The 72,089-nt window shown below is 43.5% G+C and overlaps 2 pseudogenes; both read left to right on the top strand.

The window, feature by feature from the left end:
* Positions 1-10,816: 10,816 nt before the first annotated feature.
* Positions 10,817-13,525, top strand: LOC138836097 (golgin subfamily A member 2 pseudogene; annotated as a pseudogene).
* An 11,513-nt stretch (positions 13,526-25,038) lies between these two features.
* Positions 25,039-48,288, top strand: LOC138836086 (attractin-like protein 1; annotated as a pseudogene).
* The last annotated feature ends 23,801 nt before the right edge of the window (positions 48,289-72,089 follow it).

The raw sequence follows: 72,089 nt of genomic DNA, 5'->3' as shown, positions 1-72,089 counted from the left end.
TTGTCACTGATACATACAAGGAAAAGGAAATGGCTTTAGTTCATGATCAGCAAAAGAATCAGAGTAATTGAGAAAGGTTATCATCATGGATTAGGCCTATTTTAGTTTATTCCAGGTGTCACGTACTTGGCCAAGGAGAAATGAATAAGACAGAAAGAGTGAAGAGTTGGCTATCGGAGATTAGAAGGTCATCTTGCTCCCTCAGAGTCCAATGGTTAGTCATCTTGGAAAAGGTGACAGTGACAACTGAGAGGAACAAGCAACAGTTAAAACAGCATTGCAAAATTATAACAAGATAATCCAGTGCAGATTGTACTGCCTGGGCACTGTCCCTAAGCTTCTTTAGCTCCAGGCTAGCACTCTACCACTTGGGCTACAGCACCACTTCTGGCTTTTTCTGTGCATTTGGTACTGAGGAATCGAACCCAGGGCTTCACACATGCTAGGCAAACACTCTACCACTAAGCCACATTCCCAGCCCCTCAAATGAATGAGTGAAACTTCAAATGAATGCTTGTGCTTTTCATTGGCTATGACCTGGTCACGGGAGAATGGATGAGGGCTTCCCTCCTCCGCTTTTCAGTGTCCACACCAAATCACATGTTCTTAAGAGCTACTCATGAGGGAGAGTCTCACAAGTCAAGACTTTTAGCAAGGATTTATTTTGGTGTCACAGTGTTAGAGTAGGAAGAAATAAAATAAGAAAAAAAATTATCTTGCAGGAAATGGAAGACAAAGACTCAAATTGGAGCTATTATCTGCTACCTTTATTCTTTTCTGAGTTTGGGGAATACACATGATCATGTACCCTAGCAACACCTAAATATTAGACAATGGTTCTGGGCCTAGAATGGCTGCTGCTTAGTAATTTAAAATAGGGTCTACATGGTACACAGAGTTTATGGGTAAGCTTTCAAGTTTTCACTTTACAGATATGCTTCCCCCTTTCCATCTACACATTTAGAGAGAAGTGGCAGGCATTCACCTTTGAAAGGAGAGGGCAGATTTAGAAAGCTCATTTTCAGCCTCCTAGTCCTTGTAATATAGCCCATACACAGAGCCATGGAAGGAAGCCTGTTTCTTCAGTGATTTCGGGTTTGGACTTTGAGTCTGGACTTTATGATATTTGTTAAAAACACTATAATTTTAAGCCAGGTGCTGATGGCTTATGTCTATATTTCTAGTTTTAGTTTTTTTTTTTTTTTAATGCCAATTGTGGGGCCTGAACTCTGGGCCTGGATGATGTCCCCCAGCTCTTCAGCTATAGACCAGCACTCTACCACTTGAACCTCAGCCCCATTTCTGGCTTTTTCTGCTTATGTGGTGCTGAGGAATCGAACCTAGGGCCTCATGCATGCAAGGCAAGCACTCTACCACTGAGCCATCATGTCTATATTTCTAGTTTCTCAGGAAGCAGGAGGCTGAAGATCACATTTGAAAGCCAGCCTAGGCTTGAAACTCTGTGAGATTCTTAATTAGCTACAAAAAACCTGGACTTGAAGCTGTGGCTCAAGTGGTAGAGTGCTAGCCTTGAATAAAGAGCTCAAAAGTTCAAAGACAGTACCGAGGCCTTGAGCTCAAGCTCCAGAACTGGCACACACACACATACACACACACACACACACACACACACACACACACACAAATATATATAATATTTATTATATATTTATATTTTATATGTAAGTATACATGATTTATATTATATTTATTAAATATATTATATTTATAATGTATGTGTCTATATACATATATATTTAGTTTTGTTTCCCCATGTAGCTATCCTATTTTGCCCTTGAAATGTAGGTATTATAAGGGTTTAAATTCCTTTATCCTTGGGGGGGGGAGTGGGGAGGCTGGGAAGGGAGGTGAAGGGTAAACAAAGGAGGAGGCTGAAATGCTTGGTAAGAAATGTATGCATTATCCTGCCCATGTAATTGTAACCCCTCTGTACAGTATGTTCACAAATAAAATAAAATTCCTTTATCTTATTGAGACAATAAGAAATATGTATAATATTTTAACTTAAAAATTACCAAGGGATCCCATTCTTTCTCCTCTTTTTAATTGTTATTGGTAGTGTTAACGTGTCCCATTAAAAAAGTAATCGAAAGACAGAAAAACTAAAAGGACAAGTTGAAATATGGAAAAAGCAGAGCTGAGAGTCAATCCTACAGCATGGTCAAAGGAAAAGTATAGTCTGCTTCTGATAAGAATGTTCTTAAAGTTGTGTTGCTGTTCCATGTGTTTCTGCACATATCCAAGTGGGGCAGATTTTCTAAACACTGGTAAGGAATGATATTGAGGGAAGGAAACAGTAACTGTTAGGAGATAGGGGTCAAAAAGAGCCTATAGGTAAAAAAAAAAAATAGAATGGAAGACAGACAGACTTTTCAGTAAATGGTGCTGGCAAAATTGGTTTAATACCCATAGAAAACTAAAGACCCTTATCTATCACCCTCACCAGAATCAACTCTAAGTGGATCAAAGACCTTGGAGTCAAAGCAGACACTCTGAAAACATTACAGGAAGAAATAGGAGAAACTCTAGGGCTCCTTGGCACAGGCTCAAACTTTCTTAATAAAGATTCAGAAACACAACAAATCAAAGAAAGGATGGACAAATGGGATTGCATGAAACTGCAGAGCTTCTGCATGGCAAAGGACATAGCAAGCAAGATCAATAGAAAGCCCATGGATTGGAAGAAAATCTTCACCAGCCATACCATGGACAAAGGCCTCATATCTAAAATACAATTAGAACTCAAAAATTAAATCCCCCAACAACAAATCCTCAAAGAAACAACTGCCCTAAAAGTAAGTGGGCTAAAGACTTCTCTGAAAAGGAAATAAGAATGGCCAATAGACACATGAAGAAATGCTCAACTTCTCTAGCCATAAAAGAAATGCAAATCAAAAACAACATTGAGATTCCACCTTACCCCAGTTAGAATGGGTATAATCAAGAACTCTAATAACAACAGTTGCTGGGGGGATGTAGCCAAAGGGGAACCCTTTGGCTCAGCAGTAGAGTGATAGTCTTGGATGTATGAGGCCCTGGATCTGATTCCTCAGCATCACAAAAGCAAAAAGGGTCAGAAGTGGTGCTGTGGCTCAAATGGTAGGATGCCAGCCTTGAGCTGAAGAGCTGAGGAACAGCACCCAAACCTAGAGTTCAAGCCCACAACCAGCCCCAAACAAACAAACAAACAAAAACACATCAGGAGCCCATAGCAGACTCCAGTATCTGGGAGAGTGCATCCAGAGCATCTGATCTTCCCAAGAGCACCCGTAAGAGCAAACACAAGCAGTCTAGGCTGCTCAACCCTTCCAAAGGCGGGAATTGCCAGCAATCTACAGCAGAGAGCTGAGAATGCTAAGTAGGTCAGAATAGCAGCTGGAAATAGGCTCCCAACAGAACCCAGATCAGGCACAGACTCTCTCTACCAATACAGAATCAGCAACCAAGCAAAGACAGACACACCAAAACAAAATTGGAGAGCAGTCTCCTGAACCCCCATGCAAAAATCACAGAGAAAAATTACAAGGTTTACCACCACCCAGGACAGCAAGCTCACCTCAATAGCCAGCAGCCACGCAGGGGAGAGCCCCAGTGGGAGCAAAGCAGGAATGGAAGACAAAAGCTACACCCAAGGGTTGCTGGAGGCAATAACGCGAGAAATTGATCAAAAATTGAAAGAGCACAAGGATGGACTATCAAAAGAGATACAGGATATCAAACAAGAGATGCATGCAAAAATAGAAGCTGCACAAACCTCAGAAAGAAGTGAGATAAATGCCAAATTCGAGGTAATGCATACTGAGATCAGTACTATGAGAACCAACATTGAATCCATAAAGGGATCCATTTCTTCCATGCAAACCACAATAGAAGCCATGGTCAACAGAGGAATGAAATGGAAGGTAGAGTGTCAGATACAGAAGACAGAATACACCAACTGGACCAAAAAGTGACAGATATGGAAAAATCACTCAAATTAAACCAAAGGGAAATTCAAGAGCAAGCAGATAATACCAAGAAATTTAACCTTCGTATAATTGGAGTGGACGAAGGTGAGGAATTCCAGAGCAAGGGAATGCAACACCTATTCAACAAGATAATCAGTGAAAATTTTCCCCATCTCAAAAAGGAGCATCTTACCTATATAACAGAAGCGTATAGAACACCCAACAAGCAAGATCCCAGGAGAAACACTTCTAGACACATTATAGTAAAAATGATAGACCTGAATAATAAGGAAACAATCCTGCATGCAGCAAAAATGAAGAAGGAGCTATACTACAATGGGAAAAAAATTAGAATCACTGCAGATCTCTCCACACAAACAATGAATGCAAGAAAAGCCTGGGAAAGCACCATACGAGCCCTGAAAGCCAATAACTGCCAACCCAGACTGATATACCCGGCAAAGCTAGCATTCACATTCGATGGAGAACTGAAAACTTTTAATAGCAAAGAAAAACTAAATGAATACATAAACATTAAGCCAGCATTACAAAGAATTCTAAGAGGGGGGACACAACCTGAAGAAAGCAGCCAGGAACTGGGGCCTGCCCCAAACAGGCGTTACTCAAAGTCTAACTGAGCAAGCACAGGAGGAAAGGAAAGAAGAAAAACTTAGGAAAACGGAATGGCAGGGACAACAATGCATCTCTCTATACTTTCTCTTAATATAAATGGGCTGAATTTGCCAATTAAAAGAAAACGAACTGAGGACTGGATCAGAAAACAAGAGCCATCCATCTGTTGCCTTCAGGAGACCCACCTCTCAGCCAAACATACAAACAAACTCAGAGTGAAGGGGTGGAAAAGGATCTACCAATCAAATGCCCCCAGTAAGAAAACAGATGTAGCTATCCTGATATCTGACAAAATAAATTTTTCATTAAAATCAGTACAGAAAGACAAGGACGGACACTACATATTAATAAAGGGAACAATCCAAGAGGAGGATATTACCATCATCAACTTATAAGCCCCAAATATTGGTGCACCCAGATATGTTAAACAAATGCTCTCAAACTTACAGAATAAAATAGATCCCAATACGATAATACTAGGAGACTTTAACACACCACTCTCACCAAAGGACAGGTCTACCAACCAGAGGATTGGCAAAGAAGCTACCGAATTAATGAGGCCATACTTCAAGCGGAATTAACTGACATCTACCGAGTATTTCACCCTAAAACAACACAGTACACATTCTTCTCAGCAGCTCATGGAACTTTCTCCAAAAGAGACCATATCATAGTTCATGCAAGGAACTTAAGCAAATACAAAGGGATCGACATAATCCCCTGTATCCTATCTGACCACAGTGGAATCAAGCTAGCTCTCAATAACAAAGCATACCGCAGCAATTTCTCTAATACAAGGAAATTGAACAGCACACTCCTTAGCAATACCTGGGTAATGGAAGAGATCAGAGAAGAAATAAAGCATTTCCTACAACTCAATGAAAATGAAAACACCTCACAAAGAAACTTGTGGGACACAGCAAAAGCAGTCCTGAGGGGCAAATTTATTGCCCTTGGTGCCCACATCAAGAGAATGGAGACAGACCAAGTAAATAATCTCATGTTGCAATTAAAACAGCTAGAAAAACAAGAAAAAATGGAACCTAAATTTACTAGACGAAGCCAGATAACCAAATTAAGAGCAGAGATTAACCAATTAGAAAATCAGAAAATTATAACCAAAATAAACCAAACAAAAAGCTGGTTCTTTGAAAAAATAAACAAAATTGATAGCCCTTTGGCAAGATTAATTTAAAAAAGAAGAGAGGAAACCCATATTAACAGGATTAGGGATGCCACGGGAAAAATCACAACATGTACCCAAGATATCCAAACAATTCTAACAGACTACTTTCAAAAGTTATACTCTCTAAAGGAAGAAAATCTGGCAGAAATGGATGCATTTTTAGAGAAATACAAGTTGCCCAAACTGAGCAAAGAAGAAGTAAACCAATTAAATAAGCCAATATCCTATAACAAGATACAGGAAGCTATCAAAAGTCTTCCAACAAAAAAAAGTCCAGGACCAGATGGATTCACAGCAGAATTCTATAAGACCTTTAAACAAGAACTAATACCCATACTCCTCAAGATCTTCAGAGAAACAGAGAAGGAGGGAGCTATCCCAAACTCATTCTACGAAGCCAATATCACACTCATCCCCAAACCAGGCAAAGACCCAACCAAAAAGGAGAATTACAGGCCAATTTCCTTGATGAACACAGATGCAAAGATCCTTAACAAGATTCTAGCTAACAGAATCCGGAAACACATAAAATAATTATACACTATGACCAGGTAGGCTTCATCTCAGAGACGCAGGTATGGTTTAACATACGTAAGTCAATAAATGTAATCCAACACATCAACAGAGCCAAGGTCAAGAATCACATGATTATCGCCACAGATGCAGAAAAGGCCTTTGATAAAATTCAACATTCATTCATGCTAAAAGCTCTGGAGAAAATAGGAATAGAAGGAACATTTCTAAAAACAATAAAAGCCATTTATGACAGACCAATAGCCAATATTATACTAATGGGGAAAAGCTACAACCAATTCTCCTAAAATCAGGAACAAGGCAAGGATACCCACTGTCTCCACTCCTCTTTAATATAGTCCTGGAACCCTTAGCCAGGGCAATAAGGCAAGAAAAAGACATTAAAGGGATCCGTATAGGGAAAGAAGTAGTTAAACTATCCCTTTTTGCAGACGACATGATACTATACCTTCACGATCCCAAAAACTCCATCCCCAAACTCTTAGAAATCATAAATCGCTTCGGCAAAATAGCAGGATACAAAATAAACCCACAAAAATCAGTTGCCTTCCTGTACACTGACAATGTACAAGAAGAGAGGGAAATAAAGGGAGCAACCCCCATTCACAATAACCTCCCAAAAAATAAAATATTCAGGAATTAACCTAACCAAAGATGTAAAAGAACTATTTAATGAGAACTATAAAAAGTTAAAGAAAGAAATTGCAGAAGACATTAGGAAATGGAAAGACCTCCCATGCTCCTGGATAGGCCGACTTAATATAGTAAAGATGGTAATACTTCCAAAACTAATATACAAATTCAATGCAATTCCTATTAAAATCCCAATGATATACACCACTGAAATACAGAAAACAGTCCAAAAATTCATATGGAACAACAAAAGACCTAGAATAGCCAAAACAATTCTAGGGGATAAAGACAATATGGGAGGGCTATCCATGCTGAACTTCAAACTCTACTACAGAGCTATAATAACAAAGACAGCATGGTACTGGCACAAAAACAGATCCGAAGACCTATGGAACAGAATGGAAGATCCAGAAATAAATCCACAGGCCTACAGCCAGCTGATATTCAACAAAGGAGCCAAAGACATACAATGGAAGAAACACAGCCTCTTCAACCGCTGGTGCTGGGAAAACTGGGCAGCCACATGCAGAAAACTAAAAGTGGACCCCAGCCTATCACCATGCACCAACATCAACTCAAAATGGATTAAAGACCTTAACATTAAACCTGAATCTCTGAAACTACTGCAGGACAGAGTAGGAGAGACACTTGAACTAATAGGCACAGGAAGGAACTTCCTGAACAGAGTCCCAGGGTCACAACAAGTTGGAGAGAGACTCGACAAATGGGACTACCTTAAAATAAAAAGCTTCTGCACAGCTAAAGCTATTGCAACCAAGCTAGAAAGACAACCAACTAATTGGGAAAAAAATATTTACCAGCAATATATCAGACAAGGGGTTAACATCCTGTATATACAGGGAACTCAAGAAACTAATCCCTCCCAAACCTAACAAACCAATTACTAAATGGGCAAGGGAACTAAAGAGGGACTTCTCAAATGAAGAAATAAAAATGGCAAAGAAACACATGAGGAAATGTTCATCATCCCTGGTGGTGAAGGAAATGCAGATAAAGACAACCCTGAGATACCACCTTACCCCAGTCAGAATGTCCCACATCCACAAATCAGCCAACGACAAATGCTGGAGGGGATGTGGAGAAAGAGGAACGCTATTACACTGCTGGTGGGAATGTACACTTATACAACCGCTTTGGAAAGCAGTCTGGAGGGTCCTTAGAAAGCTAAAGATTGACCTCCCTTATGACCCAGTCATACCACTTCTAGGCATCTACCCTGAACAACAGGAACCAATATACAAGGACACGTGCACCTCCATGTTTATTGCAGCACTGTTCACAATAGCTAGGATATGGAAACAACCCAGATTCCCCACCACAGATGAATGGATCCAAAAATTGTGGTATCTATACACAATGGAATATTATGCAGCCATTAGAAATGACAAAATAATGGCATTTGCAGGGAAATGGATGGAGCTAGAAGGAATCATGTTGAGCGAGGTAAGCCAAGAATGAAGAGACAAACGGTACATGGTCTCCCTGATAAGTGGATGCTAAATCGAAAATGTTAGGTGATACGACAAAACTAACAGGACTTAAGAAACAAAGAACTCCCACTCATCTGGTCGAACCACTACTAAATATCCCCATGCTGCTGATCACATGTATGGTGTATAACATGTGAACACCGTTATATGTTATAGACTGTGATAGACAATTTGCTCCAGGAAAGTTAGAATGAACTTGTGACTTTAAATGAGCATCATTATTCCACAATACTGTGAAATTCCGGAAATTATGCAATCACTTAATCACAATCAAAAAAAAAAAAAACAACCTCGGGGAAGGTAAGGAGGGAAGGGATGGTAGGGGGAAAACAATGGAGGGGGTAACAATGTTCAAGAGGAAGTGTACTCATTACCTCACTCATATAACTGTAACCCTCTGTATAGTATCTTTACAATTAAAAAAAAAAGAAATGCTGAGAAGAGGTTGGTGAAGGTACATTACAAGGCTGGCAAGGTGGCTCAGTGGGAGAGCGCTCACCTTGCATGCATGAAACCCTGGGTTCGATCTCTCAGCACCACAAAGGCAGAAAAAGCCAGAAGTGGTGCTATGGCTCAGGCAGTAAAGCACTAGCCTTGAGCTGAAGAGCTGAGGGACAGGCCCCATGACTGGAAAAAAAAAAAGTACATTACAAGCGCTCTTCAGCACAAGGAATTTGGACCCTCATTTGACAAAGCTTAGAAGAGTCTATTCTTGTCAACCAATAAAGAGAGAAAAGGCAAATTTGTGAAATTTATGTAATCACTTAATCACACTAAAAATATTGCTATAAAAAAGATGATGCTAAGCAAAATGAAGCCCAAGATAGTGACACAAGAGGTTTTTTTTCTTTGTCACTGTTGTTTTTAATGTACTACGTGATTTTTTTTTGTTTCTTTTGTATGTTCTTCCCCCATGGAATAACCTGTTTTCACGGTAGTTGATTCTGATACCCTGCATCTTATGTATACATTTTTCTAATTTGGGAGGGGGAATAACAAAATGCTGAAAGAAGGATCCAGGTTGACCCATTGTTACAATGCGATGCACAAGACACTGTGTTGAAAACAAACTTTACAATTTTGTGGGGTGGGGAGGGGGGAATTGTGGTATGGGAAGTGGATGGTGGGGGAAAAACAAAGGAGGGGGTAACAGTGCTCAAAAGGAAATGTACTCATTTCCTTACTCATGTAACTGTAACCCCTCTATACAGTATCTTTATAATAAAATCTATATTCAAAAAATAAAATGGAAAAAATATAAACAAAAAACAAAAAAAGGCCAGTCAGCTCTTACTGTATGCAAAGTATTTGTGCATTCTTTCTTGTATCTTTTTAGCTTACACTCAAACCCATACTACAATATGAATTTTTATATCAGCTACTTGTGCTTAGGAAGCCTTTTATTAAAGAGTAAATAAAATTAATCAGATGTCTCAGTCTGCCAAATAGGATAGCCACTAGTCCTGGTTATTAAGCATTTCAAATGTGGTCAGTACACAGGTCTGCTGTGGAAAAAGCTTGAAGAAAGCAGAGCTGGGTTGGCTGCAGTTGAGTCAGGGTGGGTGAGAAAAGCACAAACATATGAATGGGGTATTAGAAAGCCCTTGGCAACTCTTCAATTCTGATTCACACCTGGAATGGAAGCCCAAGAGGAAGGCTGGTTGGACCCAAAGCCCTCTCTTATGGAAATACGATACACTACCAATAGGAAAGATGCAGCTAGGAAGTGAATCCAGGACTGAAGATGGAAAGAGAACACATAGACTGCCAGGAAGGACTGGGAGAGTTGGGGAAGTAGGGCAGTCAGGGGACTATATGGAAGTTAGAGGAAATCTCTAAGATGTGATAATATGAAGGCCACATGGTGAAATGAGAACTTCTACTCATTCATCATTCACAGCCTGAATTCTTATGTATGATGCCCGAACCGAGGGAGGTGGCCAAAGAGTGACTTCTAAGATCCTCAGTGAATACAATTGTGGGATGGAGGTCATGGTCATTAATAGTCTCTATTACAGCTGAATAGGCTCCCAGCTAGAGCTGGTCCCTAACTTTCCCCATGTGGGTGGACTTTGGCTGTTCTACCTGGATGAGAAGATTCTGGCCACACCTCCAATTTTCTCATGTTTCTCTGACCAATGGGATATAAGAGTTGAGGCCACATTCCATGCTGCCTAGTAGCACTGGGATCCCCTCTATTGGCTCACACCACTACAGCAGTTGAAGGAGGTAGAGGTGGTGAGTGGTGAGTGAGCAAATCGAGTTGGAGGTAAAGAGAGTTACTGGTGATAGAATTGATTTTAGACAGCCTGGGAATGTGGCCCCCCCACCTTCGCCGTCCCAGTGCTGGGATGTCTGAGAAAAAAAGAGAAAAACAAGTAGTTGAAGGAAGGAAACTACTGCAACAATACCAGCAGAGGAATGGTCCTGCTAGATCGGGAGAATCCAAGAAGAGGAAAATGAAAGAGGGAGGTAACCCCAAGACAAACACCGCTAGGGACTGTCCTTTACTCAAGGGTGCGGCCCAAGACCTCGCAGACCCTGAGATTCCCCCTCCCCTGGGCACTGTCACAGCTGCCAGGGTCCAGAGCGTCACAGGTCCCAATAACACCAAGGACCTGGAGAGACACAACCAACACCTGGTGCTTGCCCTGGACTCCAGCACAATACAAAAGCAGCAGCTCTGCATTGAGATCCAAAAACTGAAGCAGGAAATGAAAGAGCTGCAGGATCAACAGGGGAAAGACAAGGAGAAGATGGCCTGTGTGCACGAAGCCCTGAAAGCAGAGCTGGAGCAGCACAAGCTGTCAATACACATGCTGATTAGAGAAAAATCAGACTTACAATCTGCCCTGGCCCACAAGCAGCAAGAGGCCAATGAAAGAGCACTGGAGCAGGAGGGTCTTACCAGCTGCCTGCAGGCTGCACAGCAGCGCGTAACAGAACTGGAAACAACATTATCTGCAGTCAACACCAAGCAGAATGAGACCGAGAACAGCAAAGTAGAGCTCATGAAAGCCCTGAATCGCGTGAAGTTGCAGCTCCAGGAAAAGGCCAGAAGCTACGAAGACCTGGAGGACGAGAACACCGAGCTGCAGGAGAGGCTGGAAGTGCTCCTGACACAGAAGGCAGACATGAAAATGAAAATCCACAAGTTCCAAGAAGCACTAGTGGAGAGGCCAGAGTTGGAAAGCCAACTCAACAACATGAAAGAGTTGGTTGCAAGATTAAAGGAGGAGAGAGACACCTTTGCGGAGGACCTGAGGCTGGAGAGCTGCACGGGGAAGGAGAAAGTCCAGCAGCTGCTAGAGCAGGTGAGCCAGCTGAAAGAGGAGAAAGAGCAAGGGGTGAGGCAGGTGCTGGAGCTGGAGAGCAAGCTGGTGGAGCTGAGAGAGCAGCTGTCAGAGCTGCAGCCCCCACAGCCAACTGCAGGGCCAGCTCAGGCTGAGCAGCAGCTGCAGGCCCACACCCTGCAGTTGCAGAAGGAGCTCAAGACCCTGGAGGAGCAACTTCACCTCCAGGTGGAGGAGAACCAGAGCCTCAGTCTCCAGAACCTGGAGCAGCAGCAGCAGCTGTGGATACTGGAAAAGAAGGCTGAGGAATGGGCACAGCATGCCGAGGACCGGCGCAAGATCCTGGAGACAATGGAGAAGGAACAGGAGACCTTGAAACGCATGCTGGTGCACAACCGCCAGCTGAAAGAAGAGCTGGCCCAGATGCAGGATGCCTTGCAGAGGCTGAGCGCTGAGAAGGGGGAGCTCGCCAGCATCCTGCACACAGAGCAGCAGGAGAAGACAACCCTGCAGGCGAAGCTGCATGAGCTGGAGGAGGAATTCAAAGAAGGAAAAGACGTGGCTGAGTTCAAGCACCAAGCAGCTGAGGATCTGCAGGAGCTGCATGACAAGTACCTGGCCCAGGTGCAGGAGCTGAGCGCCACCTGCAAACAGCACAGGGCCATCAGCCAGCAGCTGATGTCAGAGAAGGAGGCCCTGCAGCAGCACCTGCTGAATCAGAGCCATCTGATGGACCAGCTGAAGCAGGAGCAGGTGCAGAGCAAGTTGCTGGCCCAGATGGAAAGGGAGAAGTTACAGGACACTCTGAAATGTCTGGAAGCAACAAGACAGGAGAATGCGCAGCTGCGGGCCCAGCTGAGCGCCCTGGCTTTCCCCAGGGAAGATGAAGGCCTGAGCCAAGAAGAAGACAAGGGTGAGGAGGCGACTCCCCATGATGTGACTGTCCCAGAGGACGTAGACAACCCGCAGAGCATGTGGGATTTTTACATGGACGCACTGTCAATCGTAGAAGGCAGGAAGGTGAGGATGAGCCGGCAGCTGCAGGAGCAGCAGGCCCGCTGCGGGTGCCTGAGTCAGCTGGCAGCCCAGTGCCAGAGAAAGCTGGAGAGCCAGGCCACCTTCCCCCAGCGCTGCATCCACAGGCTGTTTGGCAAGAGGAAGCAGGACACACAGGCGCCCAAGAAGCAGCTGCGCATCTGCTTCCCTGAAGACCTGGCCGGCAAGGGGCACCCCCAGAGTCACGTGGACGACCTCCACCATCTCTGCAGCCAGCTGACCCAACACCTGACCACCATGGAAGAGACCATTGTGCTGTACAAGGAACAGCTAGAAGTCCTGGAGAAGCTGTGTCAGGAGAAAGAACAGTGTGTGAGCCAGCTGTCCCAGGAGAAGAGGAGGAAGAGGAAGGAGCTGAAGGAGCTGCTGCTGCGCCTTACAGGGGAGAGCACAGAGTGCCAGGACAGGATGCTGGCAGCCGCCCAGGCCCCTGCTGCCGAGGCCCCCTCAGACCTCTCAGTCCCCCTGAAGACGGAGCTCAGGGAGGAGCAGCAAGGCTGTGAAGATGTGCATCTTCAAGAAAATTTGAAGCCTGTCCTTGAAGAGGCTGGGGCGCCTGGGCCCCTGGAGAACCCCACTGCAGAGCCTCCTGTGCCGCTGCTGCCTGCCATCCAGCCCCAGCAAGAGCCCACAGACGGGGGCGAAGAGTCCTGCCTCCCTTTCTTCTATAAGCCACAAGCAGATGATGCATATGATATCATCACCATCTAATGAATGACTGGGGCTCCAGTGCCCAGGCCCAGAATTCAAGCCCCATGTCCCACACACAAAAAAAAAAAAAGAAAAAAAAAAAAAAGGAGCTACTCTCCTCCAAAAGATACTATGGGCATGAAAGTTTCAATGTAATGGGGTAACTGTAGGCCAGACAGAGCCGAGGTTGCTAGGAGGTGGTCATAACTAGAGACATTAAGAATCTATAGGTTCCTGGGAAGAGGCCCAGGTGAGGGTTATTACAAGGAGTCAGTCCTTTACAAAGAAAGGTGGGCAGCAATGCCCTCTGTTCATATTACTATTTCATAGCACTAATAGTAATTAATGGAATAATTTAATATATGTTGATTCATAAACTTCATTTTTACATAATATCACATATGTGATATTAATCATTTCATATTATATGTTGGTACATTGCTGTGCAGTCATTTGCATTTTCAAAATGTACTAAACTGGACCAATAACAAATTTTCTTGAGTATTAAAATGCCAGAGTGGGAATATTGAGATTAGACAATCGTCAAAAGTGTAGAAAACAAGAAAAGTTTCTGAATATTGAATTTTTGCTAAAAGAAAAAAAGTGACGTTAACAACTGGAGCTATGTGTAATTGCAGAACACTTTCCAAATGGGGTACAGAATTGTAATTCTAAAAGAAGAATACAGCATTATAGAGGATGTATAGAATATCATATATCTGAACTTTTTCAGTGAACTATACTGTAATATGTTCAATATTCTTTCTTGAATAAATAAAATAATAACATTTATTTCTCTTGTTTTTCTTTTAAATTTAAGATCATTTAAGATCATTTTTAATGTAAGAAATAAGAAAATTGGGGGCTGGGAAGGTGGCTCAGTGGTAGAGCGCTTGCCTTGCATGCCTGAGGCCCTGAGTTGGATTCCTCAGCACCACATGAGCAAAAAGAAAAAAGCAGAATTGGCACTGTGGCTCAAGTGGTAGAGCACTAACCTTGAGCTTAAGAGCTGAGGGACAGCACGCAGGCCCAGAGTTCAGGCCTACAACTGGACCCCCCCCCCAAAAATAAGAAAATTGAAAGTTATGTGTAATGAAATGTTGTACTCTACCCAGAAGACCATGTAGACAAAGTCACATAGAGCAAAAAGGGGTTATTGTCAGTGGAGCTGACAAAGCCAAATTTCCCACAAGGGAGGGTACAAAAGGTGCCTGTCTGTCTCCCAGGGGGGTCCCTTATACAGCCAGGAGGCTAGAGGTGGGAGGTATTCTACATGCCCAGCAGGTACCACCAGTGAGTAGGCAGGGCAGAAGTTAGGTCTGGATGGGGGCATTCCACTGACTTCATTCCCCACTTTGTTGTTGAATAGGTACAGTACCAAGCAGGGAGTATGGGCCAGAGTCTGTTCTTCGAAAGCTACTTCCTGTTGAGAGGGGGCAAGGTAGTCAATAGGAGCGTCAGACACTGTCCAAGTGCACCAAGGCTGTACTGTTAGACACATGTTACTTGTCCGGAGTAGGGTCCTTCGGGTCCTCCAGTGACTGGAGGAAGACTGTCCAATCTTGTTTTATCCACATAGACGGGACCAGTTGGTTAGAGGTATATGAAGGTGGATCACGCAGGTGACGTTTGATGTGGCAGAGATGAATCCAGTGTGGATGGCCCTGAACCTGCACTGCTGTGGGAATAAAGTTACTAGAAAAGGTCCTTCCCACTTAGCAGAAAACTTGGTGGAACTTGGTGCTTGTGGCAGGTAAGTTTTTGAAATGTACACTAAGTCCCCAGCATCCATGAGGGATCAGAGGATGAAAGGGAAGGCGGAGGGCTATATTGGTCAGCATATTTCCAAAGAGAAGTAGGCAGGTGCTGAGGGAGAGAAGACAGCATTGGGGAGGGTAACAGAGAATCCAAAGCCTGAAACGAGGAAGGCAAAGGTAGGTGGCCATACATCACTTCAAAAGCACTTCGTATTAAAGGCTTTTTTGGGTAAAACCTGCAGACGAAAAAGAGCCAAGGATGAAAGCCTTAACCAATCTCAGGTTAGAGACAGTTTGGTCAAGAGCTGTTTGAAGGAGCGGTTGGCAGGTTCCCCCTTCCCCAAGACTGAGGGGGATTGGGAATATGAAAGAGCCAGGAAGTGTTCAAAGACTTAGCCAAGTGCTGGCTTATGGAGGAAACGAGTTCCAGGACATGGAACATCTGGAAGGAAGCTGGCAGGCCAAAGAGGGGACTTCTTTCCTGCCAAAGAAGCTGGGACACAAGAGGAGGCTCTCTGGGTGGTGGTGGGAAATGCCTCTGTCCATCCTGTAAAGGTGTCTACAAGAACAAGCAGATGCTTGTACCTGTGAACAGTTGGCATAGGGGTAAAAGCAACTTGCCAATCCATTTCTGGATTGATGGGTTGGAAAGGTGGCTGCACATTTGTATTGGGGTTGGCCTTTTGGCATGCTTTGCAGGTCTGTGAAAGCTGTGTGAGAAACTGTGTTGGGCAGGTTTAGGGGCTGATTTGTTGAAAGAACTCCCTGAAGGAACCTGTACAGGGGGTGGAAAAGGTGGTGCACTCTGGCAGGAGTGTGCCACTCAAGATTACATACACATCATGCTAGGATTCCTCCTAGGACTGGACAACAAGCTGCTACTCCATGATGTAGGTGGTGGGACTGGAAGAGAAAAGAGTCCAGGCACGTTTCCATGTGGGATACATCAGTCAGTGAAAAAAGAACATGGACACCTAATATGCCTTCTGCCCCTGTCACCTCGCATGAGGGGAGAAGGGAAGCTGGGGCAGAACCTGACCTTGAGTGGGCTCCAGAGTCTGGACCTGGGTAAGGGCGGCCCCAACATTGCTGCAAGATGTCCAACAACCTCCAGGGCACCACGAGTTGGTCATCTGGCGGCTGGCTCACCGAGGCTGGGTTGGACTCATCTTTGTCCCATCAGGGAATCAGGGGGCCTGACGAGTAAAAGGTGCTGAAGGAAGAGAGCATAGACCTTGGAGGGTGCAAGTGCAGTGGTGACTGGTGGGTTGAAGAAAGCTGGGGGTTGGGGGTTGGAGGAAGTACCACCCCGTAGAGGAAGTACCTCCTCCTCTGTTGGAAGTCCAGGCTTTTCTGATGGAAGTCCCACCTCCTTTTGTAGAAGTCCCGCCTCAGCAGGAGTAGGAGCTGATAATGTCTTTGCCTAAAATGGCTACAATTTATCTGTAGCATCAAAGGAGGTGTTTGAGCCTATGATGGAGACCTCATGGCTAGGAGAAGTTGGCCAGCTGAGCATGAGCACCAAAGAAACAATTTAGAACCCAGAAAAGAGAAGGCCTCTAAGTAGCTGGCTGCTTTTAACTCGCCAGAACACTTGCAGAAGTTACATAGGTCCTGTATAGCATCGGGATCCAGTGTCCCATGAACAGGTCACATAGCCTGGTGGTCCAGTGAATATTGGGCTGATTATATTAGCATATAAGCTCCCAAGGGTTCATGTCTGATTCAAGCTCTTAGTCTTTTGGTTGTTCAAAAAACAAGCCCAAGGAGACTCTTGAGGATGTTAGACTGTGCCCCTCCCCTGGGGAGCAACCACAGAGCTGAATCTAGAGTCAGATACCAAGGGTCCTCAGTCCTCCTCTGTTCAGCTAACATGGAGGGAGGAAACAGCAAAAGGGGTGGTCACCTGGAGTTATGGAGTCCCTTGGCCTTCAACCCAGTAGCCTTTGGCCCCTGGAGTTGGGCTTGGAACTTGCACCAAGATTTTTCTCTCGGTAATGGCCCAGTGGTCTTACTGAAGTTGGTTTCTGAGCCCTGGGCTTATAGTACATGGTCACTTACCTGGAGGGTGAGGGCAAATCTGCTGCTGTTGGGTGGGAAAAAGTTCAGTCAATAGGAAGCCAACTTGGCAGTCCTGTGGGCTAGCTAAGGACCGGTCAGCTTGTAGGACCTCCCCAAAACCAGGGAGGGGGACAACTATCCATGGGGGAAACTATCCAAGTCAAGCACCAGTGAAAGGTAGTAAACAGAGAAGACCACATGGACAAAGTCACATAGAGCCAAAAGACAGTTTGTTGCCAGTGGAGATGACAAGGCAAAGTCTCCCACAAAGGAGAGAGAAAATGGACCCCTTCAAACAGGAGGTAGAGGTGGGAGGTATTTCACCTGCCTAGCAGGTACTACCAGGCCGTAGGCGGAGCTGAGATCGGGTGGGACGTGTTCTGTTGACTTAGAAAACTGACCTAGAAAACTGAGCCTAAGTCAGAGTGATTTGTATTTTCATAAAAACCTAAGATTAAATGAATAGAATTTAACTCCATATTAAATATATGGGCTATTTATGCCAGGACTAACTTAAGTGTTATGCAGAAATTGTACTGGATGTAGGAAGTTAATGCATGCAAGATGGCAGCCAAGCACTCTCATTTTACACAATATACACTGAGCTGAGGACATTGTATATTTGAGATGCACTTGTGCAGTAGAAAAGTCTATTTGGGTTCACTAGTACTCTTCCATCTAACTTGGGAGAGATCTAAAATTAGAATCCATATCAGTGATGTCAGCCTATATATTACCTAGTCAAAGATTCTAAATTTTACTCCAAGGAAAAAGTTAATATAGATGTACGACAGTTTGTGTAACTATGACCTTAATTGTTGCTGGTTCTTGTATTTGTTAAGTGTATTCGTGTGCCTCAAGTGTGTAACATAGCCTTCTAAAATGCTGAACTTTACACAAGTTTATGCTGCTGGCAATCTCTAATTTAGTGATGTGTATGTGTATTCCTCATTGTAATAGGACCTTGATAGTATGGGTATAAATCTGTAAATCCAAAGTAAATCCTAAATGTCATATCGATGTCAATAGGAATGACAACACTTTTGTAAATTGCTAAATTTTATCTATGAATATACTAAATTTTTGTCATTACACTTTGGATCCTTTGTAAGACATTTATGATTAAAATCATGGAAAACAATTCTAGCAAGTGCTTTAAAAAACTACTATAAGCTTAGTTTTACAGGGGATAACTTTAAATCTGATGCTCAAAATAGCGAAGAAGATTAATAAAGCTCTTTCTCTTTGACTCAGTGTAGTACATTAGACCCTAAACCTATTGCAACTATAAGCACGTTAACAACAGAATTAAGGCTTTTTATAAACTTTGGGCAGTTATCCCAGTGTATACATAGCTCCTTAATTTCTTGGGGTCTGTAGGATATTGCTTTCAAATGGCATAGCACTCTTCTATGCCACATTTTAACTCCAGGGAAACTAATAACCCTTCTGCCAGAAAAAAATTAGGCTTGAGACTTTGAAATTACTACAGGAAAGTGTAGGAGAAACACTAGGAGTGATTGTCACAGAAAGAAAATTGTTGAATAGAATTGAAGAGGCTCAGCAAATAGGAAAGGGAATTGACAAATTGGATTGCATCAAGCTAAAAGGCTCTGCACAGCTAAGAATAGAGTCACTAAGCTATAGACTTTGTAGGGGTCCTTCAAGAAAAGCTATATTAACCTACCATATTGGAAATACTGTTTGGCTTAAGGGATGTTTTGTTACTAATATCTCTGACTTCTCTTTTAGTTAAAAGAATAACTGATATTTTCTGATCCTGATTACATTCTGACCCTCATAGTGGCAGCTTTTCAAATGAATTTCCTGCCCACTCTATTTCTAGTGCCACCTCCTCAATTAGGTAAGGAAGTGACTTTTGGTTCCCCTTTGTTTTTCTACTTCTCCCAATTCAAACCATATTATACAAACATACATTATTGCTAAAACTCCAAAAAAGCGAAAAGAAATGCCCGAGAAGATTTATTAAAATCCAAGTATTTGTTCCCCGTCCTGAGACATGAAGTACTTTTACTTGAGGCTCTTTTACAACACCTTCTATTCTCTGGTGTCAATTTAATCATGTTCTTAGTTACATTCTACACAGGACCATGGCCTACTGTGATAACATTCAAGTCTACCATTCATGGAAAAATCATCTCATTATATGCTAAAACCTTAACCATTTTTCCCTAGACACTGGAAAACAGGAAGTAGGAAATTCTGCATTTCAAGGGGTACATCAATGACACGATAATTCTACAACTAATGGAAATTTTTGAAGTCTGAAATTTAGTGTATATTGGAAATGTCTTACATGTGTGTGTGTACTAAGACTTGAGCTCAGGGCCTGGGTGCTCCTTAGCATTTTTGCTCAAGGCCAGCAGTCTATCTCTAGAGCTGCAGCTCCATTTCTCTTTCTGCTGGTTAATTGCAGATGATACTCTCAAAAACATTCCTGCCCAGGCTAGCTTAGACTCATGATCCTCATCTCTTAGCCTTCTAAATAGGTAGTATTGCAATTTTGTATCACTTGCACCCAATAAGTCTGATTAGTTTGTCAGTTGGCACTAGGACTATCCCTTAGCTTCTTCACCCAAAGCTGATTGGTTCTCTATCACATTGCCTTTTTGATGATTAATTGGAGATTAGATTCTCATGGGCTTTCTTGACTTGCTTGGTATTGAACGATGATCCTCAGATCTCAGTCTCCTGAGTAGCTAGGTTTACACATGTTAGCCACCAACACCTAGCTCAAGCCTGACTTTTATAATCAAAATTCAAAGAGAAATGTGAATGCTGTTCAGGAAGGTCTCATTGGCAGATATACAGACACTAATTGCTGAAGCTTAGTCTTTAGTTCCAAGACTATGCTTTAGTCACTAAATGACATTGAGACTTCTATATTGCTGCTTTTCTAAATGCTAAAATAGCATTTGTTTGTTTGTTTGTTTATTTATTTATTTATTTATTCATGTATTTATTTTTGTCGTTCCTGGCACTTGAACTCAGGGCCTGAGTGCTATCCTTGAGCTCTTTTGCCCAAGGCTAGTGCTCTACCCCTTTGAGCCACCGCATCAATTACAGTTTTCAAGTGGTTAATAGGAGATAAGAGTCTCATGGGGACTTTTCTTTCCATGCTGGTTTTGAAGCAAGATCCTCATATCTCAGCTTCCTGAGTAGCTAGGGTTACAGCCAAAGCAGAAGGCAGAGGAATCTGAGGTCAAACTGGCAACATAGTAAGACTTTGTATTAAAAACAACCAGAACAAAAGATGACTATCAAATGAAGTGTGGTCCAAAGTATAAAGGAGCATACTATTAGTCTTGAAGTACAAGTTGAAATGTGAATTTTAAATGTAATCCCTGTAGTGACCACAAATGAACTATCTATAGAATGTGTACAAAAGGAAATGTGATGGGAATTTAACTGTTCTATGATTTAAAACACATTAAACACAAAAGCAGATTGTTATGCAAGGAATGAGGAGCATGGATAAGATGAACGACTTCGGAAAATTAGCTAGTAGCAGTAATTGTGATTGAATTGTGCCCTCTATTCAATTAGCAAAGATTGGTAATGGTAAATATTTCTGACTTCCTTGTTCAGTCCACAAAGGACTTTAGAACCATAAACATGAACAGATTAAGAGTGAAAGGATGAAAATAGCAACCAAAAGAAAGCTGTTTCAATACCAGTACATATAAGACATTTATATATGTATGTGTGTATTTGTGTATGTATGTATGTATGTATGTATGTATGTATGTATGTATGTATGTATATATGTCAGTCCTGAGAACTCATAGCATGGGCACTGTCCCTGAGCTTTTGTGTTCAAGGCTAATGCTGTACCACTTGAGCCACAGCTCCACTTTTGGCTTCTTGGTATTTAATTAGAGATAAGAGTGTCATGGAGGGCTGGGAAGGTGGCTCAGTGGTAGAGCGCTTGCCTTGCATGCCTGAGGCCCTGGGTTCGATTCCTCAGCACCACATAAGCAAAAAGAAAAAAGCCAGAAGTGGCGCTGTGGCTCAACTGGTAGAGCGCTAGCCTTGAGCTGAAGAGCTGAGGGACAGCGCCCAGGCCCAGAGTTCAGGCCCCACGACTGGACCCAAAAAAAAAAAAATTAAAAAAAAAAAAAAAAAAAAAAAAGAGTGTCATGGAATTTCCTGCCTGTGTTGTTTTGAACCACAATGCTCAAACCTCAGCCTCCTAAGTAGCTAGGATTACAGGTGAGAGCCACAGCACATAGCTTAGACTTGTGTGTGTGTGTGTGTGTGTGTGTGTGTGTGTGTGTGTGTGTGTGTGTGTGTGTGTGGTGTGTGCGCGCACACACACATGTCCTTCATGGGGCTTGACTTCTGGGCCTAGGAGCTTTTCCTCCTCTCTTCAGCTCAAGGCTAGCACTCTACACTTGAGCCACAGGGCCACTTCTAGGTTTTTCTGTTTATGTGGTGCTGAGGAATCAAAGCTAAGGCCTCATGCATACAACGTAAGCACTCTACCACTGAGTCATCTTCCCAGACCCAGATTTTTATTTTTTATATTTGACACAGGATCTCATATATTTCAGGCTGGTCCCAAGTTCCTGGCTCAAGAGATTCTCTTGCCTCAGTTGATCTACTGAGTAACTGGAACAATAGGTGTGTGCCACCACAGACAGGTTAAGAAAGAATTTGTATCAAAGGGGGAGGATGGGAAGGGGAAACAAAAGAGGAGGCTACAATGCTTGATAAGAAATGTACTCATTATCTTGCCCATGTAATTGTAACCCCTCTGTACAGTATTTTCACAATAAAAAAAAAGAATTTGTATCAAAGGGTTTGCAGAAAAAGGATGTTACCTGTTAAGAAAACTTTCAGCACAATAAAATGATGGATCAGTTACAAACATTTTTACACCTAACAGGGGAGTATCAAAAGATATGAAGCAAAAAAATTGAAGAGAGAATAGTTTCACAAAAATAATTGGAAGTTTCAATATCTCAGTTTCAATAATGAAAAAAAAGTTGACAGAAGCCATGTAAGGAAATAGAGCAACAGGATATCAATGGATGCAACTGATAAAAAAAAATTACTATAACAGCAACAAGAGATTCCTATGTTTTTTCATGTACACATAAAGAGCACAGGTAATTACAAATAAAGTCAATTTTAGGGCCAACATGAAAACATGAGTAGACATTTAGCATCCCAAACAAAAATATTAATAAGGTATCACTTAACACCTATTAGGATGATTACTATGGAAAAACAAACAAAAAATATCAAGTGTTGGTGAGGACATGGAAGAATTGGAACTCTCATGCTTTTTTGGTGGGAATGTAAATGAAGCAGTCACTGAACAAAAACAACATGTGGATTTCTAAAAATATTAAAAATTAGACTACTGTGAGATTACTTCTGGGTCTGTATCAGTCCAGTTAAAAACAGTCTTTACCAGGCACTGGTGGCTCACGCCTGTCATCCTAGCTACTCAGGAGGCTGAGATCTGAGGATCACAGTTTGAAGCCAGCCCAGGAAAATTTGTGAGACTCTTTTCTCCAATAGAGTACTAATAAAGCCAGTAGTGGAGCTGTGGCTCAAGTGGTAGAGTGATAGCCTTAAGCAAGAGAAGCTGAGGGACAGCACCCAGACCCCAAGTCCAAGCCCCAGGGGCTTATACAGGGGATTGAACCTGGCTCCTTGTCCAGTTGCTAGGCAAGCACTCTATCACTTGAGCCATACCTTCCAGGCATTTGGCTGTTTTTTTTTTCTATTTAGCATTTTTATTTGCAGGAGGAGTTGAAACAAATCTGGAGTGTTGTCCTTGAACATGAATCATTTAACTGAAACCAACTGAACTATAGAAATAGAGCAAAGTAAGGGAAAAGTAGCCCATCCCAGGAGCTAAGGTTGGAGGATAGGAGGATACAGTCCATAATATACAACATGTGCAGAAATGTCTTGATTCAGCTGCTCAGAGCCAGCTCCTTAGAAGTCATGCACAAGGATCCATTTTCAGAGGATGTGTCCCTCTCAAACATTATAATTGTTTTGTTTTTAGGTAGGGTCTTATGCATTTCCCAGGAACTGCCCCAGTCTACAAATCTTCCTAGGGTTGGGCTCAAACTGCAGTATTCCTATCTTCAACTCTTCAGTAGGTGTGATCACTAACACGAGCCATCATGCCTGGCTGTAATTTTAATAATACGAACATACGAGTTCTAGTGTTAACAAAGGGAGTTGTGAGTCAATACTTTTCTAACTTCATAGAGAAATCCCACAGTGAGTCAGTTTCCACTATGAATCTTCCAAGGCAAAGTGAGTGACAACCTGTCATCGTTTTCATACTGGGATTATTGCATAGTGATCCTTCACTGTGAATTCTAAGATGGCAAGTGAGTATTTCCTCTAGCTTAATCTGTCCTTAGGAGGATATTCAGACATAAATCTTTTCTGGACAATTGAGTAGCAACTGCTTTCTTTTATTCTCTGTGATCAAAGAGATTTCATTACAGAAAAGCTGACCCTACCACCTCTGAAAACTCTTGACAACATCCTGTGATCACAGAGAACTTTCTTCCCTGGTGGGGGTCCTATTAAGATACACCAAAAACATGGTGTGAGAATTGTGCACAGTCATTGCCCTGAGAGGGATTCTCTAAGAAGGCACTCTCTGGGGTGTGGACTGGGTTTGCAAGTGATACACTTTTTAGTGTCATCCCCTGATGTAGGTTCATGTGCGGAATGAGGTTCACATTCTGGCAGAAGGCTCTGCTACACTGGCTGTCCATAGGCTTCTTCCCAGTGTTAGGCATTCGTGGGGTGAGTCTGCAGCTGCACTGGAAGGCCTTGCTGCACTCCACACTATCACAGGTCTTCCTCCCGGTGTGGAGAAGTTAGTGTTGAGTTAGGTGTACTGTACTGCTAACAGCTTTCTCATATTCGTTGCATCAAAGAGCTCTCTTTTCCTGTACAAATCCTACTATGTGAATAAAAACCAAGATAAAGGCCTTCCAACACTGACCATGCTCGTGGCTTCTACTCCGCGTGCATGGATGGCCTTGTGTTTGAAGGCCTTTGACTACTTCGTGGACTTGTATGGCTTCTTGCAGAGTTGCAGGATGAGGGCCGAGCTCTGGCTGAAGGCTTTCCCACACCTCCATCTGCAGTCTCGTGTGAACCTGCTGATGTCCAACAAGGTACTTTCTGTTAAACGTGTCCCCCACTGCCTGCCTTTGTGTGCATGGAGATGTCTTCTCTGGCTTCTGAGTGTGGTGCATGCTTCTGTAACGCCCCAGCACAGACCAGCGGGTCTCCAGCTGGTCCTCTGGCCGGGTGTCAGGAGGCAGTCTCGGTGGGAGCTTCTCTCCAGGGCTCCCCAATGTTCCTGCCCTTCCAAGAGCCCTTTCCTCAGTTCTGTGCACCCAGCAGGAGTCCCTCGAGGAGCGGGGGGCGGGGCTTCCGGGCAGGACTGACAGGCGAGGTTGGCTTTCCGGTCTGGCGTTGTGCTCTGCTGGCCTGGAGACCTGTGGGAGCCTCCGGGGCCTGACGCTTTGGAAATGCGGGCAGTAATTGGCCGCCTCAGCTGCCTTCGCCCAGTCACCCAGCGCGTGCGGCCTAGGCGCCATGTTGGACTCCGGCGGCTCTGGAGACTCAGCCGCCGCCTGGGCTCTCCTCTCGTGTGGAGGACACAGACAAGGAGACCCGGGAGCCGCGGCCTGAGCAGCCGGCATGGCCGTCCAGGCCCAGCCCTGGGAGCAGCGCCGGCTGAGGAACCTGAAACCTAAGGAGACCAGAGACCGGCAGGTCCAGCACGGCCTCCCGGCACCAGGCCCCGGCAAGCCCCGCTGCTCTTCATCCTCCAAGTGAAGGTCACAGCCACATTTTTGAAGGTCATCCACATCTGCCAGCCGCCATCAGGCTGCAGGGAGCAGCTCTGGTAGGGACAGACACTGCAAGGTCTGGAGATGAGTGAGCCCCGCCTCAGCCCAGCCCGAGTCACACACCCGGTGGGCAGAGCACCAAGACACAGACCTGCCTGGACTTGCATTTCTTGAGACATTAGGAAACAACACCCCGATGAAATGAGTGAGGCAGTGATTGTAACTAATCGAGGACCTGACAGTCTAAAGGCTGAATTACTGCAATGGCAATCAGTTATTAATGCATTTGTTTCACTGTGAAATCAGTGATAGAAGGGATTTGCTTTTGCCCCTTAGAAACTGTGTGTTTTGTTGAAGGATTCAAGCAGTATCTATATAGATAAGAAAATCATTACAGGTTGGAACAATTACAAAGTTAAGGGAAAACAAATAGGGTACTCTACAAGAAAGAGAGGGGCAGATATTTTAAAAATAATGTAGACAGTTCAGTGTTAATGGACATAGCAACTAAGAAGAGAAAGAACTCCAGGGATTTGTTTCCTAATAAAAGGAATTAGACCAACTTGTGAATAATTTCATATGGCTGAATCAAGTAAGAAATATAAAAGAGTTTTTATATATGTTGGTGCCCATCGTGGGGCTTGAACGCAGGGTGTGACTAGTGTTTGTTAGCTTTTCTGCTCAAGATTAGTTGTCTGCCAGCTCTGCTACTTGAACCATGCTTCAAGTGGTTGATTCAAGTTAAGACTTGGTGGACTTTCCTGCTGGGGCTGGCTTTGGACCTTGGTCCTCAGAACTCAGCTTCCTGAGTAGCTAACATTATGGATGGGAGTCACAGATTCCAATCAAGTAATGCAATTTTGACGTAAACAATGGCAAAATAATTCTGGCTAGAGTTCCTTAGTAAACATTTATGGACAAATAATGTTTGTGTTGGTATTTGATGGGTGAATATTCTTTTGCTAGCTGGTAGAATGCTGAACAAGAGTGAAATTAAATTTCAGGTCCACACATGATGAATTATTTAATATGCAGAAGCAATGCAAGTGAGAGCCTGTGGAGATACAAAATAGATATCAATTTGCAGATGAGATCTATGTCTAGTAGGACTGAAAGCAATTTCTATTTCTGTAAGTGAAGAAAGAATAACACTACCTGATTTTGAGAAGAGTAAACACTTAATCTCTTCTTTGAATGTATAAGCAACAGAAATTTATTTCTCCCTGTCCAAGGGACCATCCTTTGCTGTCTGCTGTCAGTCTTTTTGCTGAATCCTCAAGTGGCAGAATGCAGAAGGGCATCATAAAGTTTGATATATTTTTTTCTATGTTGTTGTAGTTTTGCTGAATCTTAAGATCCTCCTTAAGACCTTTCCTGGACCATCCCACAGCATCATAGATTAGCTTAGGCTTCAAGTCTATCCAGTTATTCATTTAAAGAATGGAAAGAAGTGTTTTTCTTAACAATCAATTGTTTAGGCAGAGTATGAAATAGGAGACGTAATCTATGATGAACAGTGATTTTCTTAACATAAAATGTGTACTTTATGTTATCTTACTATCATTCCATGTTTGATGATATTCCTTGTAAAATTTACAATATAAGAGTGGTTCCATGGGGCTAGGAAGGTGGCTCAGTGGTAGAGCACTTGCCTTGCATGCCTGAGGCCCTGGTTTCGATTCCTCAGCACAACATAAGCAAAGACAAAAAAGCCGGAAGTGGCGCTATGGCTCAAGTGGTAGAGTGCTAGCCTTGAGCTGAAGAGCTGAGGGACAGCGCTCAGGCCCAGAGTTCAGGCCCCACGACCGTGTCCCCCCCCCCCAAAAAAAAAGAGTGGATCCATGGAATATCCAAGTATAGAGGTTCTTGTGTATATGCCTAACTAGGCTTTGTATAAAATGATACTGAAAGTAAGGGAAGTTTCTTCTGCAGCTTTAAGTGTGATACTAAGACTAACATGAAGCTGCTTTCAGACTGTTGAGTGCTGCTGCCCATATTTTTAAACAGTCTGTAGGCAGCAGTTTGTGTGCGTACACGTGTGTATCTGCATGCACACATGCCTGCCTGCCACTCTGGGGCTAGAATGCAGGGCTAGTGCTCTTATTTAACTTTTTTACTCAAGGCTGCCACTTTGCCACTTGAGCCACATGTCCAGTTCCATATGCTGGATTTTTTGTTTTTTTGTTTTTTGGTCATGGGGCTTGAACTCTGGGCCTGAGCACTGTCCCTCAGCTCAAGGCAATTGCTCCACCACTTGAGCTACAGCGCAACCTCCGGTTTTCTAGTGGTTTATTGGAGATAAGAATTTCAGGGACTTTCCTGTCTGGGCTGGCTTTGAACCTCCATCCTCAGATCTCAGCCTCCTGAGTAGCTAGGATTATAGGCGTGAGCCACCGGTGCCGGGCTTAGGCTGGATTTTTTGATGGATGATCTTCAGGGTTCAACTGAATGCCTTCAGTAACCATCAGGATTTTATGTATGTTTGTATCCCTTGCTTTGATCAGGTTATGAAAGATCTTCAGTGTTTCTAAACTAGGACCGTTATTTATTCGGTTGGATGTAATGCATTGTTGAGTACCTGTCTCAGGCTTTGAGTATGTGGTATCCTACAAACCTGGACATTAAGCATCAGGGAACATCTTGATCTTTGTAACACCCCAACATAACTTCCCTCTTCTCAGACACTGTCTAGGATTGTTTGCATTGGAAAATCACTGGATAGGACATAATGTCAAAGAAGAGTAAGAAGCATTGCTTGCCAAATTTTCAATTGTTTCATTTCAGGAAGCTTGTTTCATTGACGATAGGATGATCTGCTTGCAGAGATTAGACAGATAGGACTGGAAATCCCAAATTGATAGGGTAATAGTTTTTTTTGGGGGGGGGAATACCTGGCAAAGAGAAAAAATAGCCAAAAGAGCCAGGGGCTTGTAATCCTAACTACTTAGGAGGCTGAGATCTGGGGAATCACCGTTCAAAGTCAGCCTTGGAAGGAAAGTCCATTTATCTATACTGCGAACAATGAAACTAAACAGCACTGAACCTGACACTGGAAAAGATGTTTAGCATCCTCAATACTAGAGAAAGCGCTGCTTAAAAACAACTGAATGCCAGACATGGTGGCATGCCTCTCTACTCCTAGGTACTCAAGAAGAGGGATCCATTCAGTACAGGAGCCAGATACCAGCCTGAAAAATATAGCTAGGCCCCACTAATAAAAACAAAACAAAACACAACAACCCAAAACTGAATTCTGTAGAGAAGAAACAGGCAAACAGCTTTCAAGCATCCCTGGAAAGAATACTGCTATATGTTTGGAAAGAGACCTGGGTAATAGCCATGAATTTTTAAAGAGAAAGCTATCCTGATGAGTGAAACAATCTTTTTCCTCAAAACAAAGTATACACTTTGTGAGATAAATATTCAAATAGCATCAAGAGGCAGGATAGTTTTTAGGACTTGAAAAGGTAATAACTGAATAAATAATATATTGAGGACATAATATAAACAAAGAACCCCAAAGTTTTTTGTACTTCATCATAGTTTTCAGACAAAACCCTATTCAATTTTAATTTTTCATGTAAAGGTTTTATTATATTGAGAACTACCTCTTTTTCATGTATATAGCCTTTTTCTTATACATTTCCTCTGTGTGTATGTTTTGTGTGTGTGTGTGTGTTTGTGTTTGTGTGTGTGTGTGTGTGTGTGTGTGTGTGTGTGTGTGTGTGTATGTGTTTGTGTAAGACTGTCTTGAAGCTTGAACTCAGGACCTGGACACTGAATTTCTGTGCTCAATGTTAGTGTTTTACTACTTGAGCCACAGTTCTACATCCAACTTTTTGGTGGATAATAGGTGATAAGAGTTTGAAGGAGTTTCTTGCACCAGCTGGCATTAAAAAGTGATCCTCAGTTCTCAGCCTCTTGAGTAGCTATGTGTATATAAGTGAGCCACCCAAGCCCAGCCTTTCATGCATTTTAAATATTACTTTTTAAAAGCTAGGGATGTATCTCAGTAGTACAAGATGTGCTTCTTTGTGCAAGATCTTGGGTTTGATTTCCAGCCCCAGAAAAAAATATATAATACATTGCAAGAGCTGTTATGTAAAGAAATTGAGAACATTTAGAACAGGAATTCTATGTCACATGTCTTATTTCTTGCCCAAGAACTTTCCTTAAAGTTAGTCCCAGTGTGAATAACTGGAATCAGAGTAATGTTTGAGCAAACATAGCCTATCACTAATCTTTGGTTATAGATGTAGTATTACATGCCACGAAATAAATAAAGAAGAATAAAGGTGGTAGGAAATGTGAAAACTTAAGGCAATTATGTTTCTCAACTCAAGGGGATAGAGAATTGTTACAAGTGGATGGTGTGAATTGCAGAACCTGGAATATAGAAATCACTTCTTTAGGAAACATTGTACACTATTTCTGGATTCCTTTTTCCCTCCCACCACCCCTCATAAAAAAAAATACCTTTGGACTTTGCATTCTAGAATGAGCTACAAACCTGGGAGCCATCAGTAAACTCCACCCCTCACTCCAACTTCCACAAGGACCCTAATGGTGGCACTGTCACATGCATGCCGCCCCTGCTAGGCCAGCTATTGATCCAGCAGGAGGTTGGAGCCCAATAAGGAATAAAGGACTTCACTCCAATCTCTTCCACCTTCACTAATATTAAAAGTGTATTGACTTTGGAATCAATCACTTCCCCTATAGTTTCTGATTACATTATCTGGCACATTATTTTGACCTTCCATTGAAAAGTTCTGTGTAAAAACAGAGGTTATACTATCATTTTGGAGTTTTTCATGAAGATTAAGTTGGCAAACATATGAAAAGCTCATTGTTGAAAGCCTGCTCTGGAAATACTGACTCTGCATCTTCTTATCTATGTGTTTCCTGTAGTTTTCCCCTGCATCCTATTTTATTTTTTCTCTCACTGTTGCTGTCTATCCCTACTGGCCTTTTTGTTTCTTTAAATGACTTTTCTGTGCAACAGAGTTCATTTAGTCCTTTGAATTTGTTGCCACTAGAGGGCGGGTGACATAGATGCATTACTACTCCCCTGATCACACTGGGAATGGAAGGATAGGATCACATTACCTGGGTGAAATCCATCATTCAAAATTAAAGAGACTTTAGAAACCACATCTATTCCTTCTCATTCTAAAGGCTGGAATGGTAGACATTTAAACAAATACAAGCATGTAGTAAGTTCATAGTTGAATTGAAACTTATTCTTTTTTTTTTTTTTTTGGTCCAGTTATGGGGCCTGAACTCTGGGCCGGGGTGCTATCCCTGAGCTCTTCAGCTCAAGGCTAGCACTCTACAACTTGAGCCTCAACGCCACTTCCGGCTTTTTTTTCCTTTTTGCTTATGTGGTGCTGAGGAATCAAACCCAGGACCTCATGCATGCAAGGCAAGCACTCTACCACTGAACCACTTTCCCAGCCCAAAATGAAACTTCTTTGTATAACTACTTAAACATAATTTTCAAAAGTCTATTTATAAAAGAGTAGGTAGGAGGGTAAGAAACTCTTGTCTGTATTCCTAGCTACGTGGGAGTCTGGGATCTGAGGATCCTACTAGCTAGTGGCTCAGTGGTAGAGCGCTTGCCTTCCATGCATGAGGCCCTGGGTTCAATTCCTCAGCACCACATAAGCAAAAAGAAAAAATCCGGAAGTGGTGCTGTGGCTCAAGTGATAGAGTGCTAGCCTTGAGCTGAAGAGCTGAGGGACAGCTCCCAGGCCCAGAGTTCAGGCCCCATGACCAGACCCACCCTCCCCCAAAAAGAATAAACAAACAATTTTGAGGTTATTTCTGTGGAGGTTTATGAGAATATGTTAATTCGATATGAAAAGGAAGTTCTTTGTGTGTGTGAGAAAGTGTGAGTGTATGTGTGTGTGTGTGTGAACTCATGATGTATGCACTGTCCCTTAGTTTTTCTGCTCAAGGCTTGTGCTCTAGTCATAATGCCACTGCTGGATTTTGGGTGGTTAATTGGAGATAAGAATCTTGGCTTGGAACTGTGATCCTCACCTCTCAGCCCATTAGGTAGACAGGATCACAGGCATTAGTGATCTGTGCTCAGTACACCGAAAACTTTTATCAATGTATGTGATGCTGGGAATTGAATTACGGCTAGGGCCTTGCATATGCTATGCTAGTTCTCTAACCACTGCACTTCATGGCCAGCCCAGGAGCAGTCTTAAAATTAAGAAATAACAATATGCTTTGTGGTCTTCTACTTTCTATGAGTAGAGACACAGAACAAACATAGCACAGAGCAGAATGCCTACAGCACACATGCACCATTTTGGTAATGTTCTGGTGCTCTTCCAGCTTTGGCATGCATGCTATCCTCTTGTAGATAAAGAGAAAGTTGAACAACAAAGATTTTTTTCCCTTTTCTGAATTCTTTCCTTTGTGTTGCACACTACTGGGATCTGAACTATAGGCTTCACACTTTTTTTCTTCCTCTTTTCCTTCTTTCCTCCTTTCTTTCTTTCATCCTTTCTTTATTTCCTTCCTTCCTTCTCTCCCTTCTTCTCTCCCTTCTTCCCTCCCTCCCTCCCTCCCTCCTTTCTATCTTTCTTCTTTCTTTCTTTCTTTCTTTCTGTCGTTCATTCTTTTTTTTTTTTTTTTTTTTGTCATTTTTTAAAATTTTATTTTACTGTAAAAATTCTGTACAGAGGGGTTACAGTTACATGAGTAAGGTAACCTGTACATTTCTTTTTTTTTTTTTTGGGGTCCGGTCGTGGGGCCTGAACTCTGGGCCTGGGCACTGTCCCTCAGCTTTTCAGCTCAAGGATAGCACTCTACCACTTGAGCCACAGCACCACTTCCGGCTTTTTTCTTTTTGCTTATGTGGTGCTGAGGAATCAAACCCAGGGCCTCAGGCATGCAAGGCAAGCGCTCTACCACTGAGCCACCTTCCCAGCCCTAACCAGTAGATTTCTTGTTGAACATTGTTAACCCTAAGATAGGTGATGTTAAAACATTGTTACATACTATTAAATCACTGGCAAGCATTTTAGGTATCCCTTTTAATGATTTTTATTTTTATTTTTTATTTTATTTTCCTTTTAATGTTTTCTTTTTTCTTTAAATAAGCTACAATGTTGGCTGTTGGGGAAATCTGCCTCCCTATTTAGTAGCTGTTAGATTGTTTTCTGGTGCAGTGGCTGCCTTGAGTAAGGGACTATCAGCTAATCGGCCACCAGGACTGTCCTCATGCCAGCAATGGCTGCTTTGGTCACTCCCCAGACACCATGAGGAAGCTACATGGTGACCACAGCTACTTGTTGCCAAAGCACAACTCCATCTCTTTTTTTTTTTTTTTTTTTTTTAAATTTTTTTTTTTTATTTTTTTTTGTTCTGGCTTTTTTTTTTTTTTTTAAATTTTTTTTATTGTAGAGATACTATACAGAGGGTTACAGTTACATGAGTGAGGTAATGAGTACACTTCCACTTCCTCTTGAACATTGTTACCCCCTCCATTGTTTTCCCCCTACCATCCCCTCCCTCCCTCCCTTCCCCAAGGTTCTTTTTTTTTTTTTTTTTTTTTTTTTTTTTTGATCGTGATTAAGTGATTACTTAATTTCCGGAAATTCACAGTATTGTGGAATAATGATGCTCATTTAAAGTCACAAGTTCATTCTAACTTTCCTGGAGCAAATTGTCTATCACAGTCTATAATATATAACGGTGCTCATATGTTATATACCATATATGTGATCAGCAGCATGGGGATATTTAGTAGTGGTTCAACCAGATGAGTGGGAGTTCTTTGTTTCTTAAGTCCTGTTAGTTTTGTCATATCACCTAACATTTTGGATTCATCATCCACTTATCAGGGAGACCATGTACTGTTTGTCTCTTCGTTCTTGGCTTACCTCGCTCCACATGATTCCTTCTAGCTCCATCCATTTCCCTGCAAATGCCATTATTTTGTCATTTCTAATGGCTGCATAATATTCCATTGTGTATAGATACCACAATTTTTGGATCCATTCATCTGTGGTGGGGCATCTAGGTTGTTTCCATATCCTAGCTATTGCGAACAGTGCTGCAATAAACATGGAGGTGCATGTGTCCTTGTATATTGGTTCCTGTTGTTCAGGGTAGATGCCTAGAAGTGGTATGACTGGGTCGTAAGGGAGGTCAATCTTTAGCTTTCTAAGGACCCTCCAGACTGCTTTCCAAAGTGGTTGTATGAGTGTACATTCCCACCAGCAGTGTAATAGCGTTCCTCGTTCTCCACATCCCCTCCAGCATTTGTCGTTGGCTGATTTGTGGATGTGGGACATTCTGACTGGGGTAAGGTGGTATCTCAGGGTTGTCTTTATTTGCATTTCCTTCACCACCAGGGATGATGAACATTTCCTCATGTGTTTCTTTGCCATTTTTATTTCTTCATTTGAGAAGTCCCTCTTTAGTTCCCTTGCCCATTTAGTAATTGGTGTGTTGGGTTTGGGAGGGATTAGTTTCTTGAGTTCCCTGTATATACAGGATGTTAACCCCTTGTCTGATATATTGCTGGTAAATATTTTTTCCCAATTAGTTGGTTGTCTTTCTAGCTTGGTTGCGATAGCTTTATCTGTGCAGAAGCTTTTTATTTTAAGGTAGTCCCATTTGTCGAGTCTCTCTCCAATTTGTTGTGACCCTGGGACTCTGTTCAGGAAGTTCCTTCCTGTGCCTATTAGTTCAAGTGTCTCTCCTACTCTGTCCTGCAGTAGTTTCAGAGATTCAGGTTTAATGTTAAGGTCTTTAATCCATTTTGAGTTGATGTTGGTGCATGGTGATAGGCTGGGGTCCACTTTTAGTTTTCTGCATGTGGCTGCCCAGTTTTCCCAGCACCAGCGGTTGAAGAGGCTGTGTTTCTTCCATTGTATGTCTTTGGCTCCTTTGTCGAATATCAGCTGGCTGTAGGCCTGTGGATTTATTTCTGGATCTTCTATTCTGTTCCATTGGTCTTCGGGTCTGTTTTTGTGCCAGTACCATGCTGTCTTTGTTATTATAGCTCTGTAGTAGAGTTTGAAGTTCGGCATGGATAGCCCTCCCATATTGTCTTTATCCCCTAGAATTGTTTTGGCTATTCTAGGTCTTTTGTTGTTCCATATGAATTTTTGGACTGTTTTCTGTATTTCAGTGATGTACGTCATTGGGATTTTAATAGGAATTGCGTTGAATTTGTATATTAGTTTTGGAAGTATTACCATCTTTACTATATTAAGTCGGCCTATCCAGGAGCATGGGAGGTCTTTCCATTTCCTAGTGTCTTCTGCAATTTCTTTCTTTAACTTTTTATAGTTCTCATTAAATAGTTCTTTTACATCTTTGGTTAGGTTAATTCCTAAATATTTTATTTTTCGGGAGGTTATTGTGAATGGGGTTGCTCCCTTTATTTCCCTCTCTTCCTGTACATTATCAGTGTATAGGAAGGCAACTGATTTTTGTGGGTTTATTTTGTATCCTGCTATTTTGCCAAAGTGATTTATGATTTCTAAGAGTTTGGGGATGGAGTTTTTGGGATCGTGGAGGTATAGTATCATGTCGTCTGCAAAAAGGGATAGTTTAACTTCTTCTTTTCCTATGAGGATCCCTTTAATGTCTTTTTCTTGCCTTATTGCCCTGGCTAAGGGTTCTAGGACTATATTGAAGAGGAGTGGAGACAGTGGGCATCCTTGCCTTGTTCCTGATTTTAGGAGAATTGGTTGTAGCTTTTCCCCATTAAGTATAATATTGGCTATTGGTCTGTCATAAATGGCTTTTATTGTTTTTAGAAATGTTCCTTCTATTCCTATTTTCTCCAGAGCTTTTAGCATGAATGAATGTTGAATTTTGTCAAAGGCCTTTTCTGCATCTGTAGCGATAATCATGTGATTCTTGACCTTGGCTCTGTTGATATGTTGGATTACATTTATTGACTTACGTATGTTAAACCATCCCTGTGTCTCTGGGATGAAGCCTACCTGGTCATAGTGAATTATTTTTTTTATGTGTTTCTGGATTCTGTTAGCTAGAATCTTGTTAAGGATCTTTGCATCTGTGTTCATCAAGGAGATTGGCCTGTAATTCTCCTTTTTGGTTGGGTCTTTGCCTGGTTTGGGGATGAGTGTGATATTGGCTTCGTAGAATGAGTTTGGGATAGCTCCTTCCTTCTCTGTTTCTCTGAAGAGCTTGAGGAGTATGGGTATTAGTTCTTGTTTAAAGGTCTTATAGAATTCTGCTGTGAATCCATCTGGTCCTGGGCTTTTTTTTGTTGGAAGACTTTTGATAGCTTCCTGTATCTCATTATAGGATATTGGCTTATTTAATTGGTTAACTTCTTCTTTGCTCAGTTTGGGCAACTTGTATTTCTCTAAAAATGCATCCATTTCTGCCCGATTTTCTTCCTTTAGAGAGTATAGCTTTTGAAAGTAGTCTGTTAGAATTGTTTGGATATCTTGGGTACGTGTGGTGATGTTTCCCGTGGCATCCCTAATCCTATTAATATGGGTTTCCTCTCTTCTTTTTTTAATTAATCTAGCCAATGGGCCATCAATTTTGTTTATTTTTTCAAAGAACCAGCTTTTTGTTTGGTTTATTTTGGTTATGGTTTTCTGATTTTCTAATTGGTTAATCTCTGCTTTTAATTTGGTTATCTGGCTTCTTCTAGTAGCTTTAGGTTCCATTTTTTCCTGTTTTTCTAGCTGTTTTAATTGCAACGTGAGATTATTTACTTGGTCTGTCTCCATTCTCTTGATGTGGGCACTGAGGGCAATAAATTTGCCCCTCAGGACTGCTTTTGCTGTGTCCCACAAGTTTCTTTGTGAGGTGTTTTCATTTTCATTGAGTTGTAGGAAATGCTTTATTTCTTCTCTGATCTCTTCTGTTATCCAGGCATTGTTAAGGAGTGTGCTGTTCAATTTCCATGTATTGGAGAAATTTCTGCGGTATGCTTTGTTATTGAGAGCTAGCTTGATTCCACTGTGGTCAGATAGGATACAGGGGATTATGTCGATCCCTTTGTATTTGCTTAAGTTCCTTGCATGAACTATGATATGGTCTATTTTGGAGAAAGTTCCATGAGCTGCTGAGAAGAATGTGTACTGTGTTGTTTTAGGGTGAAATACTCGGTAGATGTCAGTTAATTCCGCTTGCAGTATGGCCTCTCTTAATTCGGTAGCTTCTTTGCCAATCCTCTGGTTGGTAGACCTGTCCTTTGGTGAGAGTGGTGTGTTAAAGTCTCCTAGTATTATCGTATTGGGATCTATTTTATTCTGTAAGTTTGAGAGCATTTGTTTGACATATCTGGGTGCACCAATATTTGGGGCATATAAGTTGATGATGGTTATATCCTCCTCTTGGATTGTTCCCTTTATTAATATGTAGTGTCCGTCCTTGTCTTTCTGTACTGATTTTAATGAAAAGTTTATTTTGTCAGATATCAGGATAGCTACACCTGCTTTCTTACTGGGGGCGTTTGATTGGTAGATCCTTTTCCACCCCTTCACTCTGAGTTTGTTTGTATGTTTGGCTGAGAGGTGGGTCTCCTGAAGGCAACAGATGGATGGGTCTTGTTTTCTTATCCAGTCCTCAGTTCGTTTTCTTTTAATTGGCGAATTCAGCCCATTTATATTAAGAGAAAGTATAGAGAGATGCATTGTTGTCCCTGCCATTCCGTTTTCCTAAGTTTTTCTTTTTTCCTTTCCTCCTGTGCTTGCTCAGTTAGACTTTGAGTAATGCCTGTTTGGGGCAGGCCCCAGTTCCTGGCTGCTTTCTTCAGGTTGTGTCCCCCCTCTTAGAATTCTTTGTAATGCTGGCTTAATGTTTATGAATTCATTTAGTTTTTCTTTGCTATTAAAAGTTTTCAGTTCTCCATCAAATGTGAATGCTAGCTTTGCCGGGTAGATCAGTCTGGGTTGGCAGTTATTGGCTCTCAGGGCTCGTATGGTGCTTTCCCAGGCTTTTCTTGCATTCATTGTTTGTGTGGAGAGATCTGCAGTAATTCTTATTTTTTTCCCATTGTAGTATAGCTCCTTCTTCATTTTTGCTGCATGCAGGATTGTTTCCTTATTATTCAGATCTATCATTTTTACTATAATGTGTCTAGAAGTGTTTCTCCTGGGGTCTTGCTTGTTGGGTGTTCGATAAGCTTTTGTGATGTAGTTAAGATGGTCGTTTTTGAGGTGGGGAAAATTTTCATTGATTATCTTGTTAAATAGGTGTTGCATTCCCTTGCTCTGGAATTCCTCACCTTCGTCCACTCCAATTATGCGAAGGTTAAATTTTTTAGCATTATCTGCTTGCTCTTGAATATCCCTTTGGTTTAATTTGAGTAATTTTTCCATATCTGTCACTTTTTGGTCCAGTTGGTGTATTCTGTCTTCTGTATCTGACACTCGACCTTCCATTTCATTCACTCTGTTGACAGTGGCTTCTATTGTGGTTTGCATGGAAGAAATGGATCCCTTTATGGATTCAATGTTGGTTCTCAGAGTACTGATCTCACCTCTCAATGAGGTATGCATTACCTCTAATTTGGCGTTTATCTCACTTCTTATTGAGGTTTGTGCAGCTTCTATTTTTGCATGCATCTCTTGTTTGATACCCTGTATCTCTTTGGATAGTTCATCCTTGTGCTCTTTCAATTTCTGATAAATTTCTCGCTTTATTTCTTGAGTCATTGCCTCCAGCAACCCTTGGAAGTAGCCTTTGTCTTCCATTCCTGCTTTGCTCCCACTGGGGCTCTCCCCTGTGTGGCTGCTGGCTTTTGGGGTGAGCTTGCTGTCCTGGGTGGTAGTAAACCTTGTGATTTTTCTCTGTGATTTTCGCATGGAGGTTCAGGAGACTGCTCTTCAATTTTGTTTTGGTGTGTCTGTCTTTGCTTGGTTGCTGATTCTGTATTGGTAGAGAGAGTCTGTGCCTGATCTGGGTTCTGTTGGGAGCCTATTTCCAGCTGCTATTCTGACTTACTTAGGATTCTCAGCTCTCTGCTGTAGATTGCTGACAGTTCCCGCCTTTGGAAGGGTTGAGCAGCCTAGACTGCTTGTGTTTGCTCCTACGGGTGCTCTTGTGAAGAACAGATGCTCTGGATGCACTCTCCCAAATGCTGGAGTCTGCTATGGGCTCCTGATGTGTTTTTGTTTATTTGTTTTGGGCTGGTTGTGGGCTTGAACTCTAGGTTTGGGTGCTGTCCCTCAGCTTTTTCAGCTCAAGGCTGGCACCCTACCGTTTGAGCCACAGCACCACTTCTGACCCTTTTTGCTTTTGTGATGCTGAGGAATCAGATGCAGGGCCTCATACATCCAAGACTATCACTCTATTGCTGAGCCGCCTTAACAGTCTGAGCTCCTGCTTACTATCAGGTGCTGGCAGCCTGTGTTGCCCAATTCCCAGTCTAGGGTATATGGGTGGAGTTTTGGTGGGGTTTGGGCTTCTCTTGTCCTGGGCCTCCAGGTCTTTTGTTGTCACAGGCGTGCTTCCCGGGGGAGTGTTGTTTCCTGGTTTTCTCCCCTCTGTTGAGGCGTATGCTCAGCTTTTTACTTCAATTGGGAGGAGTTGGTTGTGTTGTTCAGGCGCCGGATCCCCGGGCTTGGTTCCGGCCCCAGCCTGGAGCGCGCTTGTTAGGCCTGTGCTGATGTGTATACCCCCTAGGTTATACAGCCTGGGGGACACAGTTCAAATTTCTTCTACTGTTGGTAGTCTTGACCCAGGGGCGCTGTTCCTGGCTTGGGCATTTAAGCTCCCTTCCAGGGGTGCTCTTGCTCTAGCCTGGCCAGCTGAGTGTGCTCCACGGGCTGGTGGAGCTCTCAAACAGTTCCCAGTTTTAGTGGGTCCTGTGGTCCGGGTGCTGGGGTAGGGAGTCTAGGTCAGGGTCTGGGGATTCCCTCCAGCTCTGGTCTCCCTTGAGGGATACACTTCCCCTGTGGGGTACTCACCCTGGAGCTGGTTGTTTCTGTGTGGTGTAGGTCGTCAGTTGTTGCAATCCGGGCTGGGTTGGGCGGTGGTGGCTCTGTGTGATTCATTTCTGTCTCTGCCTCTGTCGAAGCTGTTGGGTCAAGAGTGTCCACGCTCAGGCAGCTTCTTCTCGGTACCTCTGGGGCCCAAGTGACCCCGCCGGGTTGTTGCGATCGTGATCGGGCGGGCGGGTGGTCTGCAGACAGGACCCTTTGTCGCGCCGAGCCGCTTTGGCGGGATGGAACCTCTCTGCTCGGGTGGAGAGTGCTGGATCGTTGCGATCGCGATCAGGCGGGCCGGGTGGTCTGCTGCAGGTCCTTTTGTCACTCTGCTGATGCCGAGCGGCTTTGGCGGGATGGAGCCTCTCTGCTCGGGTGGAGAGTGAGGGGTGGGGGTGGGATCCTCGTGGAGACTCCCGGCTGGTAGGTTTCTCTGTTCCTGGCGATCTGCTGTTCTGCAAACCAGTACCTGATGTTCTGAAAGTGGCCCCCTGTGTCTCTGCTGTTTCTCTGGGGCTCCCACAGCCCCCGCCGGGCCGGCTGGCCGGCGGCTTGGCGCGCTGCCGCGCGGCCAGTAAAAGTTGGGGGAGGGGTCTTCGCTTTTTTCTGTTTTGAAATTCTTTTCCTCTTTCTTTTTTGTTATTCTCCGCCTCTGGTTTTTCTCTGAGTGTTCGTCTTTTTGTTGTTGTCGGTCTCTTGGGGAGATTAAGCGTTGGAACTCGAACTCTCTTTTTGGTTGGAGAGAGCTGTGGCGTTCCCCTACTGCCCCGTCGCCATCTTCCTGTCGTTCATTCTTTCGTTCGTTCGTTGGTCGTGGGGCTTGAACTCTGGGCCTGGGCGCTGTCCCTCAGCACTTCAGCTCAAGGCGAATGCTCTACCACTTGAGCCCCAGAACCACTTCCAGTTTTCTGTGTGGTTTGTTGGAGATAAGAGTCTCATGGAGTTCCCTGCCTGGGCTGGCTTTGAACCGCGATCCTCAGATGTCAGCCTCCTGAGTAGCTAGAATTGCAGATGCGAGCCACCATTGCCCAGCTAGGCTTTGCACTTTCTAGGCAAGCCCTCTGCTCATTGACCCATGTCCTCACTCCTTTAGCTTACATTTTCTTTTTGAGATAGAGTCTCACTAACGTTGCCTGGGCAGGCCTCAAACCATGGTCCCACTACCTGAACTTCCTGGCATGTGGGCATGCATTGCCCTGCTAGGCATGTGAATTACTCTCAAAATGTGTACCTTCTATAGCTTCTACATCTTTCTGTATAATATTTATATTCTTCAAAGCAATTTTCTCATAAGTTTGTCACAAAAAGCTACTAAGATGTAAAACTCTCCTGCCTGTCACACATTGCAATTTCAAGGAAAACATTTATCTAGATAACTAGAAGATTGCTGAACAGCAAAATGTAAGAGAAGAAGACAAACTAGTATCTTTCCATGGTACTAATCATCATGTTTTAGCATCTTAGTTTTAGTAGCTAACTTCTAACATATTTTAAAAGTTCTGTTAGCATTTGGGGAAATTTATACAGAATGTCAGGGACATTCAAGTAAGTGAAAATAGATCTGTGCAAAATACCAGGTGAAATTGCTCACAGAGATAGAATGTAGGAAAGAACGAGGAATGATTATCTTTTAGTCTGACTTGGCTTTAGAGTGACAGGATTCAGTTGACAGTGAAGCAGGAAGAGACCACAGCTTTGCCATAGAAGTAACCTTCCCTGTCATCCCTGCTCCCTTGACTGCCACCTGCATAACAGACAAAAATGACTTCCTGATGGGTCTTTTTATGTGAGAAATCACAAAATGATTATTGTTTAAAAAAAGAGAACTGGGCTGGGAAGGTGGCTCAGTGGTAGAGCACTTGCCTTGCATGCATGAGGCCCTGGGTTCGATTCCTCAGCACCACATAGCAAAAAGAAAAAAGCCAGAAGTGGCGCTGTGGCTCAAGTGGTAGAGTGTTAGCCTTGAGCTGAAGAGCTGAGGGACAGCGCCCAGGCTCAGAGGTCAGGCCCCTGACTGGACCCCAAAAAAAGAAAAATTAGTTATTTTCTTTTTTTTATTGTAAAAATGCTGTGCATAGGGTAACAGTTACATGAGCAGGGTAATGAGTACATTTCCTATTGAGCATTGTTGCCTCCTCCTTTGTTTTCCCCTACCATCCCTACCCTCCCACCTCCACAAATTCCCCTCCCCCCTCCCCCCCCCCGCCAAAGTTGTAAAGTTCATTTTCAGCATAGTGTTTTGTATATCTCATTGTTACAATGGGTCAACCAGTATCCTTATTTAAGCATTTTGTTTTTTTCCTTCTCCACCCTAAATTAAAGAAGTGTATATATAAGATGCAGGGCACCAACATCAAATACAGTGAAAACAGGGGTTATACAGTGAGGGACAATCATAAAAAGAAACAAAAAAAATCACATGGTACATTATAAATCCGTTAGAAACAATAGCAAGAAAGATAAAATATATTTGTGTGCCTATCTTGGGGTTCATTTCGCTTAACATCATCTTATATGGTCATATGTACATAGCTTTTGGTCTTTTCTTCTTATCCTCCATATGCATTAGTTATTGCAAATAAGGGAAACCATGGGACCTATGTTCCTTAGGGCCTGGCTTACTTCAATTAATATAATTTTTTCCAAGTCTTTCCATTTCCTAACAAATGGTTCAATGTCATTCTTTCTAATGGAGGTATAGAATTCCAGTGTGTGTGTGTGTGTGTGTGTGTGTGTGTGTGTGTGTGTGTGTGTGTGTGTGTGTGTGTGTGTGTGTGTGTGTGTATCACATTTTCTTGATCCATTCATGTACGGAGGGGCATCTGGGTTGGTTCCATATCTTAGCTATGGTAAATAATGCTGCAATAAGTATACTTGCACTGGTAGCCTTAGCATGGCCTTGTTTGTGATCATTTGGGCAGATGCCCAAAAGTGGGACTTTTGGGTCATGGGGAGCTCTATTTGTAGTCTTTTGAGGAACCTCCATATTGTTTTCCAAAGTGGTTGAACAAATCTTCAATCCCACCAACAATGCAGTAGGGTTCCCTTCTGGTCACATCCCCTCCAGCATCTCTTGTTATTAGAGTTCTTGGTTATAGCCATTCTAATTGAGGTGAGGTGGAATCTCAATGTTGTTTTGATTTGCATTTCTTTTATGGCTAGAGAGTTTGAGTATTTCTTCATGTGTCTATTGGCCATTCTAATTTCTTCTTCAGAGAAGTTCTCCTTAAGTCTTTAGCCCACTTATTATTGGGAGAGTTGTTTCTTTGAGGATTTGTTGTTGGGGATTTAATTTTTTGAGTTCCAAGTATATTTTAGATATGAGACCCTTGTCCATTGTATGGCTAGTGAAGATCTTCTCCCAATCCATGGGCTTTCTATTGATCTTGCTAGCTATGTCCTTTGCCATGCAGAAGCTCTGCAGCTTCATTCACTCTTATTTGTCCAACCTTTCTATGATTTGTTGTGTTTCTGGGTCTCTATTAAGAAAATTTCAGTCTGTGCCAAGGAGACCTAAGGTTTCTCCTATTCCTTCCTGCAAAGTTTTCAGAGTGTCTGCTTTGACTCCCAGGTCTTTGATCCATTTGGAGTTGATTCTGGTGCAGGGTAATATATAAGGATCTAATTTTAGTTTTCTACAGGTGAATAGCCAATTTTGCCAGCAACATTTAATGAAGAGGCTGTCTTTCTTCCCTTCTATTTTTTTAGCTCACTTATCAAAAATCAGGTGACTATAGGTATGTGGGTTCATTTCTGGGTTTTCAATTCTATTCCATTGGTCCTCAGGTCTGTTCTGGTGCCAGTACCAAGCTGTTTTGATTACTATGGCTTTGTGATAGAGTTTGAATTTGCTATTGATAGTTCTCCAGCACTGTTCTTTCTGTTAAGGATTGTTTTTTCTATTCAGGGTATTTTATTGTTCCATATGAATTTTTGGATTGCTTCTTCTATTTCCTTGAAGAATGACATTGGACTACTGATAGGTATTGCATTGAATTTGTAGATAGCCTTTGGAAGTGTTGCCATTTTCACAATGTTGATCCTTCCAAACCAGGAGCATGGGAGGTTTTCCAAGAAAAGAAAAGGTGAGAAAAATGAGAAAGAAAGAAAAAAAAAGATAAAAGTTCATTAGAGCTAAACAAAAAAACAAAAAAATAAAAAATTTTTAGAAAGAAAAAAAAAAGAAAAACACACGCACACATATACCCCTAAAATAAAAATTATAAGAGGGAAAAAAAAGTTACTGGAAAAAATTTTTTTTAAAAAAAGATAAAAATTAAAAATTAGAAAATGTTTTAGAAAAAATTTTTATAAAAGGTACAAAAAAAAAAGTTCTTTGATTTTTTTGGGAGGGGTGGTATGATCCTGTATCTCCCTTGTGTTCGTAACCAGCCTCTTGTTGGTGTCTCTTGTCTGCTTGTGGTGTTTGATTTTCCTGTGGCTTGGTTGGTTTCTTAAGTCAGTTTGTTTGAGTAGGCAGAAAAATACTCTGCTTTGCCCAGGATTTTGTGATCCTCCTCCCAGGCTAGTTCAATGGGAGGAAGATCTGCTTTGAGTATGGCAAAAGAGGGAGATGGCTGTTTCCTCTAGTTTGGAGATGCTGTGATGAGGCTAGGTTCTGGGTAGAACTGAGGCCCTTCAGCAAACAGTAGCTTTTCCCTGAGAGGGTGAGCTTGTGAGAAACTCACAGAGCCCAGCCAGGAGCCATTCTTAGGGTTTTTGTTTACCGAATTTCAGTTGATTATCAAGACTGCTAAAGGGAGGGGCAGCCTCTGGTTCTGATTACCCAGTGAAGAAAGCCACTCCTGGGGCTGGCAGCCGGAGCTGGGTGACTTTTCCCTGGATGGAGCTGAGTCTGGCAGGTCAGTTAGGTTCTTGTGACCTGCTAAATGACTCTAGTTTTCTTCCAAGGCCTGACTTGGAGCTAGCAGCTCAGCTGGGCCTTTGTCAGTATCAAAGATGGAGATCTCCGGTAGTGGGTTGGGGAGGGGTGGGCTTCCCTCCTCTGCTCCCTGAGGAGTGAGGACATCAGGCTTCTACTCATGCCAAGTCTTGGTTCCTGGGTCATCTCTGGTCTGCAAACTGCAGGATGAAGATGTCTACTCCTTGTCAGTTCTTGCTGGTGTTGAGTAGAATCCGCTTGCCCGCTGCATCTGGCTCCTTCGTCCTGGACTCTCTGTGTTGCAGGTACGGTGGCTACAGCCAGCACCGCTGCAGTTGCAGCACGGCTGTTGGCAAGTGCTCAGATCTGTCTCCTTGCCTGGATTTTCCCTCTCTGGCCTAACTCTGTACTGTGATGGCACACTTGGTGTGATTCTCTGGCTTAGGACTGTTCACTGGAACACTGAAACTGCTTTCTGTGCGAGAGCTTGTTTAACCTCCAACTTCTCCACCATCTTCCCAGAACTCTGGCTGTGCATTGTTATTGTTACACTTTTTTTTAGTGATGCTGCCTATAACCTAACTGGTTCCCATATGTTGCCTTCAATCAGTTCTTGCCCTAGCAATTGCTCTATTTTTGGGGTGTGTACCACTGGCATCTTTGTTACAAGTTAAGTGTATTGTGAGTGTGATACATACTGGAAGGGTGAAGCTTGTGATATTCCAGTGGCAGCAGCCCAGATCATGGCCAGGGAAAAGTATGTGTCTGCAATGATCATTGGCAAGGTCCCCATTGCTCTTTGAATGTTCCTTCCACAGAGTCCTACTGGATTTTGCTGAACATTAAACCTTTCAGCCCTTCTGTAGCTAGGGCTTCACATAAAGCAGTTTTGCATGGGAAATTTATGTGGGTAATTGGTTTATATACCTTAACTATGGTTCTTTTCAAATGGACTTGAATTGCAATTTAGAAAGGAGCATATGTAATATCAGAGCTCTGGCAAGGGATTCTCTCCAGAGACAGGGACACTGTCTGGCCTTGTAGGAAAATGTCTTTAATATGTGGAGGCAGAATTGAAACAAATTATGGCAATATCACAGATAAATTATGGGCTTTTAACATATGCAAGTCAGTCTTGGAGGACAACTCCCATTGTTCTTGGACCTGGTCAGCAGTTTGCTATGGAGAGACTTTCAGTACATATATGGAGCTGGACTAGAGAGATGTAATGATCATAATACCTGGATATTCTGCAATGTATGTGTCTATGAGCAGCAGGCAGGAATATCATATATCATCCAATACCTAGCTTTGTCCGGAAATGAAAGGAACTAGTGTACCAGGTAGATGCAGCCACATGAGTGTGTAGGATGAAATACCAAATTCCATTTATGTTCATGGGGGCTATAAAGCATTAGCAGGCCATGGGGATGGATTGACAGATGATCTTGATATGTATGAAGTTACCACTAAGACTCAGACTAATTTGAAAAAAGTGTGAAAACAGGAGTTATACTGCAGGGGAGGGACATACAAAGCAACAAAACAATCACCTTATAAATATGTTAGAAACAATAGCAAGGAAGAAAAAACCACTTGTGTCCTTATCTTGGGGTTCATTTTGCCTAACATCACCTTATCTGACCTTTTCCAAATGTCTCAGACATATACTAGTTATTGCAAATAAGGGAAACCATGGGACCTATGTTTCTTTGGGCCTGGCTTACTTCACTTAATATAATTGTTGGTATAATTTGGGGAGGGAAAGGAAAAAAAACAAATTGTTTAAATAGGGATATAGGTGGACCCATTGCAACAATGAAATGTACAGAATGCTATGTTGAAAAACGGACTTTACCACTTTGGTGGGGAGAGGAGGGGAGTGTAGTTGTGGAAATGGGAAGGCAGGGCAGGGATGGTAGGGGAAAACCAAATGTACTCATTACCTTGCTCATGTAATTGTAACCCCTCTGCACAGTATTTTCACAATAAAAAAATATTTTTAAAAAGTGTGTTTTCCAGATACCTTCATTAACTGTTCTTCTCAATGGAGCTATGCTTATCTTTAGAGGAAATATCCATAATGACACTTGAGTAATGGTGCAAAATGTTTTTCTGACCAAAGCTTGTGATGACAGAAAAACATTACTGTAATTAAATATTCAGAGACGTTAACAGATTTTGGACACTCTGCCATAGCCATTAATGAGTCCACATTTACATTTGGTAGATTTTTCTAGTGTATTCCCTAATGATATCCTTGTATACAAACCTCCAAATTGCAAAGTTTCAGAGATGAAGAACTTTGTAAAAATGTTGGGCCATGGATAAAAAGGGTTTTGGAATAATAATACTCACTGTGAATCTTGGGAATCTGGAAATAATATTTTTAGAGGCAAATGCTCTCCTAAAACAGCTGCTTCTGATGACAGATGCAATAGATAAGTAGAGTGTGCCAGCTGTGCTGCCAATACAAAAGGGAGCCAATGCTCTGATGACAAGAAACACATTTCAGCAAACAGTAACTGCAATGTGCCTGTCAGAAGAGAGACCAAATGTCCTGTGAGCAGATTTGTAACAAACTCACAAGCTGTAAAAGTCATTTACTAAACTTGAATTGCCAGTGGGTTCAGTGAGGAGAGCAATGACAGGCTTGGCCAGCTCATCTTTGTGCTATAATCTCAGTGGGAATCTTGCTTCATTAACAACTTGAAAGGAGGTGGACTTTGTACTGGATAAACAACAGAAATATACACAACAGAAAGTACCACCTTGGGTTGGGCTGGGCTACATCAATATATCCCACTGGATATGGGAAGATACATTCCCTATAACAAATGGCTGGAGAACTAAAGGATTCTGGGTTCTGTGCTTGTTTAGAAAGGGCTGCTGAGGTAGGCTTAAGAGCAATTCTTACACATCTATGTCTGTGAAAGGTCTGTCATTAGTCCAAACCAAAATGTAAGGCAATGTCAAGATCCATGGTCTATGTCATCTTCCAATTATCCAAGCAACTGTACAAACTAGTATATATACAGCAGCAATACAAAGCCATGTGTTGACTATAATGCCTATGTAATCTCTTTTCCATATGGGCAATGTCTGGAGTGGCAAACTGTCACCCACTCTCCTCAAAATTGTTCTGCATTAAGAACCTGTGGACAGGGCTGGAAAGGTGGCTCAGTGGCAGAGTGCTTGCCTTGCATGCATGAGGCCCTGGGTTCAATTCCTCAGCACTGCATAAGCAGAAAAGGACGGAAGTGGTACTGTGGCTCAAGTTGTAGAGCTCTAGCCTTGAGCTGAAGAGGTGAGGGACAGTGCCCAGGCCCAGAGTTCAAGCCCCAGGACTGGCAAAAAAAATGTTTCTGTACATCCAGAGGAATAAAAGGTGATCTGTGCTAATTATGGGACACTAAAATCATTATGTTGGCAATCCATTTAGAAGAACAAGTTACTGCAGCCTTTTGATGGACTATCAGTTTACCTTCAGCTTATTGTAGGAAGATGATTGCCACCACCTGCCACAAATTTCATAGCAAATCCAGAAAAAGCATGCCAAAATATGGATATTTCAGTGAACACGTGGAACAACTTTAATCTCAACATCCCAAGATGAATGGGTTCAGCAGGTAGAACAATACCTGGGGAAGAGACTCTTAGAGTTTACAAGACTAATAGAAAGGATTACAGAAATAGATTTTCCTATGAAAAATTTAACTTAGAAGCAACCCTAATATTACATACTATGTGTATGTCAGCAATTTTCCTTGGCTTATTAAGATACAGACTGCAAAAATTCTCACAAGACAATCCTAGATCTTGTGCCATTTTTGTCACCTTCCAGTTGTGTTTTATCTTTATTACTATGGCACCTGTGGTATAGAAGATCAAGCAAATTTGTCGTGTTCTCCATAGAAAGAGGTGTCCATGATATTATTTAAAGGAGCTGCTCTAATAGCCAACTGTTCCTTTGCTTCTGGTGATGTAGAACCTGAAGTAGGAGCTAAACAAACAGACTTTCTGCCAGGGGCATTAGATGGGCCTCCCAAACCAATAGCCATTAACCATATGCTGGAAAGGGTGCTGCTGTTCTGACTGTGTTTCTTTTTCTACCATGAGGATCATGTGGTGTCCCCCAGGCCTTGCTGTTGCCAGTGGCCTGATGGATATGTCACAACACAAGGCTTCAGAGAATCAAGAAAAGACTTTCCACAACCAAAATCAAAAGTATCTGTCCACCAGTCAAAGAACTCTTATCAGAGAATGAAAACCACTCCTACAGACTCTTTCCTGATTTATTTTGCAAATGGCTTGCATAGAAGCAGTTCTGTGGTCTAGGCATTCTCTAACCATGCAGAATCTAAATACAGTTCCCTCCAATTGGGCAATGTCCCAAGTGGCCAAAGAATGTTGGTGAGTTTTTTCTTATTGCTATTTTTTTTTTTTTTGGTCGGTCATGGGGCCTGAAGTCTGAACCTGGGTGCTGTCCCTCAGCTCTTCAGTTCAAGGCTAGCACTCTACCACTTGCGCCAAAGTGCCACTGCCCTTTTGTTCTGTAATGTGGTGCTGAGGAATTGAACACAGAGCCTCACGCATGCAAGGCAAACACTCTACCACTGAGCCACCCTCCCAGCCCCCAATGTTGGTGAGTTTTTATTGGGGTAACATTACTGATGGTCACAGGTGACAAAGTCAGGTTGTCTTTTTACTTCAATTACTCTGGGAAAAGAGGTACATTGTTTCTTAATGCATATGAAAAATAATGTAATTCCTAAAATTCAACTATTCAAATAATTCAACTAAGTATATCTCAGGGCTTTACAGAAAAGCATTTAATAATGCTGAAATGATGAAAACTGTACAGTTGTTGCCTCATTAGTAAATGTAAGTCACCTGTATATGAATAGGCAAGTGTGCATCCTTGAGTTCAAACCCTAGTACTGCCAAAAAGAAAAGTTGATATTTACTTCTCCTTTATTTTTTTTCTTTTTGCTTATGTGGTGCTGAGGAATCGAACACAGGGCCTTAAGCATGCAAGGCAAACGCTCTACCACTGAGCCACCTTCCCAGCCCCTTTACTTCTCCTTTATATAGCAAATTATTTCCCCACATCAGAACAAAGATAGACATTTCTCTTACTATCAACTACTGTGAAATAGGATCTTGGTTTGTTGGGGTTTTTTTTGGTTTTTTGGGGGGGGGGTTGTGTCGTGGGGCCTGAACTCTGGGCATGGACGCTGTCCCTCAGCTCTTCAAATCAAGGGTAGCATTCTACCATTTGAGCCACAGCACCACTTCCAGCTTTTTTCTTTTTGCTTATGTGGTGCTGAGGAATCGAACCCAGGGCCTCAGGCATGCAAGGCAAGCACTCTACCACTGAGCCACCTTCCCAGCCCTTAGGATCTTTTTTTCTTACTCCCTTTCTTATTACCCTCCTATGGTAATATCATAATGAAATACTAATATCCAATCTGTTTAGGCTGACTCAAAAATGATTAAAATAAAGGGGACACTGGGACTCATCCTGTAATCCTAGTTACTCCGGAGGCTTAGCTCTGAGGATCCAGGTTCAAAGCCAGCCTGGGGAGGTAAGTCCATGAGACTCTTACCTCCAATGAACTCCCAAAGAGGTGGATGTTGAGCTGTGACTCTGGTAAAGAGCTGGCCTAGAACAAGAAAGGTCAGGAATGGCACTCATGCCCTGACCTCACTGCCTAGCATCTGCACACCACCACCAAAATGAGTTAACTGAAACCATTCCTTCTTTTTTTCATTTTCATAGATATTCTGTTATCTGATCAGAAGATAGAGGCATTTAGCCTTTGTGGTCCTTGGAAGAGTCGCCTCCTTTGGTTTCACTGTGGTGAGTGACTAATGTCTCCCGTCCCGGTGGGTTTTAGATTTATACAGTTCAGTCTATAAGCAAGTTCACACGCTCACGTGGGCAGCGCGTGTAAACTCACTTCAGTCCCCTTCGTATGTGACAGACAGACACAGGCGCCATTTTACCACATCTGTTGTTCAATACATTCATGGCGCTCCCACCCCAAGACATTGTCTCAACACCGCTTCCTACTTCCTTTCAATGAGCAGAATCTCTGACCCTGTGGAGTTTCATTCTGTAGCTGAAGGTGTGTGGGTTGGGCTTCCCTACTGTGCAGAGAGCCGCCCTGTCTGTTTCGGAGGTAATGAAAGCCCGGTTCCTTTCTGCCGTGGGGATGTGTGCGTCCCTCCAAAGGCGCCAAACGGCCTGAGGCCCTCGAGGAGCGGGGGGCGGGGCTTCCGGGCAGGACTGACAGGCGAGGTTGGCTTTCCGGTCTGGCGTTGTGCTCTGCTGACCCGGAGACGCGTGGGAACCTCCGGGGCCTGACACTCTGGAAACGTGGCAGGAATTGGCCGCCGCGGCCGCCGTCGCCAGGTCACCCAGCGTGTGCGGCCTAGACGCCATGTTGGACTCCGGCGGCTGCGGAGACTCAGCTGCCGCCTTGGTCACCGCCGCAGCCCGGGCTCTCCTCTCAGTGTGGAGGACACAGACAAGGAGACCCGGAAGCCTGGCCTGAAGGGGGAGGACCACACAGGAAGACCCAAGGAAGACTCCTCTGAAGGGTGAGTGCAGTGGGCCGTGGAGGCCTGGGCTTGTCAGCTCTGCTTGGGTAGTCAACACGCCCGAACTTTCGGTCCTGCGCAGTGGCACATATCCCTGCCCATCGGACCAGATAGAAACAGCGCAGTGGTCATTGATGTCTAGTTTGAACAGTTGCATTTTCTAAGAAATGAGAGCCCAGCAACTTATACAGGCTCAAGGCTTTATTGGGCATCAGATCTGCCCGCCTGCTCCAAGCAGAAATGGAATGCTGCACGTGGGAATGGAGGCAGTAGAGCTGGACAGGTATGGACAAAATGTAAGCGAAATTCAGGGGACTGTCATGGGTCACATTACGTGGGCTATGGGAATTGGGGGAAGAGTTAAATTCGGAAAAGAGGTGTAGGAGAAGAGATGTAGGGGGCCTGATGCAACGGGGGCAGGGATTCTTATGTCCCACCGGGAAAGTGGTATAGCATCCAGGAAATAGACACTTAGCAGGTTTTTGTAAACAGGAAGGGATGCAGGGTGAGGACTTGCCAGGATGGGCAAGCTAACTCCAAGTCCTTAGATTCCTATGCTATTTTTTTAATTTTTATTTTTTTTATTGTGAAAATACTGTACAGAGGGGTTACAATTACATGGGCAAGATAATGAGTACGTTTCTTATCAAGCATTGTAGCCCCTCCTTTGTTTCCCCTTCCCATCCCTCCCCATCCTCCCTCCCTACTCCCACCCCTGATTCCTATGCTTTTTATGCATAGGTTTAAAAGTAAGAGGCAGAGGGTGGACAAGACATTGTCTAGCTGTTTCCTGTTGTTTGGGGGCATTAGGGTTTAAACATGGAGGGATGGGGAGGTGTCCTGAGGCTCTCCTTTTTCAGGACCCGGTATCCTGCCATGGAGAGTTCGGTGAACTTTTGGTTGGTGAAAGCTTCCATACGTTCCTTTAAGAAATTGCTACTGTTAGATTATTTGGACTTTGCCTGAACACCACACAGACATCTAGGCACAGAGAAGAAAAAAGGTGTATTGACAAGAAAGGACTGGCAAGACCACTTCTCACAGAGAGAAGTGAGAAGAAGCACTAGCTATTGTCTGGGGTGACCTATATAACCTAGGAAGTTTAGGAGGGGCTAGTAGGGTCTAGGAGGCAGAGACCCTGATATGGACATGTGGGCCAGGGGCTTCATCATGGCAGACTAGGATTTATGGCTGCTGTCCAAATATTAGATAAGGGGTTCTGCAACTGCCCATACCTGAAAGTCACTCTAAGGGGCTCTTGTTTACTTATATGGTGGTAGCTGCCCCCAGAGGAGTGCCACCCCAAGGTGAAGGAGGTTGGAGGCTGAATATTTACTGCCTTTACAAAATGGGCCTAGTGTTGCCTAGGAAGGGAGCATGCTAAGCTGTGGAGAGGGAAAGGAGTGTACTAAGCTATGGGAAGGGAGCTATTTCACTAACAGCTGACACACTTGTATAGACAGGATCCAAAAGGAAGAACCAGGATGAGGCGTGGTAGGGGTCCCATGAGTGGTGGGAACCACAGGAGGAGAGACTCCCACATGGAGCAGGACAGGGACTGTGATTGTAATTAATCAAGTTTGGGGGCTTGGTCTAGTAGTCTCTTGGTCCCCTCCCTCACCAGGCCAGACTTGTTATGATAAAAGCAGCATTGTTCCCAAGGGCCAGATACACACCCACTTTTTCTGCAGGTAGAGGTTCTGGAGAACCATACCTGCTAGAGAACCCAATTGGTCTTGTACCTCAGTACATTGCTGTGCAATTTCCTGGCTCAATGGAGAGGGTCTTGTAATCAGTAAGAGATGCAACGAGACCCCTGAGCCCAATCCAGTACTACTTTTATCCCCAAGGCAGCTAGAAGGGGCACCAGCTGGACATCCCTGCTGGAGGGGTTGGAGTGAGAGAGAGAATGGATGGGACCTGAAATGAGGCATCTGCAGGGGCCAAAAAGACAAAACAGTCAAAGATATATAAGGGCACAGGCACACATCCAGTTGGTAGGCTAGTAAAAGTAGGAGTTTGAGCCACAAAGGAAAAAGGAGCCATCTCCAGGCAATCATGAGGACATGTGAAAAGAGAACATATGGAGCAAAGGATAGACACCTTGACATTCAGGCTGAGCCCTGCACACAGGGAATGAGGACAACAGAGCAATGCCTGGGAGAAGGGTAGTTGAGTTGGAGGCAAAAGAAGATTAGAGACTTTGCCAGCAAGACATAGTGTTACTTTGCCTAGGGAAAAGAAGGAAGGTAGGATCTGTCCACCAGCCACGAACAGTTTAGGCCAGAGGCATTAATCTTGTCAGGGGGAACTGGAGGGGGTCCTAGGAAGTAGCTGGTTTGTAAAACCTTGCCCTTGGCCTCCGGGAACACAGTTTGATCTACTTGGATATTTTGATGATGGTGGTAATGGATAGAAATGGTGCAGTTACAGGTGTCTGGCAGCAAGATTCCTACCAGGGTAGAGAGAGGGGTAGGAAGTGAGGAGAAGCAGAGGGCTGCTGGGGTAAATAAAGGCGTATTACCGGTGATGGGTCCAAAGGTGGGAGTAGAATTAAGGTGCAAGTGATGGAAGGAGTCAAAGTAGGAATAGTGCAAGGTAACCTGCACTTCCCTGGGAGGAGTGTAGTATTGGAGGTATGCATTAGATTGAACAAAGAAGGAGGAGCCTTTAATCTTGGAATAGGCTAGGCAGATGTGCTGGGTAAGAAAGCCATTGAGGGGAATAGGGAGGGCAGAGTAAGCACGTGAGGAGTAAAACCAACAAATCCAGCCTCCATCTGCATATGAGAAATGTTGTGGTTTTAAGATAAAGTGAAGTTGAGGGATCTTTTCAGGCCTGTGGACTGAAGGAGAGGATTGCCTGCTACTCCCTTGAGAGGGAGGGAAGAAGAGAGAACAAGGCCAAAAAAGGGTGGCAATTGACATGGCTGGTGGGCTGTTGTTTATCCACCAAGGTTGCTAGCAGTGGGCCTGTGGGAGAAAATGGGATGAGATTGGAGTCACTAGGTGACTCCAGAATAAAAGGTAGAGTTAAAGAGGAATGTGAAATTTTAAGCTAGGTTGGGGACAGTGTGGTGGAAGAGTAGGAGAAGAGAGAGAGGGAGTGGTATGGGTCAGAAAAGGGAGTGGTAGTTCATGGAAGGGCTTGACTAGAGAGGGATGATAACAAGGGAACTTTTCTGGAAGGTTTACAGTGGTGGGGTAATTAGGGTGACCATGTAGGGACCAGCCCATTTTGATTGTAGGGACTTGGGAGAGTGAGTTTTGAGGAGGACCCTTTTGCCTGGGTGAACCTTAAGGTCATTTGGACTGGTCAGAACAGGTTGGGGTGAGAAGGAGTCTGCTTGTTCCTGGAGGAGTTATCTAAAGAGCAGAAAGGTAGGGATTATGAGGTTAGAGGTGAAAAGTCTGATGGCTAGGCAGAAGAAAGGAATAAAAAGAGGAAGCTAGGGCTGGGAAGGTGGCTCAGTGGAAGAGTGCTTGCCTTTCATGCCTGAGGCCCTGGGTTTGATTCCTCAGCACCACATATGCAAAAAAGAAAAGCCGGAAGTGGTGCTGTGGCTCAAAGTTGTAGAGCGCTAGCCTTGAGCTGAAGAGCTGAGGGACAGCGCCCAGGCCCAGAGTTCAGGCCCCACGACCAGACCCTCAAAAAAAAAAAAAAAAAAAGAGGAAGCTGTACATTGGCTCAAATGGGCTAAGGCCAGAGGAGTGCTGCCCTAATGCAAGTGAGGGCAAAGGGCAAGAGACAAGAGTTTAATAAGATGAGTTTTAATGATGTGGCTGGCCTTCTCAACCTTGCCAGAAGACTGAGGGCACTGGAGATGTGAAAGTTCCATTTTATGTGGAAGGCCTCAGCTGTGAGTTGGGTGAGCCGAGAAGGAAAGCCAGCCCCCGTTATCAGATTGGAGAGAAGTATGAACACCAAAATGGAAAATGATTTCCGAGGATAAAATAGAGGCAACATTGGAAGCATCCTCTGTTGTGGGGGGGAATACCTCAATCCATCCTGAGAAGGTATGTACCATTGTGCGCAGGTATTTGACTTTTTGTGTGTAGATTCATATGTGTGAAATCAGCTTGACAGTCCTTACCTGGCACATGGCTTTGGGTTTGATGGGTAGGAAGGGGTGAACATGAAGTCCCCCTTGACTGGAGCATTTTTGACAAAGGAGACAGGCATGGACAATAGATCACAGTAGCTGGGACAAGGGGATAAGTGTAAACTGTGTGACATGTGTAAAGCAGGGTTTAAAGGCCATGTGGGAAGAGGTGTGAATGTCAGTAAGAAATGGGCCTGGGAGTCAGGGAGGACATATAACCCATTAAGAATGAACCAGCCCTTTGTCATAGTTGCCCCCTGGGTAGTGAGATCACAATGTTCCTGAGGAGAGTATGAAGAAAGAAGAGTTGGAAAAGCAAGAAGCTGAGGAGCTGGGAGGGATGCAGGTGTGGGTATAGACTGGGCTGCTAGTTTAGCCATCTGGTCTGCAAAATTACTCCCCTTGGTAATGTGATCTGTGAAGGCCTGGTGTCCTTTACAAAGGAGCCTGGGAGGGGAGTTGGGCTGCCTTCAGGAGAAACTTAGTGAGGAATCCATTTTTAATGGAACCCCCTTGTGTGGTCAGAAATCCTTGTTCCTGCTAGATGACTGCACAAGAGCAGAAAATGTGGAAGGCATACTTTGGGTCCGTGGACATATCCAGTTGGACAGATATGATACTGGGGCTAAGGAACCCCAAAACAGAACTCGAACAAAAAAAGCCTCATGACTGAATCACACAGAGAATAAAGGATAATGACAGGTTAGGCAGAGCAAGGGCCAGGCCTAAGGGAAGTTCCTTTATGAGGGTGTGGGAGGGGGTTGAAATAGGTTTTGTGCAGTTTAAGGGTTCAGAAAGGTCACCGCTACACGCTTCTTAGAGGGACCTGGCAAGAAGAGAAAAGTTGGAAATCCATACGCAAAGGTAATCTGCCAGCTCTAAGAAGGAAAGAAGCTCCAATTTAGAAGTTGGGGTAGGGAGGGTAGAAAGGAGGGCTTTGTGGTCTGTACTGATAGAACAGGTGGTTGGAGTGAGACACACACCCCCCTCCCCCCAGGAAGGTATCTGACTATAAAGAGATCTGGGGCTTTTTTGGAGAAACAGAATAGCCATGGTCAGCCAGGAAGTGAAGGAAACAAACAGTGCTGGAGTGTTAGAAAGAAAGGCTACAGAGAAGATCATCCACGTACTGGAGGAGAAAAGTTGGGGACAGGGCAAGGTGGAGTGAATCAGAAACAAAAGCCTGGCCAAAGAACTGTGGACTGTCCCAAAAGCCTTGAGCGAGGATTATATAGGTGAGCTGCTGTGAATGACATGTCCGGATCTGTCCAGGTAAAGGCAAAAAGGTCCTGACATTGTGGGTGTAGGGGAACAGCGAAGGAAGCATCTTTAAGGTCTAGGCTGGAAAAGTGTTTGGCTTGTGGGAGATGGTGGATAAAAGGGTGTTGGGATTGGGCATGATTCGGTCAATGGGAAGGATAGCTTCATAGAGAAGGTGCAGGTCCTGAACAAGGCGAAAGGAGCCATCAGTGTGATAACAGGAAGGATGGGGTGTTGCACAGAAAGTTGGTGAGTCCTTAGGTGAGAAGCCTGGTAATAATGGGCTTATGGCCCCTAAGATGCTTAAGAGCAATAGGTGTGAGGGTGGAGGGAAGGTGAGGTAGGCCAGGAAGAGAGACCAATACCAGTTTGAGGGGAGTGGCTATAATGGAAGTCCTGATATCCCGCATGGCAGGGTTTACTTCTGAAGGGGGGAATGAAGGATGTATATCTAGGAGCAAGTCAGGGACATTATGGGTGAGGAAGAGAGTCACAGAGGGAAAGTTGTAAGCGTAGCCTTGAATCTGGAGAGAATATGGCAGTCCAAAAAGGGCATGGAACAGTGTGAAATTACTAAAAACCAACGGGAAAACTGTGAGCCCTGAAAGGTAGAGTAGAGGGGTGTCATGCTAGGATGCTAGATGATGCCATCAATACCCACCGCCGTTACAGATAGGGCATGGTGGTTCTCAATATTCAGGCAAGGTCAAAGAGGTGGCCCCAGTATTTATTCCACAGGAAATCAGCTTACTTGACACCAAGATCATTACCCTGGGTTCTGAGCCCCTGATGTGCTTTGGGGCTGGGGAACCTCAGCAGAGTCTTCATGGGCTGGGGAGGGGCTCCCAACCCTCTCTGGGAAATGGAGCTGCCCTCCCTAGAAGGGGTGGTGGTCTACCAGTCCTTTGACCCTTTGAGGAGTGGAAGAGTTGACCCCCCAGTGTCATGCTTGGTAGCAGTGAGGGTATGGCCTAGGAATCCAGGAGGTGGTCTGGGGTTTGGGGCAGGCTCAGCACAATGTCCAGACTGAGAACAGTTAAAGCAGGGCCCTGAAGGCTTTGTCCAAGAAGACCTGTCAAGCTGGTCTTGGAAACACTTGGAGAACCCTGTAGAGCATTAGCCAGAAGCTGATATTTGGCCTGGTCTTGGTACCATGCCACAAATTTGCATGTACGTTTTAATTATTGAGACACTAGAAAATAAGGCTCAAATGAATCATGCAGTAATTTCAAGAATTTCAAAGAATTGACAGTCTGGAGATTGAATTACTGCAAAAGCAATCACTTATTGATACTTTTGTCTCACAAGAGATACAACAATGGAAGCATCACTTTGGTTTTTTCATGTATGTTTACATTTTGTTGCAGAAGGCTTGAGACAATAACTATATAGATAAGTAAAATCATTATAGGTTGGAGTAGTTGTAAAAAGGGAAAACAAATAGGGTACTTAAAAGAAATTTAGGGGCAGGTAGTTTAAAAATAGCTTAGAGAGTTCTGTCTTATGGACACAGATCCATAGATAAATAATAAAAATATAAATTCCTAATAAAAACAATTAGACAAACATCAATACTTAGTACTACATGTGACTGAATTTTATCTTTGACATGTCAAAGATAAAAGTAATACAATATTGAAGTGAATAATAATAACAAAGTAATTCTTTTTTTTTTTTTTTGGGGGGGGGGTCTGGTCATGGGGCCTGAACTCTGGGCCTGGGCGCTGTCCCTCAGCTCTTCAGCTCAAGGCTAGCGCTCTACCACTTTGAGCCACAGTGCCACTTCTGGCTTTTTTCTTTTTGCTTATGTGGTGCTGAGGAATGGAACCCAGGGCCTCATGCATACAAGGCAAGCGCTCTACCACTGAGTCGTCTTCCCAGCCCCATAACAAAGTAATTCTGACTGGAGTTATTTCACACACATTTATGGACAAAATAATATTTGCAATGGGTTTTTCAGGTTGGGTGTTTTATTGCTAACTGATAGAATTCTGAATAAAAAGAATTTAAGAGGCATGAAAGAGAGAAATGATATTTCAGGTCCAGGCAATGATGGTTCATCTTATACCTAGAAGCAAAGGAAGAGATAGATATGGAGAAAACAAAACAAGATGACCTCATAGATAGACCTAGGCCTAGCAGGACTGAAAGCAATTTTTATTTCTGTAATTGAGGAAGGGAAAAACCACTCCACCCAATTTTATGAGGAATAAGAAGGATCTCCTGCAACTTTTAAAAATGTATATTTTCTTTCTCTCAGTTCAAGTCCAAGGCCTCATCATCTCTTGCTTAGTGTTAGTATTCTTCCTATATCCTCAAAAGGTAAAGGGAAGTGCATCACACAGTAGTGTGTGTGTGTGTGTGTGTGTGTGTGTGTGTGTGTGTGTGTGTGTGTGTGTGTGTGTGTGTGTGTGTGTGTGTGTGTGTGTGTGTGTGTGCATGCCACTACTAGTGTTTGAACTCAGGACCTCATGGTCTTACTTGGTGTTTTTGGTCAAGACTGGCATTCTACCATTTCAGCTGAAGCTCTACTTCCACAGGCAGGAGGTCTTTTTTGTTTTGTTTTTGTATGTGCTCATACTCACACTTGAGCCCTAGACTACTATCCCTGAATATTTTTCCCCAAGCCTAGTGCTGTACACTTGAGCCGTAGATCCACTCCCACCTTTTTTGGTGGTTCTTGGAGATAAGAGTCTCAGAGATGTTCCTACATGATCTCCCATCAGCTCTATGGATGGGCTTCAGGGCTCATCAGAATGCCTTAAGTAAGAAACAGGATTTTATATGTGTTTGTGTTCCTTGCTGTGGTTAGATTATTGTTAAAGAGCATCAGTGTTTCTCCCAAGGGCCATTGTATACATGAGGGGGAGGCAGTGATACTAGGTCCAGGTTTTGAAGGACTCATGGCATCCTCAGAAACATGCATGTTAAAAACCCAGTGTGCCTTCTTAGTCTTTTTAACCCCAATGTAATTTCCATACATTAGATGCTGGCCAGAGTCCTTTGGATTGAAAATCACTGGGTATTACATAATCCCAAAGAAGATTTGAAAACTTTGCTTCCTAAGCTTTATTTGCTTCGTTTCAGGATGATTCTTTTTTGGGGGGGGTGAGGGGTCCGGTCGTAAAGCCTGAACTCTGGGCCTGGGTGCTGTCCTTCAGCTCTTCAGCTCTACCACTTGATCCACAGCACCACTTCTGGCTTTTTTCTTTTTGTTTCTGTGGTGCTGAGGAATCGAACCCAGGGCTTCATGCATGCAAGGCAAGCACTCTACCACTGAGCCACTTTCCCTGACCAGGATGATTCTTTTATGACTTGGGATAAACAACTTACAGAGACTGCACATTTTGGGGGGAACCCAGAGGAAAGAGAAACAAATACTAGACGTGTGCTGAATGACATGTATGAATCTGAGTTCAGAAGTTCAGGCAATTCTAGAGGATCATAGATTTCACGGTGGCTGTAGAAATACATGGCTTCATATGCGACAAGAAATATCTTTAGAAATGAAGAGGGTTTCTGGCCCAGTTGTCCACACCTGTAATTGCAGATTCCTGGGAGGATGAGAATAGGAGGATCATGATTCAAGGCCAACCTGGACAGAGACATTTAAGAGAGCCTATGTCAAAAACAGAAAACAGAGCTAGAGTCATGACTCAAGTGGTAGAGCTGACCAGCCTAGCACATGTGAGGCCTTAGTTCAAACCTCAGTACTGACAAAAGAGTGGTGGGGGGAGGGAAAAGAATAGGTTCATCCATTAATTAAAAAGGCTGGGGATGATGTCAGGACAGGACAGTAGGAAAGTGTTGGGTCATAGAACTTTTCTACAAGTATGTCTGGGAATTAGGGTTCAGGTTAGTTGCCTACCTTACTTGGTTGGTGATCAATTCATTTGCCCTGCACAATAGAATAAAAGAACAGAGAACCTGACATTGGAAAAGATATCTAGTATTCTAGTACTCGGGAAAGTGCAAAGCAAAATACAACTGAATGGCAAATGTGGCTATATGACTTTCTAATCTCAGCTCTTTGATACATTAGGCAGGAGATCAGCTGAGCTTCAGCTGATCAGCTTGGGAAATATAGCCAGACCCCATTTCAATTTAACAACAACAACAATAATAATAGTTAATAATAAAATACTCTGGGGTAAATTAAGTACATGTATATCAATACATGCCTGGAAGGAATGCCATTATCTGTTGGAAAGAGACCTGACAATGTCTATGAATTACTTTTAAAGATAAAATTATCATGATGAGTAAAACAACCTATTTCCTGAAATCAAAGTACAAGTATATAATGACACAAAATAAATATACAAACAGTATCAATAGGCAGGATAGTTGTTGGGACTGAAAGACATAAGAAATAGTGATATGCTGAGAACATAATATACAATTGCAATAAGTTTCAAGAATTTTTCTTTTTTGTATATATTTGTATTGTAAAAATACTGTACAGAGGAATTACAGTTACATGAGTAAGATAATGAGTACATTTACCTCTTTGTTTTTCCCCTACCATCCCTTCCCTTACCCACTACTGAAATGCTCCCTCCCCTTTCCAGAAGTTATAAAGTTCATTTTCAACATAGTATCTTGTACGTCTCATTGTTACAATGGGCCAACCTGTATCCTTATTTCAGCATTTTGTTTTTTCCTTTCCCCTCCCCAAATTAGAACAATGTATCTACAAGATTCAGGGCACCAGAATCAAATACAGTGAAAATAAGGGTAATACCATACATAAGAAACAAAAAAATCACATGGTACATTATGAATACATTAAAAAACAACAGCAAGAAAGATACAACCACTTGTGTCTCTATCTTGGGGTTCATTTCACTTAGCATCATCTTATACGGTCATATGTACATAGCTTTTGAGCATTTCTCTTGTCCTATACATATACTAATTATTGCAAATAAGGGAAACCATGACACCTCTGTTTCTTTGGGCCTAGATTACTTCACTTAATATAGTTTTTTCCAAGGCTATCAATTTGCTAACAAATAGGGCAATGCCATTCTTTCTGATGGAGGCATAGAACTCCAATATATGTATATATGTACCACATTTTCTTGACACAGTCATCTACTGAGGGGCATCTGGGTTGGTTCCATATCTTAGCTATGGTGAATAATGCTGTTATAAACATAGTTGTGTTGGTAGCTTTAGTATGGCCTTGTTTGAGGTCATTTGGGTAAATGCTCAGAAGTGAGATTGCTGAGGGAGCTCTATGTGTAGTCTTTTGAAGAACCTCCATAGTGCTTTCCAAAGTGGTTGGACAAGTTTACCACCAACAATGTAGTAAGGTTCCCTTTTGGCCACATCCCCTCCAGCATCTGTTGTTATTAGATGTCTTGATATAGCCATTCTAACTGGGGTGAGGTGGAATCTCAATGTTCTTTTGATTTGCATTTCTTTTATGACCAGAGAAGTTGAGCATTTCTTCATGTGTCTATTGGCCATCCTTTAGTTCCTCTTTAGAGAAGTCTCTAAGTCTTTAGCCCACTTATTAATCAGGTGATTGTTTCTTTGAGGATTTATTGTTGGAGGAGTTAATTTTTTGAGTTCTAAGCATATTTTCAATGTGAGGCCCTTGTCTGTTGTATGGCTAGTGAGGGTCTTCTCCCAATCCGTGAGCTTTCTCTTGATGCCCAGCCATTCATACATTTCTTATGTATTACTTTGAAAAGTCTCAGGATATACCTCAATAATAGAGTGCTTAGCATCCTGGTGCAAGTTCTTGGGTTTGTTCTCCAGTGCATGAAAATATGTATATGATGTTAGAAGAGTGGTTTTGAAAAGAAATTGACAGCATCTAGAACTTAACAGGCTTTCCCTGTCACATTTCTTGTTTCATTGCCTAAGTACTTCCTTTAAAATCATTCAGTGTTTTGATGTATTGCCTAAACCTAGAGTAATACTTTAGCAAACATAGCCCATACATAGCCTTTAGACATAGATAAACTGTAGCAGGCCCTGAAATAAAGAAAAGAGCATGAGGAAAATGGGAAGAAATAAGGCAACTATCTTTCTCTACTCAAGGTGACAAAGAATTGTTAGAGGTAGATGGTATGTGTTGCAGAACTCAGGCTACAAAGATAACTTCTTTAGGAAAAATTGTAACCATATTTCCAGGTTTTCTCCCTCCACACATTTGAGTTAATGCATTCTAGAAAGAGTGAGCTACAAACCTAGGAGTCATCAGCAAACTCCATCCCTACCTTCCAGTTCCACAAGAACCATAAGTAGGGGGACAGGTTTGCAGTCGAGTGCCAGCCTTGTCACATCATCATGCTCTGCTTGTCCAGTTGTTGCTCCAGCCAGAGGTTGCAACCCAATAAGGAATAAAGGACAACTTCATTCCAACCTGTCTTCAAGTTCCCAATTCACTTATAACCTGGTATTAAAAGGGAATTAACTTTGGAATAAAATCCTTCATGGATGGTTTTAACTATATTATTTGCACATTATTTTGTACTTTATCCCTTAATATTTGTATATCTGCATAGCATAGTAGCTGTATGGAGTTTTTATGAAGATGAAGTGGGCAAATACATGAAAGCTCACTGCCCACAACCTGCTCAGGAAATCCTGACTGTCAGTAGTTTGGGTTTTCCATTGGTCCTAGGGTTTGAACTCAGGGTGAGCTGGGCACTGTCCCTGAACTTTTCTGGCCCATGGCTAGTGCTCCACAACTGTATTCCCAGCTTTTTGGGAGTTTACTGAAGAGACTCATAGACTTTCCTGCCTGAACTGACTTCACACCAGAATCCACAGTTCTTAGCCTCTTGAGTAGCTAGAATTAAAGGCGTGAGCCATTAATCTATGTATTTCCTGCAGTCTGCCCCTGCACCCTCTTTTAATTTTCCTCTCACTGTCTAGCTCATTTAATGTCTTTCATTCCTGGCCCTTTGGCTTCTCTAAATGACATTTCTGTGGAGAAATTGGGATTCTTTGCTGTGCTTTTTATGAATAGCCACCCGAGGGCGACATAATAAGATGCAGGGCTACTCACCTAACCACAGTAGACATGGGAAGTAGCCCCTACTAGGTACCTGTGTGAAATGAGCCATTCAAAAATGAAGAGACCTTAGCCAGCTCCTCCTCAGCTCCTTATTTTAAAAATGGAATGCTGAACATTTAAACACATTCAAGCAAGTAGGAAACTGACATGTCCAATTTGTATAACTACTTGATTATATATATATTTATATAATATTTTTATGTATTAAGCAAGTAATAATGTTTTAAGTGCTATTTCCAATTGTTTTTGGCCAAGACTAGTGCTTTGCCACATGAGCCACAGCTCCACTTCCAGCTTTTGGGTTGTTACTGGGAGATAAGAGTCTCACAGACTTTCGTGCCCAGGCTAGCTTCACACTGATTGTCTGATCTCAGCCTCTTGAGTAGCTAGAATTAGAGGCTGAGCCACTGGTGCCTGGCAAAAGTGTGTGTGTGTGTGTGTGTGTGTGTGTGTGTGTGTGTGTGTGTGTGTGTGTGTGCATGTGTGGATTGTGTGTGTGCGTGTGTGTACATGCATGTGTATGTGTGTTCACCCACACACACCCCTATTCTGGTTCTTGGAGTCAAGGCCCTTTGCTTTTACTTGGACTTTTTCCTCCAAACTGTCACTTTACCACTTGAGCCATATTTCCACTTCCAGCTTTTGCTGGTAAAATAAAAATAAGAATCTTTTCTGTTTGTCTGCCTGTGTTGTTTTGGTCAGAGATCCTGAGGTCTCAGCCTTCTGAGTAGCTAGGATTACATTGTGAGCCACTATTACCCAGCATTAACCTAACACTTTATATTTATGGGACAACCCAAGTTCTGAATTTAACTGAGACTAATGGTTATGTGGGGATATTGAGAGGTACAGAAACATGGGAAGGAGAGTTTTCTGTTGCAGTTGTTCATATTTGTTTCAGGAAAAAGACCTGTAACTCTAATATGTATTGTGCTGTTCAGAGAGAAGAGAAAGCTTGAGAAACTAATTGTAGAGAATGGGAGACTGAATGAGCTAAAGAAATAGAGTGGCATTGAGATGACTAAAATGGTCTTAAGAATTCATCTGAAGTTGATGCTCATGAAGGTAAAATGGACATTTTTCCTTGCTGAGTGAGTTTTCCAGCAGAACTAAACTACCTTTATGCAGGGGGAAATCACAGGTGATCAGAATCAGTGATTGGTTGTAAAGTTGGGAGCAATAGACAATGTAAAAATGTTCATTAAGATTATCAGCCTGGTATGGTTGTACACAACTGTCATGCCAGTATTTCAGAGGTTGAGGCAGGGAAGTTCATGAACTTGGGACCAGCCTGGTCTATGTAGTGAAACTCTGTCTTAGCAAGCAGGCAACACACACACACGCACACACACACACACACACAGAGAGAGAGAGAGAGAGAGAGAGAGAGAGAGAGAGAGAGAGAGAGAGAGAGAGAGAGAGAGAGAGAGAGAGAGAGAGAGAGACTTAGGTACTGACAAACCACAATTTTCCATCTCATTATAAAGAAAACTTCAATGGGCACAGGTGTCAGAGTTCCCTGGGAAATGGAAATTTCCCTGAGAAGGTAAAGGAGAAGAGGAAGGACACATGCAGACAGCATGAAGAAGTCGTAGGTTTCCAGGACCCCTGCTTTCCGTCCTCTCATGGCTAAGGCCACGACTCAGGTTACCATAGTTCTGTTTCCTCTCAAGTCCCATTCTTCTTCTTACATTAACCTTCTTTGTGAAGATTTAGGGACACGTTGAAATTGTTAAGGAACTGAGACAGTGATTTGGCTCTTTGGACCAACCCTCTTCCATGCAGCTTCCAGCTTCAGGAAATGGTAGAAACCATAGGAAGACAGGAGAGGCATCATGCCATCTAGCATTTTAGAAATGAAAAAGTACAAAAAAAAGAAAGGTTATCTTTGATATGTGACTCTTTTTTCATCTGCTAATCCTTCATTGTTGCCTCCTCTTTGTTCCCCCTTACGGTTCCTTCCCATACTCCCATACTCCCTCCCGCCCCCCCCATCCTACGCCCCCCCTCCCCGCCAAAGTTGTAAAATTCGTTTTTCTTTTTTCTTTTCTTTTTTTTTTTTTTTGTTCCGGTCATGGACCTGAACTATGGGCTGAGCGCTGTCCCTCAGCTCTTCAGCTCAAGGCTAGTGCTCTACCACTTGAGCCATAGCACCACTTCCGGCTTTTTTTTTTCTGGTTATGTGGTGCTAAGGAATCGAACTCAGGGCCTCTTGCATGCAAGGGAAGCGTTCTACCACTGAGCCACCTTCCCAGCCCCTAAAGTTCGTTTTTCTACATAACGACTTGTTGTTTCATTTCTTCATACAATTCATGTAGGACTTTATGTGAAGATGTTGACTCTTCTCGTTTGCTTTTTTTTGGCTTGTCCTGGAGATTGAAATCTAGACATGGGTGCTGTCCCTGAGTTTCTTTTGCTCAAGGGCAGCACTGTACCTCTTGAGTCATAGTACCACTTCTGTCTTTTTGGGGTAGTTTATTGGAGATAAGGGACTCATGGAGTTTTCTGCTCAAGCTGGCTTCAAACCAGGATCCTCAGCTCTCAGCCTCCTGAATAGCTGGGATTAGAGGCATGATGTAGATGTTGACTTTTAACATGTCTCCATATTGTAAATTTTTGGGTTCATTTGTTTTTCCATTCATTTGTTTACTCATTTCTTTAACTTCAACTCATGTTATTACCCTGCTCCTTACAGGGGAACTGAGCAGAATGAGGCCCCGTAGGCTCCTCTGTAGAATTTATATAGAACCTTCTCTTGTCCTGGCCATCAAAAGTAAGAATACACAAATATGCTTTGAGGTGGTTTCTGATGGGTTTTATGAATAGATATAAACAGGAAGTGTAGGGAGCCAGGGTAAACGCCATTACAAGATGGCGCCCACTCCCTTGCAGCTTTGAGGTAACCATTCCCTTTCAGGCGGTGCTTGGCGGGACGGTCGGTCCTGGGCTTTGCGCATGCGCGAGCCACGTAGAGTCCCCAGCCAATCCCGTGGCACCTGGTGACGGTGAAAGGCAGACGACCAATGATAGAAAGACCCGTGTTCCTATTCCCTATATAAGTGGCCATGTTTCGGGTGCACGCTCTCTCGCGCTGAAGCTCTCCCATCAACTAAAAGGCTCTCCAATAAAGCGTGATCTGAGAAGACTCCTGGTGTGGTGTTCGTTCTTCCTCGCTGGTCGAGAAGGCGCGCGCCGCAAAGTGGTGCCGAAACCCGGGACCCGCGCGAGAGGCCAAACCGGAACCAGAACTCAACACGCGGAGAGGGGACGTTGGTAAGTATCCCCCGGTATGCTGTTCACTGTAGATTTTGATATTTATTGGTTGCTTGCATTGCTTCTTCCCTTGTGGCTTGTCTTTTTGATGGTGCGCACTTGCCTCGAGGAGGGAGGGAGGGTTTGATTTAATCCAGGAAGGATGCAAAGTACTAACACGGCATCAGGATAGTCTATCAGAGGCAGCATCCAGTAATGGGGAGGAAAATAGGCCTAAAAGAAAAAGGGAAAAAGGACAAAAGGATCCTAAAGAATTAAAGCAGGAGGGACTGCAGCCCTCACAAAAGGAGAAGGGTCTTAGGGAGGAGGGGGTCTCAAGGAGACCCCCATGCCCTTCTTTAAAAGCAAACCGGTTCTCAGCCCTACATGTGGAAGGGCGGGACCAAGAATGCAGTGATCTTGTGAGTGACTCAGAGGAAGAAATGTTAGAGGAGGAGGGAGAACAGCTCGATCCAGCTGATAGTGAAGACTTAGAAGAGGCTGCGGCTGAGTATGAGGCAGACAGATATGGGGGGTGGCGCCCCCTAGGGGTAGGAGTACCGCAGCAGCCAGGAAGAGGCAGACAGATATGGGGGGTGGCGCCCCCTAGGGGTAGGAGTACCGCAGCAGCCAGGAAGAGGAAACGGAGCTGGCCCTCACCCGTCGGCCCCCCGGGCGTGCCCGCCGGCGGGGCGGAGTCACTTTATAAAAGGAAGCACCTGGTCGCGGTTAGCAGCCGCTTTTCCAGTTTTTGAAAATCCAATTACTAATGAAAGAAATTTTGAGCCGGTTTCCTACTTCCAGCTTAAGGATTTAGTTGAGGCAGTCCGGACTTATGGAGTGACGGCTAATTATACCACTGCCCTGCTCCGAAGACTGACCGTCAATGCTATGACGCCCACGGACTGGTTTGAGGTAGCCCGTACCTGTCTCAATCATGGGCAGTTCCTCGATTTCCGGTCTATTGTTCAAGACAAGGCTCAAGCCCAATACAGACAAAATGTCCGTGATGGGCACCTGGACTGGACCGTAGATAATGCTTCTCGGGCAGGGACCCTACACAGTAGATCAGACAGGATATCCCTTTGAAGTATACCGCCAGGTAAACGAGATCTTTTACAAGTCCTGGCGGGCCCTCCCAAACAAGGGAGAGATGGCTGGCAATCTAACAAAAATCATGCAGGCCCCTAATGAGCCATTTTCTGATTTTGTTGCCCGTATGCTAGAGACAGCCAAGCGGGTGTTAGGAAATCTGGAAACAGCCATGCCATTTGTACAGCAAATCATTTTTGAACAAAGCACCAAGGAATGTCAGAGGGCAATTACCCCAGTAAGAACTCAAAGCCTAGAAGCTTGGTTAAAAGCCTGCAGAGAAGTAGGTGGCCCCCTGACCAATGCGGGGCTGGCGGCTGCTGTCTTGTCGGCTGCCGGGGCCGCAAAAGATAGTAAAGGGAAGGGGTGTTTCCGGTGTGGTCAGCTGGGACATTTTAGACAACAGTGCCCAAAAAATGGTGGTCCTGCGCAAAACGTACCCAGGCTGCCAAGGACTCCAGGAGTGTGTCCTCGTTGTAAAAAGGGAAAGCATTGGGTCAACGAGTGCAGGTCAGTTAGAGACATCAATGGACATTTTATCCCCCAAATTACTCCAAACGCTGATTCGGAACCAGAGCCAAAAAACGGGAAGGAGGGCCCTCGTCCCCAGGGCCCGAAAATTTACGGGGCATTTCAGACTCCGGCTCCCGGACAGCACCCGCAACAACCCTCCAGCCAAAGAGAGCAACCTCAGGCTCCGCAGGGTTGGACCTCTGTGCCACCTCCGGACGGGTATTAACACAGCAGATGGGAGTCCAGATTGTAGAGACGGACATGACAGGACCCTTAGATGAAGGCACTGTAGGAATAGTTTTAGGATGCTCCTCCTCCACAATGAGAGGATTAATAATTTTCCCGGGAGTGATTGACCCTGACTATACGGGGACTATCAAGGTCCTCTGCCATGTCCCCCATGGAGTGGTGTCCATTTCTCCCGGAGATAGAATCGCACAGCTCCTGCTTTTGCCTTCTCTTCATGGCAACTTCCCTGCTAAGGAGATAAAGAGAGGAGATAAAGGGCTAGGCTCCACTGGAGTCGACCTTACATGCCTGTCCATAACTTTAGACCAAAGACCCATGCTAACTCTCCAAGTGGAAGGGAGAAGATTTGAGGGACTGGTGGATACAGGGGCAGATAAAAGCTTCATCCAAAGAGGGGAGTGGCCAAAGCAATGGCCAACTCAAAAATCCTCCCAGACCTTACAAGGGCTGGGCTATGCCAATGCCCCACAGTTAAGTGCAAAAGAATTGACTTGGAAAACAGACGAAGGCCAAGTTGGAAAAATGCAGCCATTTGTGGTAGACGTCCCTGTCAATCTTTGGGGAAGAGATGTGCAGCAACAGCTAAAGCTAACTTTAACTAATGATTATTCTGAGGCCAGTCAGAATATGATGAAACAGCAAGGATTTGTGCCAGCCTTGGGGCTTGGTCGGCGTCTCCAAGGACGCAAGGAGCCGATAGAGCCACTTCCTAAACAGGACAGGAAGGGTTTGGGTTTTTCTTAGGGGCCTCTGAAAACAAAGCTTCCACTGAAGGTGCGGTACCCATACCTTGGTTAACACAAAAGGCGGTGTGGGTTCCTCAGTGGCCCCTCTCTCGAGAAAAATTGGAAGCAGCTCAAACTCTTGTCCAGGAACAGCTGCAGCTGGGGCATGTTGAGCTTTCAGTGTCATCTTGGAATACCCCAATTTTTGTAATTAGAAAGGCCTCCGGAAAATGGAGATTATTACATGATCTTAGAGCAGTAAATGCCCAGATGCAAATTATGGGACCCATCCAAAGGGGACTTCCATGGCTCTCTGCGCTACCTCGAGAGTGGCCTATTTTAGCTTTAGATATTAAGGATTGCTTTTTTTCCATACCTCTTTATGAAAAGGATAGGGAGCGCTTTGCCTTTACTTTGCCCTCTGTTAATCATGAAACCCCGGATGCTCGCTATCAGTGGAAAGTTCTCCCCCAAGGGATGGCTAATAGCTCAACAATTTGTCAATTGTTCGTAGGGGCTGCATTAACCCCTGTCAGGAAAAAATTTCCAAAAGTACGGATTGTCCATTATATGGATGATATCTTGTTGGCTGCTCCCTCGGTAGAGACTCTTCATAAAGTGTTTGGGCAGGTAACGGAGACCTTAGCTGATAAAGGACTGATTATTGCCCCTGAGAAGGTGCAACAGACTAGTGTTGTTCAATTTCTGGGAACCATTGTTTCTCCTACTGAGATTAAACCACAAAAACTTTCCATTCAAATTGGTCATCTCAAAACACTTAATGATTTTCAGCAATTGGCAGGAGATATTAATTGGATAAGGGGGTTTCTTAATCTCCCTCGGTCAGAGTTGTTACCTTTATTTGCCATTTTGGAGGGCGACCCTGAAGTCACCTCCTCTAGATCCCTGACACCTTTAGCACTAAATTCCCTACAAAAGGTTGAGGCAGCTTTGTCTAGGGCTCAACTTTCACGGGTTGATTTAAAATTACCTATCGATTTATGTATATTAAAAACAAAAAATTATCCCACGGGGGTTCTTTGGCAAAATGGCCACTTATGGTGGCTCCACGGCAATTCTGTGGGAGCAAAAACTGTTCAATATTTTCCTGAATTAGTGGCTAAGCAGGCAATTTTGGGTATAAAGTATTGTTTGATGCACTTTGCAAAAATTCCAGATAAATTAATTATTCCATACACCCGTGAGCAGGTTGAAATTTTAGCAGCCACAGTGGATATGTGGGCAATTCTTGTTTGCTCATTTCCAAATGTAATTGATAACCATTATCCTAAGCATCCTCTGCTTGCCATAGTTAACAAAAATTTAGTGTATTTTCCTGTTGTCACTTCAAAGGAGCCCTTGGTTGATGCTCTGACCATCTTTACGGATGGATCAAAATCTGGACAAGGTGCCTTTTTTGTTCAAGGACACAAACAGCCGGTAGTCTTTAATTTTCGGCCTAATGTTCCACAGGCTGTTGAATGTTTAATTGTGCTTGAAGTTTTTAAAAGATTTGATCAACCTTTTAATTTATTTTCTGATTCATTATATGTTGTAAATGCCGTTGCTTCTCTTGAAGTTGCTGCTTCAATTAAGCAGGCCAGTACAGTTTCTAATGTTTTGTTACAGATTCAATCCCTTATCTTAAACAGAAAACACCCTTTCTATATTGGACATATTCGCGCCCACTCTATGTTGCCGGGCCCGATGGCAAGGTGTAATGATTTGGTGGACCAGGCAACTCAGGCTGTGGCTCTGGTTGGTGCTGATCCTGTAGAATTGGCAAAAGACTTTCATAGATTGTATCATGTACCTGCTAATACCCTTAGGAAAAGATATAATTTGTCCAGGCAAGAGATATTGTTAAAGCCTGTAAATCCTGTGTTACCTTTCTTCATCCTCCCCATGTGGGGGTAAACCCCAGGGGGTTGAGACCAAACGCCCTATGGCAAATGGATGTTACTCATCTGACAGAATTTGGTAAGTTAAAATATTTACATGTGTCTGTGGACACCTTTTCTGGTGTCATTCATGCCACACCTCTGGCAGGAGAAAAGGTGTCTCACATCAAAATACACTGCTTAGAAGCTTGGGCAGCTTGGGGAAAGCCCCTTAGACTTAAGACGGATAATGGCCCTGCTTATACTTCCCATGGTTTTTGCGCCTTTTGCGCACAAATGCAGGTTGCCCACACCACCGGACTGCCCTACAATCCTCAAGGACAAGGTATAGTGGAAAGAGCTAATAGAAGCATAAAAGAAATGCTTCAAAAACAAAAAGGGGGAATTGCTGAGTCAGCGTCCCCCAGGGAAAGACTTTCTCTTGCGCTCTTTACCCTTAATTTTTTAATTCTGAATGACAACAATCAGTCTGCCCCAGATCGGCATATGACAAGAGACCCCATGGATACTAAAGACATGGTTATGTGGAAGGATGTTATTAATAATAAATGGTATGGACCAGATCCGGTAATAACGAGATCCAGGGGAGCTGTTTGTGTTTTTCCACAGAGTCAAGAAGTACCTCACTGGGTGCCAACGAGACTGACCAGGCTGGTGGAGACTGCAGCAGAACCCCCTCTTGAAGATGCCATCCACTCGTCTCCTGATGCAGCTGATCTTCCTGCTGTTAGCAACAGTGCTAATAGCAATCCCTGTGATAGCTAAACCGATGATGCTGTGGGCTGTTACAATTTACTGACTGGGCCTCTGCGGTGTCCTTTTTCAAAGAGTGGGTGGGAGTCGGAATGTTTTTAGCCTGCTGCCTGGGAGAATGCGTGGTCTGCCTATGGTTGGTCTGTCACCTTCGAGCCCAAACCAGAAGGGACAAGGTTGTTATCTCGCAAGCATTAGCCACTTTGGAGAGTGGATCCTCACCCCAGATCTGGCTGACGGCCCTGAGAGGCAATTAAGCCTTACCATTTTGCATAGCCTTACACCCCGAGGGATTAGGGGATCCCATTGCACCGGGACAGGTATGCAATTTGCAATTTGGGACAGGGTGCAAGGCAAGTGCACTGCACTTGAGGAGGACCATCTCCTCAAGAAGAGCATGCTGGGTTGCAAGTGGGTTGATGCCCAAGATCCCAGCTCTGCAAAAAAGGCATCTGACGGGCCTAGTCATCACTGGGGAAGGCGCCCCTCAGGCGAAGGCCAGTGCAAGGTCCTAATGTTTTAGATAGAGGCCCAACCTCTACTCTTACCTGTTGCCAAAAAAACAAAAAAGGGGGAACT

This window comes from Dipodomys merriami, unplaced genomic scaffold, assembly GCF_024711535.1.
Source record: "Dipodomys merriami isolate MVZ:Mamm:240054 unplaced genomic scaffold, mDipMer1.0.p SCAF_10, whole genome shotgun sequence".
NCBI classification, from domain to species: Eukaryota; Metazoa; Chordata; class Mammalia; order Rodentia; family Heteromyidae; genus Dipodomys; species Dipodomys merriami.
The sequence above is the reverse complement of the archived record's forward strand: the minus strand, read 5'-3'. Positions and strand labels throughout refer to the sequence as shown.